Below are 72,089 nucleotides of genomic sequence, written 5' to 3' on the forward strand. Positions count from 1 at the left end.
GGAGTGATGTTCCCATCCGTACTCATGGTGATGCAGACCATAAGTATGAATGTGACGTTAAGCATCCCGTCCCTGAGTCACGGTCCTATCAGATTCTAGGGGTGAGCCATAGGCCCTCTAGTTGCGGTAAGGTCGTCGGGATTGATGTTCCCATCCGTACTTATGGTGAGATGCAAGCCATGAGTATGAGTGTGACATTAATAATCCCGTTCTATGTGCTTGTTTGTTGTATTTGGCCATGTTTTAAAGGTAACCGTTGAGCCAGATACTTGTTTGTTGTGCCTCGAACATGTTTTAAAGGTAACCTCTGAGTCGGGCACTTGTTGGTTGTATTTGGCCATGTTTTAAAGGTAACCGCTGAGCCAGATACTTGTTTGTTGTGTCTCGGACATGTTTTAAAGGTAACCTCTGAGCCGGACACTTGCTTGTTGTATTTGGCCATGTTTTAAAGGTAACCGCTGAGCCAGATACTTGTTTGTTGTACCTCGGACATGTTTTAAAGGTAACCTCTGAGTCGGGTACTTGTTTGTAGTATTTGGACATGTTTTAAAGGTAACCGCTGAGCCAGATACTTTATATGTTGTGTCTCGGACATGTTTTAAAGGTAACCTCTGAGTCGGACACTTGTTTGTAGTATTTGGACATGTTTTAAAGGTAACCGCTGAGCCAGATACTTTAGAGGTCGTGCCTTGGACATGTTTTAAAGGTAACCGCTGAGCCAAGGTACTTAAGGACTTGTGTCTCGGACATGCTTTAAAGGTAGCCTCTGAGCCGGATGCTTTGCTTATTATGTGATTATAGTAGCCTCATTTCGTGTTTTGTATGTTATTTGCCTTTCAAGGTTCATGGCTAAGGTTTCCATTCACGTGTTCCATGATGTTAATCTTGTTTATCCGTGACCTATGATATTCTATCGTGTTTATAGTTGTATTATCATTTATGATGTTTTAGTTAGATTGTCTCATATGTAAGTATCATATGCCTTATCTATGATCGACTACGCATGTTTTGAATGTTAGTCTCATATCTCAATGCTTGCATCAAATGGTTATATTCATGATGTTCTAATATGTTCTTGTTTATCTGTGTTTCGACATTTTGTGGCTGGGAGAACCTTGAGTTACTCCCCACTGACTGTGGCGTTCATGTTTACATGAATGACAGGTTGTGAAGATGCTTACGTGGGGAAGACGTGTGGGCTAGCGAGAACTAAACCTCGGACTTGTAGTTGGTTTATTAGGATTGCTTAGACTCACCTTTTATCTTTTGTCATTCGAGGGATATATTTTCCCTCATCTTTGACTATCGCGTTTGTATAATTTAATCTTTATTTCCGCATTCTCTATTTGTCTTTTAGATTTTTATGAACCCGCGCTTTATAAACTTTAAAAGTTTCAAAAATCTCCTAAAATTCCGCATTTTATAAGTGATATTTTCCGCGTTATTGCGGGGGTTCACAACGAACAACAACAACAACCAGGGGTCGGGTGCTAAGCCGACCACATCAGCCAGTAATGTCCAGGGAGGTGGACAGAGGACCAGTGGAAAGCTGTTCATGATGGCGCAGCTGAGGATGATGCACATGTTATCACTGATACTTTTCTTGTTAACGGTATTCATACCTTTGATTTGTTTGATTCGGGGGCGTCTCAGTCGTTTGTATCTTCGAGTCATGTTAAACGGTTGGGTTTGAGGGTATATGAGTCTGTAAGTGAGAAAGTTTTTATACCTTCGGGTGAGTCTGTATCATGTGGGAGGTTGTATAGAGATATGTCTATGATAGTTGGGCAAGTTGATCTACCTGTAGACTTGCTAGAGTTTCCTTTTGACGGTTTTGAGATGATAGTCGGGATGGATTGGTTGGGAAAGTATAAAGCTAATATAGACTGTCATCAAAAGAAAGTGTCTTTGAGAGGACCTAAGGGAGTTAGTGTGTCTTATCGTGGGTTTCTAGTCAAACCCAAAGTTAAGTTGATTGCAGCTGTTACCTTGAAGTTTTATCTAAGGAAAGGATGCCCTTTGATCTTATGCCATGTGAGAGATTACCGGATAGAGAGTCCGACAGTTGATCAGATACTAGTGGTGAGAGAGTTTGCAGATGTCTTTCCAGAGGAGATTCCGGGGTTGCCACCGAAGAGGGAGATAGACTTCACAGTTGAGTTGAAACCGGGGACGGGGCCAATCTCTAAGGCACCGTACCGGATGGGTCCTAAAGAGATAGAGGAGCTCAGGAAACAGTTAGATGATCTGATAGAGAAGGGATACATTAGACCTAGTGTATCGCCGTGGGGAGCACCAGTTCTTTTCGTGAAGGAGAAAGATGGGAGTTTGAGGTTGTGCATAGACTATAGAGAGCTGAACCGAGTGACGGTGAAGAACAAGTATCCTTTGCCAAGGATAGATGACCTGTTTGATTAGTTGAGTGGTGCATCAGTCTTTTCCAAGATTGATTTGAGGTCGGGGTACCATCAGGTGAAGATTAGAGAGGTGGACATACCAAAGACAGCTTTCACGTCGAGGTATGGCCATTATGAGTATCTGGTGATGCCGTTTGGGTTATCTAATGCACCGGCTGTGTTTATGGATTTGATGAACAGAATCTTCAGACCGTTTTTGGACAAGTTTGTGGTGGTGTTTATCGATGACATCTTAGTCTACTCCAAGACTAAGGAGAAGCATGAGGAGCATCTGAGGATTGTGTTGCAGACTTTGAGGGAGCATGAGTTGTATGCTAAGCTGTCCAAGTGTGAGTTCTGGTTAGAGAAAGTTGCTTTTCTGGGGCATGTGATCTCTAAGGAGGGAGTACCTGTGGATCCGGCAAAGATTGAGGCAGTGACAAAGTGGGAAGCACCAAAGAACGTTGCTGAGATCAGGAGTTTCTTGGGTTTAGCTGGATACTACAGACGGTTCGTGAAAGATTTCTCCAAGATAGTTATACCTATGACAGCTTTGATGAGAAAAGAGAACAGGTTTCGTTGGGATGAGAGTTGTGAGATGGCGCTCCGAACATTAAAGGAGCGTTTGACCACAGCTCTTATCTTAGCATTGCCTGAAGGGATCGAGAACTTTGAGGTTTATACAGATGCCTCAAAGAATGGGTTGGGATGTGTGTAGATGCAGAACGGTAAGGTGATTGCCTATGCTTCTAGGCAATTGAAGCCGTATGAGGAGAACTACCCTACACATGATCTAGAGTTGGGTGCAGTTGTAACACCCCACGGTAATTGAAGAGGTCCAGTGATAGGCATAAATGACTAGTGCTTAAAGGGATTGGAAGTACTACTCATATCAACAAAGTGCACTTTCTTTTATGGTCATCCATGCGAAAGAACTCCAAAGTTAAGCGTGCTTGACTGGGAGTAGTCTTAGGATGGGTGACCTCCTGGGAAGGTTTCCGGGATGCGCATGAGTGAGGACAAAATGCGCTATAAAGGACCCGTGTTGATCTGTGGGCCATGTACACAGCCTGGTGAGCTATCATAAGTAACGCTCCCGACCCGGTTTGGGCCGGGGTGTTACAGCAGTGGTGTTTGCTCTCAAGATTTGGAGACATTACTTTTGTGGGGCGACCTTTAAGGTATTTTCGGATCACAAGAGTCTCAAGTACATCTTCACTCAAAAGGAGTTGAACATGAGACCGAGGAGGTGGATTGAGCTGATTGGTGATTATAACATGGATATTATCTACCATGAAGGGAAAGCCAATGTTGTTGTATATGCTTTGAGTAGGAAGAGTGTACATTCCTTGTGTACAACTCTATCTTTGATGAGGTTGAGAGATGAGGTGGGGAAGTTTGGGATACATATGATGCAGAGAGGGGATGCCGTGGGAGATTTGACAGTACAGCCCGATCTTTATGATGATATTCGAGGTAAACAGGCGTTGGATCCTAAGATGGTTGAGTGGAGAGCTGGAGTAGAGAAAGGGACAGTGTCTCGATTCTCTATTCATACAGATGGTAGTTTGAGGTTTGATGGTAGGTGGTGTGTCCCTAATGATGAGGAGCTGAAAAAGACTATCATGACAGAGGCACAGTGTACACCATATTCAGTACATCCAGGTGGTGACAAACTGTACAAGGACTTGAAGAACACGTTTTGGTGGCCTGGGATGAAGAAAGAAACAACTGAGTTTGTGGCCCGTTGTTTGACATGCCAGAGAGTTAAAGGGGAACAGCGATGACCACAAGGTAAGATTCAGTCTTTAGAGGTACCTGAGTGGAAGTGGGAATCCATTTCTATGGATTTTATCGTGGGTTTGCCAAAGAGTCAACAGGGTAACAACATGATATGGGTAATAGTGGATCGACTGATCAAGTCAGCTCACTTTGTGCCAATGAAAGATACATGGACTAAAGCACAATTAGCTATGGCTTATCGGAAGAATGTGCTTAAGTTACATGGAGTCCCTAAGGACATAGTATCTGACAGAGATGTGAGGTTTATCTCAAGGTTTTGGAAAGAGTTGCAGGAATCTTTGGGAACAACTTTGAAGATGAGTACAGTATTTCATCCTGCGACAGACGGTCAGACTGAGAGAACGATCAAGACTCTTGAGGATATGTTACGAGCTTGTGTGATGGATTTTGGTGGTAGATGGGAACAGAGGTTGGATTTGATAGAGTTTTCTTACAACAGCTATCACACTAGTATTGGCATGGCACCGTTTGAGGCTTTATATACAGGAGTCCGATTTGTTGGGACGACAGTGCTGAGGCAGTGGTTCTAGGACCAGAGATGGTACATGAGATGGTTGAACAGATTAAGATGATCAGGGAACGGATGAGAGCATCTCAGGATAGGCAAAAGAGTGATGCAGATCTACATCGCCGGGATATAGAGTTTCAGGTTGGGGACAAGGTTCTTCTGAAAGTGTCTCCTATGCGTGGGGTTATGAGATTTGGGAAGAAAGGCAAGCTGAGTCAGAAGTTCATCGGGCCTTATGAGATCTTAGAACGGGTTGGAGAGGTTGCATATCGTCTGGCTTTACCAGCGGCGTTAGAGAGTGCATAATGTGTTTCATGTATCTCAGCTGCGGAAGTATGTGAGTGACCCGTCACATGTGTTAGAGGCAGAGAGCTTAGAGCTAGATGAGTCTTTATCATATCTTGAGGTGCCTAAGCAGATTCTTGACCGAAAGGTTAGGAAGACTAGGAGGGGTGAGACAATTTTGCTTAAGATCCTTTGGTCTAACCACGAGACTGAGGAAGCTACATGGGAGGCAGAGGAGGCCATGAGAGAGCGTTACCCTTTCCTTTTTGATCAGGTATGTATGGTTACGGGGACGTAACCTTGTTTCTTTTAGGGGGGTAGGAGATGATCGCGAAGAGTTTTTAAGAGTTTTTATACCCTTTTTATGTTGTGTCGGTATGTTTGTTGTCGTTGAGTCGGGTTGAGTTTGGGTTAGTAACATGTTTCATGTTGAGTTTTGTTTTGGTTGTCGAATCGGGAGTGTTGTAGTGTGTGTCTTTGTTTTGTTGTGGTTTGAACTTCGGGGACGAAGTTCTTTTTAAGGATGGAAGACTGTAATACTACGGATTTATGAGTCTCTGGGTACTCTATCGAGTGGGCCTTACTCTGTCGAGTAAGGGTGAGTTGCGTTTTTAAATAGTTTCTGACGTGTTGGGTACTCGATCGAGTAACGTAGATACTCGATCGAGTAAGGGGGACTCGATCGAGTACCTCAGCTACTCGATCGAGTAGCCGGTTTACGGGGGATGATTTCTCGGGTTTTGTTAATAATGCGATTAAGTATATAATAACTTCCGTCACTTTTCTTTAAACACTTTTAAAACCTAATTACTTTCAAAAAGAGAAATCAAAGTACGTTCTTCGCATCAATCGCATTGTTGGCAAATCCCGGAGAATGGAAGGTCGGATTTTACCTTTCTTTATACCGTTGTGATCCTTGCGTCGAGGGTAAGATCTATATACCGTTTTTATAGTATTTTGTTAAAGTTGGCTAAACCCTAATATTGGGATTTGGGGGTTTTGTAGTATTTTGTGATTGGTAGTAATTATATGTTTGTATGTTAGGAGGAGGATTCGTAGAGGAAGCGTTTTGATATCAGCTGTGAGATCGTCTGATTGTGTTGTGCTTTCCAGGTAGGGTTTCCCTACTCAGTATTAGTCCCATGATGTGTTGATTGGTGTTTGTGATTGTTGAATATTATCATACTCGTATTGTGACGGTTGTTGGCTTTGATTGTTGGTTGTAGCTGTGATTGATTGTATCTGTCTGTGTTCTTCGGGGTGCGTCCCTGGCTGAGTGGAGTCACTTGCGGGAGTGGCTTCACGCCCATGATTCGCCTTCTGTGGAACCCGCCACAAAAGGGATGTGCACATTAATGGATTTGGGTTATCGCTCGATGGAGATGAGCGGGGCTTAGGTGGGAACGGTTGCGGTCCCCCATCAAGGCGAGAGGAGTGACCTCTTGCGATGGGCACTCTGCGGGGCTACACACTTTAGTGTGTAGTCGGGATTGTGGAGTTGGGTTTGGAGTTCGGAGAATATCTGTGATGATTGAGCTGTTTTTGTTTACTTTGTGTTGTTGGTTTATATAAATTGTGTGATTAGTATCGACCCGTTTAATGTTTTAAAATCGTGGTGATCCATTCGGGGATGGTGAGCGATTATTGATCGGTATGAGTCGAGTTACTGGGATAGCTGGGATGTGCCACCATCTGATGATAGAAGTCTTCCGCTGTAGCTTAGTAGTTTAATAAACATTTCAGTTAGTTGCCAGACAGTTGGTTTGAGAACTTGTATTCGTATTTTGGTTTTGGTTTTGGATTGTAACCTTTCGCTAAAGTATTACTATTTAAATGCTGTTTCGTTATTGTCTATTTGATTATCATTGCCTCGGGTAACCGAGATGGTAGCATCCTTATACCTGAGTGGTCCTGGTAAGGCACTTGGAGTATGGGGGTGTTACAAAAGCGATGATATTTTAAATTCATATAAGACTTTTCCTAATTTTGGTTTCCTTAGGTCTAACTCTTGATAATATATGAGTACGCATCATGTTGACTATAAAATAAAGGATCTTCGCTGATATAATGTAACTCCTTATTGTGATGTAGATATAATTATAAGTTTACGCATTATTTAGTTTCTCTCTTATCATCTATCACTTATCACACCTATCGACATGCACGTATAAATTAAGTATTGGTAGTGAATTGAGGTCTCGAAAACTTTTATTAAAATTTAAGTCGATATTCTGAACTATACTAAAGAGTCTAATTTTTATAACCCGCCTAAATTATAGTATTATTTTAAGTCAGTAGGATAGAAAAGTCTGATTATATTATTTTAAGTCGGTATATGATAGAAATTCATACAAGGACAGTAAGACTCATTAGCGTACCAAATTACCAACTACTATAATTACTAATGAGAAATCAAAAACGAATGAAAAAGCTTCCTTTTCAAGCATACATATGTAGGCACGGAAATTTAGTATAAGTGACACGTCGGAAGTTAAAGTCAAAATGTTGACCCGTCAAATACTTGGTGTAAAATTAATATAATTAATTTGGATGAAATTTAATTAAGTAGTCCATTTTAATTAAATTTAGCCGAGTCCGATTTATTAAAGTGGTAAAACCCGACAAATGGGTCAAATCCACCTAAATGAGTCAAATTGACTTTCAAGTCCAAGCCCATTAAAAACCTAGAGTTCTAGTGTGCATTTCTCTATAAATACGACGTCCCTCTTCATTTTACAAGGATGAAAAAAAATAGAGGAGAAAGGTGAAGGCTAAAGAATTCATTCTCTCTACAAATCAAATCCTTCTAAGTTCCATCAAGAGAGAAGATCAAAGTATCGTCTCCAAGGATCGATCTCGAAGCACTTCAAATCTCGTGCCATCATCGTCATCACCAAGAAGTCAAATCATCAAAGGAGAGCAAGTCCAACGACCCTCCATCAAATCAAATTGTCTACGGAGATCAAGTCGAGCGACCCTCCTCCATCAAACCGTTCATCTCTTCAAATCTCGACGTCAAGCACTCGCAATCGTGTAGTCAAAAGTGAAGAAAACAACATCTCGCCAAACGAGAATTAAAGTCATCGCGACCCTCCTTAAAACATCGTCATTCAAATGTAGTGGAGATAGAATCAGCGGATCAAATTAGAGATTGTACTCGAAACATTTAAATCTAATAAAATTATTTTGTTACCATTTTTTTGTTTGTTATTTATTTTACAGATCGCAAATTTGTGTATACAACATATGATATACTTTATTTTTCATATATTAAACGGTTACCGATCTACTTCGTATATGCTTGATTTTTTATATATCGTGTGCAACTGAAGTATTTTTGTAACTAATCTATTACCTGGTTTTCATGCACAAATAATGGAGAAAGTAATACGATCATAATGTTAGTCCAACTTTGTCGGATTGTTTTTTAGCGAGTACATAGTCCAACAATATTGAGTTTTTTTTTTTTGGCAATATTAGAGATTTATAGATATACATGAGCTCAAACTTCGATGTCAAAATTTAACAAGGTTGACTTTAAAAAGTGAATAGGTAGTTTGAATTGGAATGGAGCGAGTAATCGTATAAATGTATAATAGTAGATAGTGTGGTATACGTAGCTCCAACATAAAATTGTTTTAAATTTGATGATTATTATGATTTTCATTGTTTTAATTGACTTTTTTTTATATTCATATTTACAATTTCAAAAAAGGTATACCCTCTATAATCATTCGAAAAAAGTCAATATATTTGGGGTAATATTAGAAACTCTTACCATATCTATGTGTAAACAAATACTACATAGTAACATTGACGAATTTCGTTAGCGAATTAGAAGTGTAGCTGGAGTTCTCTTCGTGTATCTTTACAGGCATGACTTGAAATTTGTAATGTTTATTTTATAACTTGATGTTCAAAGGTGGTTTATAAGACATAATATTATAAGTGGCCCGTGCATCGCACGGGTATTAAATTTAGTATCTATCTATATTAATAAAGGAAGCTTTTTTCGAGCGATTACAAAGAGTCCAACTTTAACGAAATACGTTGTCACAAAATAAATAAATTAATAAAGAAGATAGGAGTAATTAATAAAGAAGATAAAATATATTAGTTTTTCACTTTTTTTTTTGGTGCGCAAATTAGTTTCCGGCTACGATGCTACCTCTTCGGCTCTTCCTAGGTATAAATATAGTCTTTTAGACTTCCCCTCCCATAAATTTTGATGCTTACGATTATGTTTGATCATTTAGATTAGTTTGTCTTGAGCATTATAATTATCTACTATTTTTGTTTTATTCCGTTAATATGGAGTCTTTTTTAATTTATCTAATTGTTCCTATACTATTATGATTCTACTTCTTTAATTATTAATCTCATAAAAATTTGTATATTTGATTACAGGAGGTTTTGACTTGATGCCCTCATTAAGGTTGGTTTCCTATATTTATGAATTACACCCTTTTCAATTTGCTTATTACTTTTTTATTTTTATGGGTGTTTTTTTTTTTAATGATATGACTAACCTTTATCTAACATCTTTGTATTTATTTTAGATGCAAATTTTTTTTTAGCCTAATTATTAAACATATGTTTTCTTTGTCGGATATCATGGACAAATTAATAATGAACGTCCAATACTTATATGCTTACACTCTTACAGCACCAATAGCTTCACCCTCAAACTTTCTTTTTAGTGTTTTCACGTTTTTTGTTTTGTTTTAGACACTATATTGCCATATAATTATAGTTTATTGCTAACTTCTAATCAATTTAACGGATAATATTATAAGGGTGATACAATATTAATGCAGGAACTCCAATTGAATTTGAATCTCAGCAGTTTCGCATGCACCTACCTGTCTTATACGTAAAATTCTAATAAAGAAAATAGAATCAATGTGCTTCTATAATTCTATTGGATTCCAAGGAGTCATTAGGAGATTTAATTAAGTACGACAAGAAGTGCCCGAGATTCAAATATAATATCATAAAGACAATTTTTATCACATCGTACTGGTTTTTTGAGGTAGAGTATTTAATAAATTCGATAAAGAAGTATAATAAGTCTTTAAGGTAAATTCTACTTTTCACAATATAGTGTAGATATAACCATCTTCTCATGTCCATCTTTGCCAAAATAATTCAATCTCCACAATCTACTACTACGTTAATTTATCTATGCATACTGTGTCAATTTTTATTTCATAATTAGTTACATAGTTTATGCTTTCACATATTGATTTTAAGGTTTGATGCTTTTTTTTTTCTTCTTCTTAATTTACTCTTTGTAGGAATGTGCGTGGAGATTATTAGCTAGAGGAATAAAAAATGGAAATTAAAAAAAAAAAGTAGAAGTTGGTGTTATGGACAACTCAAAACTTGTGTGTAACAATGAAACTATTCAAAGTATAAGAATTCATATGATTTTTTTCCTAGAATCACGAATTAATCTAAAATTTGTTAGAGTAAATTTAAAGAGTTAAACACTTAGAAACATGTAAAGCCACGTTATGGAGAAATTATGCCATGAGATAAACATTGGATAAAAAGTCAACTCTAAGCCTAAAAGTATTTTTCACCTTTTCGTTAGCTTTGGCCGTGGACTTTGCTAAATGTTGAAGATAGTACGTGTTTTGATCTTAGTTAATAAAATTGAACAGTAGACTCGTGACAAAAATTAAATATTTCATACGCTGTCACTCAAATTAAAGTACAACGTCCACTTAATGCACCATGCTATCGAGTTATGAACTAATTAGTAATACATGCAAGAAAATAGAATGAAGAGATAGATAAATCTTACTTCTTTTTAGAAATCTTACCATGAAAGTAAGATAGAGTTTGTGAGATCTTTTATAAGTGGTTCTGGCAAAATTAACATGACCCGCACCGAACTGAGGACCTAAATTTGACCCGAGACTTGAATTGACCCCACCTATTCAACTCGACCTGAATGTTTACTGTTGTATTATGACCATTACATCCAAAAAACTTGGGAACAACCGATCTGAAAATGACTCAACCCGATCATATTTCTTAAATTATGCATAGTTAGAATTCTTACAAGTCGGAGTCATAGAGAACTTACAACATATTCAAAAATACTTGTGTGTAAATTAAAGTTAACAAGTCCTAACACTATTGCATGAAGCAAGTGCACGAATCACGATGGGTTCTTTCTGAAGCTACTTCAATTTTTAATTCAAAATATTTGTCCTGAACAAATGATTTATTGCATGTCTAAAGAGTTTTTATCATTGTAGAATTCATAACATCTAAAAATTGTGTAGAACTTTAACTATTCTCAAATCATTTATATTTTTTTAAATATTCAATCATCTAGAATATAAGTTTTACATACGTTTGGGTAGATAGTTTTATATTGTTTTCGTAATATTATTATACACAAAATCACAATTTAAGAAAAAAGAGCACACTCCTAGATTATTAGGTACCATTGATAGTGGAGATTATTATTCATCAAAAGCTATTACCAAATACCGAGTAGATAAATTGTGTGTAGTCAGGAAAAACCTATTTGAATGTTCACCCTTTTCAATTTAATTCCGTGGAATAGACTTTTAAGTGCTTTTTTACTTAGAAAAGTAAAGCTCAATTAATACCCATTTTGTTTAAAAATTAAGCTCCAATATGTTCAATTTAGCCCTTATAAGTTCACTTCAGAAAAATTAAGCTCTTATAAATTTAGTTCAACTTCTATATATTCAGTTCATAAGTCCACAAGGCTAGGCCACTGCTAGGGTCTTAGAGTATTAATTATTACGGAGTACATCATAATCAAAGGATATTACAAATTGGCCCGGGCATCGCCCGGGCATTAAATCTAGTATATATCTATCTATATTAATAAAGGAAGCTTTTTTCGAGCGATTACAGAGAGTCCAACTATTTCGAAACACTTTCGAGCTAGAATAAAGAAAAAAATAAAATAAACAATATAATCACGTTATTCTTTAAGACTCTTATCAATTAGAGATTGATTAGGAAACAATTAGATTAGGCGTTGGTTTTCTAATAGTAGTATTTGAGTTGAATTTGCTTACCTTAACTCAGCCCTATAAAAGTAATTTTCGATAATTGTAATTATTTGAGAGCTTTTCTTATGATTATTAAAGCATCCCTTTGTATACTTTTATTTTATACAGTAGTATTTAGATTTAAATCGAATTGTTACTATTATAATATAGTAGACGAATGTTTGTTCTATAGTGCTAACTTTTTGTATTTTGTATCCCAAATATGGTACTTTTTGTTTTCTCTTGCAGATCATATTTTTTTGAAAGTTATTGTACGGAGTATTCAGTTAGAGAAAGCGTAGAGTGATTGAGGTATGCCATATAGTAAGCATTATTTCAAGCTTGATTTGCAATTTGTAAATATTTATATTGTTTTGCATTATCTACTCTAACCTCACAATTTGATTTTTTTTTTACTATAGTATACAGTATACTGTATTTAATTTGAATATTTCTAACTAATAGATTTGAAGTTAAGGTAATACTCCATTCATCTTAGTCATTTGTTTATTATACTCTTTCGCCTTTTTTGTTCTCTCTCGCATGCTATGATGAAAGCATGAAACCTATGATTTTAGTTTAGTCATGTATTTTACGTTATTTTAACTACCTTATCGATACTACTATTATATTTACACATCGTTTCTATTTATTCACCATCCATTCATTGTTTATTACTATGGAGTAGTTTCTAATTGCTTATATGTAGGTTCTTGAATTGGCTTTTTTGGTCTCTTTTCAAGAAGTTCGTAAAAATTGGATCAGCATGTGCCTATTATATTTACACATCATTTCTGTTTACTCATGCCGGTTAGTGAAGATAGCAAAAACACAAAAAACTGTGTAAGATGTCTATTTTAATATGTTATTAATTGGAACTAATTTCTTAGTTTATCCTTAAAAAATTTTACGTAGATGATATTCTCTTATTTATCGGTGACAGTGTAACATAAATTCTTAGTTGCTTTATATGCCAACAATAATACTTGGGTGTTTTCTTTTCTTTATCTGAAAAGCTTTTTCTTCTTATCTTCTCTTCCGCACCTACTATAAACAGGTCGCCCCTTTTGTATGTTGCACTCCGTATTAGTTATATACATCAACAATTTTAATGGCGTGTGTGCATCTCATGACGACTAATGTTTACTAGCAAACATTGTTATAAGAATAAGTATTTTTGCAGCAAACTTTTGTGTGTGCACCAAAATGGCCGAGTATACACAAATCCAAGTGTGTTAAATAGTTTCTACTGCAAATATATATTGATGATAAGATAGATACTTTTAATAACATCTTAGTGTTGTGTTTGGATTTAAACTGGAAAATTTTAATAATATTTTCACTATGTATCATTGATCATTAGGTTGTAGCTTTAGGCATGTTTTATAACTAAGCTTTTTTTCGAGCGATTATAGAGAGTCCATTTCTTCTGATTGACTTTTTAGAAAAATCTTAATTTTTTAGGAAAATTAGTATCCTTTATCCTATTAAATTGTATACCACCGTAAACATCACATAAATAGTAAAATATTCTTATGATAGATAGAATTCTATTCGTATATAAACGTGATGATTCACAAAATCTCATTATAGACGGCACATATCCGTCTTTAACTAAAGACGGGTCAAATACAATACCACATTTCTAATAGGACAAGCAAAAAGTGGGGGTGGTGGGGGCAAAAAATGTCACCACTTTCAAGCTATTTGACCCATCTTTAGCTATAGACGGATATATCCGTCTATAGCAAGACTAGCTGGTGATGATTAGAGTTGTTAATGATTATGCTTATCAAGTCCCAGAAATCCTATTTTGTTTGTTGCAGTCAAGTCTCAATCAAATACAAATTTACATTCGGGATGAAATACTCCTTGAGATATAGTGTAGATTTTTTTAACAACAAAGAGTTCTTTACATAATAGGATACCTTAATCAAAAGCTGTATAATAAAGGGTTAATGTAAACTATATTCAAGAATATTAAATGAGAATAATTGAAAATTCTGAAACTATACAACAAATTACTCCGAGTATAATTTTTGGCATTATTTAATTTGTAGTATGAGTGAGATTCTCTAAGCTAACTCTTTTTGTTTACTCATATAATTTTATAATTAACCACTTTAGTTATCGATCTTTAATTTTTATATATTTTTTCGTGAAATTGAATAATTAAATAATTAAAAAGAATGATTTAACTGGTATTTCTCCAAATATATAATTTTTTTAACATTAGTTTTTCAATATATCATACTCCTTATGGTTTTTTCCTTTTGAAAATGCATCATCAAAATTGTACCTACATTATAATTCGGTTATAGTGGCAAAAGAAATAAAGGTGAAAGTATCTCCAAATATTGGGGTTATAAGTAATGACTTTTGTACTTAATGAATGAATTTATTAAAGAAAAATTTACCAAAATAGTACTTATGTACATTATACACAACAGAACATTACAAATAGGCCCGTGCATCGCACGAGCATTAAATCTAGTATATATATAAAAGAGGCTTTTTTCGGAGCACATGGTAGTCTTCAAGTTTTTCAAAATACGTATAATATAAAATTAATATAAAAAACATGTATAATATAAAATTAATATTAAAATATGTGAGATTCTATCCAAACTTTTTTTTGTTACAAAGATTCTAGGATTATTTAATGGGAATAATCCCAAGTATTGCTCATCTGCTTATAATAATCCGAACTACGTTTTAATTTACAATAATCCCAAATATAAGTATTATCTTCTCAAAATAGACCGAGGTAACCGGATACCTGCTAGGGGTGAACAAAAAGTGGTCCGGGCCGTGAAATCGACCGACCGGAGGGCCGGACGGTCCGGTCCGTCCCAGACCGGATACATCTGGTCCGGTCTCCGTCCCAAAAATATGGTGACCAGGTCTTGGTCCGGTCCGGTCCGGTCCACATAAAAAAATAAAACTAAATTGCCTTATAAATTTGTACCGGTCTGGTCCAAACCCGGAAAAAACCGGACCTAAAGGGTTCCGGTCCGGTCCGGTCCGGGTCCCCTTCTAACCGGTCCGGTCTGCGGTCTTGGGATATGTGGTTATCCGGTCCGCGGGTTCATCCTGTTCGGTCCGGTCCGGTCCGGTTTTGGACCGGTGAGCACCCCTAATACCTGCTAATCTGGTAATTACTTTTCTTTTATTCTTTTTCTAATTCACATAATCACTTCAACCTACAATACCAAAATCAGCCTCTTCAATTCACCATTATCACCACTATTCACCAGCACCAAATCAACTCATTCAAGCTTCAATTAACAGTAGCTTTAACACCATTAACACCACCTAATGAACCATCACAAAACCCCTCACCTCCATCAATCCCAGATCCGTCAACTATGGCCAATGTTAGTGTTTGAGTATCCCACAACGAGCTCTTCCTGTCAACTCCGGCAAGCAGCAGCTACAATGCACTCTCACACATCACCGATATCTCCATGAGACGAACATGTGCAAAGGTGATGATACAAAGCTAGTAGTTTTGACATTCGATGAAGGTGGTACGCCCGTTCCTGTGGTGAGTGACTGAGCTTCTAGTTTTAGAGGTTGATTCGACTCGGTTGTTGAATTGGTTTTAATTGAAATGAGGCTTAATCCAACTGAGGCTTTATCTAAGTGTAGATAAGTAGCAGAGGTCGACTTCACTTTGAAGCTGCACAATTCCGGAAGAAGGAACAGAAGAAGTGTGGTGTTTTGTGTTGAATGTGAATTTGGGATTTGAGAAGAAGGTGCTGGTCTGGAAAGATGGTTTTGGGAAGATGAAGATGGAGGATATTATTAATACTATTATTAGTAATTTTTTTAAAACTGAATGCCACATCATCTTTTACCTGAGCTAACAGGTTGTAAAATAGTCGAGTCTATTCCGAGAACGGGGGTAAATAGTGCGGATTAATGTGAGATTTAATGAAGTTAGAATTATTTTGAGAAGATCCCCTATAATTTGGATTATTCATGTTAATTAATCTAAGATTCTATCCAAACTTGGCCACTTGGGAGTCTATAAACCCAATGAGATGCAATATGTTACGTAGTTCATAGAGATGTTCAAATGCGTGCTTGGGCCGGATATGGGCCGGGCTCACGTTTAATTTTTGGCCCACGGACAAGCGGGTTCGGAAAGGGTTAGTGGGCCGGGCCTTTGTATTTTTCTTAAAATGGTTTGTCCATGCCCGCTTTATTAGCGACGGAATGGGCCGGGTTCAATGGACGAGACGGCCCATGAACAGCTCTAGTAGTTCATTAGTCCCACTAAGATTATTTGATTGACAATTGTACTACACACAAATTCCCGATTGGTACAAATGCTATAGTTCTTAAGTATAAATTATACATTCATCTTCTCTTGCCTCTCCAAAATATTAATCAATAATATATGTTTTTCAGTTTTAACTCTTTTACTTTAAGATGTCGTTTCCTTCTTTTGAAGTTTTGATTGTTGTCCGTGTCTTAATACACAAATTCCCGTTATAGACAGACACTATCCGTCTATAACTATAGACGGATAGTGTTCCTCTCACAAATTAAAATGGGTATTGCAAGTGGGTGGAAAATGGATACCTCCACTTGCACTACCCACTTTAATTTGTGAGAGGGACACTATCCGTCTATAGCTATAGACGGATAGTGTCCGTCTATAATAAGACGGACTGGTCTTAATAATCTTTTAGCTACTTTGATTAATGTTAATTGACTCATTTTATATTGTTTCACAGGAGAATAACTTCATTGCACCAATAACTTCATTGCACCTATATCATTTATAATCATGGAGACCTAAGAATACGAAAATTCAAGGTCTCCCTCCGTTATTGCACCCCTGCCCTTCATCCGTCCCTTTCTCCCTAATCAAGTAAGTATAGTTATTCTTTTACTTTCTATTTGATTTTGAGGTCAACATTATTTTAGCTTTTCTTAATGGTTTAACGTCATTTGGTATCTAATAATGCTATTTATGTACTCCGTAGAAATAGAGGCGATTCAACAATAACAGTCATCAACAAGAATGCTCTAGAACCTTGATAAACTGTTGATACAAGGTAACTAATTATAACTATCATGCCATATACTCCATATGAATTATGGGTTGCGAATTTCATTGACGTAAAAAATCGGGTAACAAGTTATCACAGGCAAATGCTCATTAACCAAAAAATAGGAGAGACGGTCTTTTTATTATACAACTAATTAATTTATTGGGAGACCATTTTTTCTATACCTTTTTTTAATATATGTCCCGCTTTTATTACTTTAAATGTGTATAGATTTCCTCCGAAGAAGCAAAAACAAAGCGCCACGCTAGATTCAGTTTAAAAGCAAAAGTGTAGCGCAAGCAGAGCATAAACTCTTGGTATAATAGAATAAAGGACGTGGATTTAGTGGTTAAAACGGAGATATTACTAAGAAATGTCAATACTAATGCAACAAACTTCATCTTAAATTTTACATATGAGAACTTAAGAATTATTGTCATATGGGGAACTAATAAGTTAATTTTCTAAGCTATCGGTTATCTAAAACAATAATATTAGAAGTTACTTGACACGCCTAAAACGTCGCTATTGAAGACGGCCAAATTAATAATTTATATACCACAATACGTACTAATTAATACTAATTATAAACTAGTAAAGTAGCAAGTAATGAGATCGAATCCAAGAGAATGGGGGTTTTGCAATGGTGAAATCAAGAGAGCAATTAGAACAATTGTGACAAATTAACAAGTATGTAAAAAAGGGGGTTGTTTTGGTTGGTTTTCAAGGACAAAATGAAATTCAAACAAGAGTGAACAACAAGTAATCAAGCAATCAAGTTTTAAGATGGAAATTTATCAAGTTTAAGAGAGATTTAATCCGACTCAATAAAGTGAGGCACTTTAGTTGATAAAACCACTTAATCAATCCTTCTAATTAATATTATTGCCCTATTAGTGAGATTGAATCTCCAAATTCCCTTAATTAGAAGCCAATCACAAGGAAATCGCACTTAATAATTGACCCAACTTATTAATTCCTCTAGTGGAAATCACACACATAGATTAATTAACAAGAAGATGAAGCAATAGGAATCTAATAGGTGCAATTACTCACAATGAAATCATAATTAATTAGCAATCACAACTTAATCTCTCAAATGTTAATTAAATCAAGAAGAAATCACATTCATTAGTCTAATAACAAGTTGTTGTAATATGGGATTACAAGGAAATCACACTTAATAAACCCAACAACATGTAAATTAAGGAACTTGGAAAGATTAAGTAACAATGAAATCACACTTAATCACCATAATCTAACAAGGATTCCAAAATTAAGCAATCCCCCTACTACTAAGAGAATAAAAATTCTCTTAGTTTTCCCTCCAAAAAGCATCTACCTAAATTAGGAAATAAGTATCATAAAATTATCTTTTCAATAAATATGTTTTAATAATTTTAACTCTAATATTTTTATTAAATTCATAATTATTATTTTTTCATTAAAATTAAATAAAGTTAGTATTAAATTATAAATTAAAAGTTGGTAACATTTTCAATAATGCAATAATTATTATTTTAGAGAATCACTTGACATCCCCTTTTTACTAAAAAAAATAACAAATCTCAAACTTTTTCCGCCTAAGTTTACCGCCTACGTCGCTAATCATTACTTATTAAGATTAGTATATTTCTCTAATTAACTACTCCCCTAATTCATTTTAATGATATTCTGATTTTGTACACAATAAAAGTAGCCATAAATATATGCTGTATAATTGAAAATAGAAAAATACCAATAGTTTAATTGAAAATAGAAAAATACCAATAGTTTAATTGTTAATTTTTCTTACATTTCCATCTAGAAAAACCGTGCTATAGCACGGGAGCTACACTAGTTAAACACAAGGATTAAGAACAATAATAATAATTAAGGAAAGATTAAGGAGTCTTACAACCAAAGATTACACCTTTGAGTCGGATTAAGAAGAGGAGATTAGTTCTCCATAGTAGATCTAAACCCAATCAAAAGATGAATAATTCCGCAAATTACAACTTGATTAACCAAAATAAGCATAAGATGTGTTAACCTAGAGGAAAACACACTATATATAGTCTAATATAACCTAATATCCATGAGCTTACGATGGAGGGAGCCCGTAATACAAAACGGAATAAACCCAGAAAACTCGCACGGTGCGAAAATTGGGAGCAGGAAACTCGCACCGTGCGAGTTAGCTGCTGATCTTTGTCTTCAATTTGTTCCTTGCTTGATATTTGAAAGGCTTCCCCATGAGGTCTTTAGTGCTTGATCTTGGCCTTCCTTTGCTGCTTTCTTTGCTCCAAATTACCTTCAATTCTTCTTTGATACTTCATTGTTAAAAGTAGTAACATTTGGCATTTAGATTAGAAGCATTGAAAATGCCCAAAACCTCTTGCAAAATGCTACTAAAAGAGCTCCAAATGAAGTAGAATATAGGTAGAAAAGGAAGCTCATCAAGCACCCCACACTTAGCCCTTTGCTCGTCCCGAGCAAACTAAAGTAAAACTAATCACCGCTAGGCTAAGAAAAATGCATAGGCATGTTCCCAATTATTCTCCTTACCTCTCTCACACTCCCTTCTTATATCATCCCTCTTCTAAGACACATGGTCACTTTCCGTCAAAGCTCCAAAATAGCGAGTAAGTGACCCAAAATCCTCCAAAGCTTATCTCTCTTCCCTCACTCGCCCTCCTTATACCATCCCTCTTCTAAGATGATCCTAGTCCACCAATCATTCCCCGTCAAATCATCACAACCATTCACCATACTCCTTATTTCTCCCCCTTATCACACCATTCCAATAAATACAAGGTCATCTAGCATCAAACACCTCCTAGCTCGTGAAATAGACAACCTCAACATCCTTCCTAACAAAACCTCCACACAATCTCAAATGAAAACACCAACAACAAAACTCAACAAGTCACCACAAGTCCACTACCAATGCTCACAACTCATCTCACCATGCATCAAGTTTATCAAGCACTAATCATATATTTGTCTTCCAAACACCCCCCCCCCAACACTTAGCCTTGATACACTCCTAACTTACCCTTCCGGCCTTCTAGAGCTCCACCACTTATGTCACCACCGCCAAAAGGAAGTATTCATGTATGTGACATGATTTCAAGGCTTCAAAGAGTCAACAATCTTTCAATTTTTTTTTTCTAATTCTCTCATTTTTGCCTAGGATGTCCTTTCGGGTTTTCATCCTAGCCGGGTTTTTCTTCTTTTCTTTTTCTTTTTCTCTCTTTTAAAAAAAAAAATGAAATACGATGCATGAAAAGGAATATATTACAATATATACATGATGTTACCAACTCATGTCCACCCCACACTTTAATTTTCACTTTGTCCCCAAAGTGTGATGTGAACACCCAAAACCCGCTCAAGAGTGTGAGCTTGAGGCACCTCCACTTCCCGGAGGTCCTCCCCTTCTTCTTGATTCTCTTCTTCTTCTAAACCTTGCCATTTCGGCACTTGTTTCATTCATTCGGTTCTCATCATAACCTTGGTATTGGGTGGGGAAATTTTGCATGTGTTGGGCAATTATTGCCGCCACCATGTCAAAAGTTGCGTTTTGGACGTAACGTACTTCTTCCATGTCTTCTTGGTAGTGATGGTAGTGGTTCTCGTTGATTCCCCACCGGGCATTCTCCGTGAGTTGAAATTGGGAGAAGTTGGACTCGAGGGTTGTCAACCGGTTCGTGACATCCGATTCCCAAGAATTGAAAGCTTGGTAGTTGAAGGGAGGGGTCATGAAAGGTGGTTGATGTTGTGTTTGTGACATGGGTGGTGGAGTGAAATGGGGTTCAACATGAGCAAAATTCGGCATAGGCTCATCATGAGGGGCATCACCAAATGGCAAGTCGCCATAGGTTAAGGCTGCTCCAAATTGTGTTTGCTCTCCACCTCCCCCCCCCCCTCGTTCCCGGGTTCAACCACGTGGGCTCTATCAACCCACAAGTCCACAAACTCATCGTCGGAAGGCATGTAAAAGTCTTGGGCACTCCCCCAACTAAGGATGAGTTGGGGGGGACGGGGTAAGTACATGTAATACTTTGCGTTCTTGCCACCCATACACAAATCACCAAGGGGACGGTTCGGTCCACAACTTCAAGCATATTTGCTTTTGACAAATACTTATAGTCCATGAGACAATCACCCTCAAGTGTCCACGCATTAGGCGGGAATGGTACACCCGTCTTGGCCACGATTTTCTCAATCATGCCCCCAATAAAAATGGTGCCCTTAAGTTCTTTTTGCAATTCAAGGCACCCTTTCACAAACAAATCTACCCAATCCGGAATCCCCTTTCCCTCCGGAGTCATAGAACAAAGACATTGCAATTGTAGGTAGTTCATTTTTGTGGGATCGGTCATGACCAAATAGTTGGTGTTTACGTGCCGACTCACAATTCTTAGAATGGGGTGGGGAAGGGTGGTGTTCTTTGAGTTCCCGTGTCTTACATCCCCCGTGATATTATTCCAAAACTCACTCATTTTTGCCTTGTTAAGGGGTTCATGTTCGGGTACTTTTGTGATGTGAAGGGCCTCCCTCACGTGGTCATAGGTTAAGGTGTGGACGAGTCTACATGCTCGGAATTTGATTCCCGGGGTTTTGTCCCTCCTTAATTTCACTTTCTCTAGGGTAGAGAGGAATTCGAAGGTGATACCCTTCCGGGTTGATGCGGCGGTACAAATAGAGGACTCAAGACCAACTTTCTCAAGAAGCATTCGGGTCATTGGGAGCATTCCCAAGTTTATAAGAACATTTTCATCGAAAAACCGGGTCACCACTACGGATGACCAAGCCTCAAACTTTTTCCAATTTTGTAAAGCCTTATCACGGAGTCCCTCCTTCCCCGAGTACTCGTTATCATTGAAAGCCGAGGCCCCCTTGGTTCCTTGTGAGGAGGAGGCCTCAGATGCTTTACCCTTTCCCATTTTACACCAAATTTTGGTTGAGGCAATTTAACAAACACCTAGTATGCACTAATAGAGGAATGTGCTAACTAGTTGTTTATTGAATGAAATGCACCTCACAAGTCTAGAAATTTGTTAGGGACTACAAACAACAACAAATTTGACAACAAATTTCAACCTTTACTAGGTAAAATTCGAAATTTGCCAACCTTGAATGGACAAGAATAAGAATAAGGTGTATACCTCCCTTTTGATTCTTGTAAGTGTTGTTGGATGGTGAATAAAGTACAAGAATGCTCCCAATAGCCCCTTTAATCCAATTGAAACCCGAAAATTCTTCACACTTGAATCAAAACGAACCTAGGTCGATTTTCACGACTGAAATGGTGTGATTTTCTGCAATTTTTCGCCCAAAATTGATGTGGGTGATGAAAGTTGATGAATCTTCGCAATAGAATGCTTGAAATTGATGATTTGGGATGGATTTGAAGGTTGATTTTGAGTGGGTTAGGGTTTGGGATGAAGAAAGAGAGTGAAGGTTGCAAAAATTGGGGAAGAACAATGAAGTTGTGGGTGAAATATCGAATGAAATTTCTGGGTATGGTGTTTTTCGCATGGTGCGAAAAAGGGGTCCAGAAAACTCGCATCGTGCGAGTTGGCTGCTGGACTCTGCTTAATTCTTCCATACTTGGCCAATTTTTACACATTTTTCTTCCTTCCTTTCTTCACTTATGCCTTGAGTTGATATCCTATACACTAACAAACACATTAAAACGTTCTAACATGCCAAAAACGTTAATGAAATTGCAAGTGAATAAAATTATAATGCAATAAATAATTGATGCAATTAATTTAAACGTGCAAAAATGCAATAAAAAGCAAAATAAAAGGTGCAGAAATTAAATATGCAAGGGAAGAAATATTTACAAACTTTTGCCGTTTATTTAACGTCGATGGCTCGACAAAGTTTCATTCTCATTAATCTTCATAAATTGGATCAACAAGGTGTAGTGTTCCCACTTCACCTATTTCAATTTCCTCGTGATAGTGCTTAAGCCTTTGACCATTCACTTTCAAGACTTTCCCGGATTTTAAACACTTGATCTCGATTGCTCCATATGGAAAAACACGAACCACCTCATATGGTCCCATCCATCTAGACCGCAATTTTCCCGAGAAAAGTCTAAGCCGATTTTGAAAGAGTAAAACTTTCTCTCCAACTTGGAACACTCTCCTTGCAATCATATTGTCATGCCATGCTCTTGTTTTTGCCTTGTAAATCGAAGCACTCTCATAAGCATCATTTCGAATTTCTTCCAATTCTTGGAGTTGGAGTTTCCTATGAAGCCCCGCTTCACTCAATTGCAAGTTGAACGATTTGACCGCCCAATAAGCCTTATTCTCAAGCTCCACGGGTAAATGACACGTTTTTCCAAAAAGTAAACGGTAAGGTGACATCCCGATTGGTGTTTTATAGGCCGTGCGATATGCCTACAAAGCATCATCCAACCTCAAACTCCAATCCTTGCGATCGGGATTCACCGTCTTCTCAAGGATAGCCTTGATCTCCCTATTAGAAACCTCGGCTTGGTCGTTGGTTTGAGGGTGATAGGCCGTAGATACCTTATGAATTACCCCAAAATTATTGAGTAGAGCTCCAATGTCCTTGTTGCAAAAGTGAGTTCCACAGTCGCTTATCAAAGCCTTAGGAAAACCAAATCGAGAGAAGATGTTGGTTTTCATGAACTCTCCAACCACCTTTGCATCATCGGTCTTGGTGGCCTTAGCCTCCACCCACTTGGAGACGTAGTCCACTGCCAAAAGGATGTAGGTGTAACCACAAGATGAGGGGAACGGTCTCATGAAGTCAATGCCCCACACATCAAATACCTCGCAATAGATCATTGGAGTTTGTGGCATTTCTCCTCTTCTTGAAATGTTGCCAACTCTTTGGCATCTATCACAAGCCTTCACCATAGCATGAGCATCCCGAAATAGTGTGGGCCAAAGGAAACCGATTTCCAAGACTTTTTTAGCCGTTTTCTTGGCTCCAAAATCCCCACCACAAGCGTATTAATGGCAAAATTTAAGAATTGGAATGACTTCGGTATCCGGGACACACCTTCTAATGACTTGGTCGGCACAAAATTTTCAAAGGTATGGGTCATCCCACACATAATATTTAGAATCACTCTTGATCTTCTCCCGTTGGGAACGAGAAAGACCCTTTGGAAATTCTTGTAAAACCAAGAAGTTGACTATATGAGCATACCACGGCTCAATGGAAGACAAGGCTATAAGTGTGTCATCCGGAAAAGTGGCTTGTATTGGTGATTCCAAAGCTTCTTGAGGTTTGTCTTGCACAATCCTACTTAGGTGATCGGCCACCGTGTTGATGGAGCCTTTCTTGTCCTTGAGCTCAACATCAAACTCACTCAAAAGTAGTACCCATCGCATTAAACGGGGTTTGGATTCCTTCTTGTTCACCAAATGCCTTAAGGCGGCATGATCCGTGAATATGATGACCTTGGCTCCAAGAATATAAGGTCGAAACTTCTCCAAAGCAAACACTACCGCAAGGAATTCTTTCTCGGTGGTGGTATAGTTTCTTTGAGCCTCGTTCATCATTGTCGACGCATATTGAATAACATAGGGTGCTCTTCCTACCCTTTGGCCAAGTACCGCGCTAAGGGCATAGTTACTCGCGACCGACATTATCTCAAATGGTTCACTCTAATTGGGAGGTTGAATTATGGGTGCCGAAATAAGCCTCTCCTTGAGCATGTCAAAAGCTTCCTTGCATTCTTCACTCATGATGAATTCACAATCCTTTTGAAGTAACTTGCATAAGGGAGTAGAAAGTTTGGATAAATCCTTGATGAAGCGCCGGTAAAAGCCGGCGTGCCCTAAGAAAGATCTCACTTCACGCATATTAGTAGGATAAGGCAAGGTGCGAATGGTATCGACCTTGGCCTTATCAACCTCAATCCCCTTAGAGGAGACCACATGTCCCAACACTATTCCTTTATCAACCATGAAATGAAATTTCTCATGGTTGAGAACAAGGTTGGTATCAAGGCATCTTTGTAAAACCCAAGCAAGATGACTCAAACAATCCTCAAAAGATTGACCGTGAACGGTAAAATCGTCCATAAATACTTCAATAAAGTCCTCCACATGATCCGAAAAGATGCTCATCATGCACCTTTGGAACGTTCCCGGTGCATTACAAAGACCGAAAGGCATTTTTCTATAGGCAAACGTTCCGAAGGGACATGTGAAAGTTGATTTTTGTTTGGTCCTCGGGTGCAATTGGAATTTGAAAATAACCCGAGTATCCATCCAAAAAGCAATAAAAAGATTTTCCCGCCAACATTTCCAACATTTGATCCATGAAGGGAAGCGGGAAATGATCTTTTCGGGTCACGGCATTGAACCTACGGTAGTCGATGCATACTCGCCACCCGTTTTGAACTCGAGTGGGAATCAAAACACCTTCATGATTTTCGACTACCGTTAGCCCGGACTTCTTTGGTACAACTTGGGTTGGACTAACCCATTGAATATCGGAGTTGGGATAGATCATACCTACATGAAGGAGTTTGAGTACCTCCTTCTTGACAACTTCCATCATTGGGGGGTTCAAACGCCTTTGCAGTTGGCGAACGGGTTTGGCTTAATTCTCCAAAAGAATCTGGTGCATGCATAAAGTGGGACTAATTCCTTTTATGTCGGCCATTTGTCCACCCAATTGCTTCCTTGTGTTGCTTTAGAACTCGAATGAGAGCTTCTTCTTGCTCACTTGAAAGCTTGCTTGAAATAATCACCGGTAAAGTTTTTTCATCTCCTAGAAAAGCATACTTCAAGTGGCTTGGTAAGGGCTTCATTTCAACAATAGGGGCCTTGACAATAGAAGGAATGGGTTTCTTCTTTGGTAGCTCTTCTAACAAACTGGAAGAAAGGAAGCAAAAATCCTGGACAGCAGACAACTCGCACCATGCGAGTTTTGGACCCTGTTTTTTCGCACGGTGCGAAAAACCTTCTGCCCTCCGGATTGCTTCCTTCTCTTCCCACTTCCATTGGCGGATTTTCCTCTAACTCTTGGATAGTTTCCTGCAAATTACAAGACAAGACATACCCCATATCCTCTCTAACCATGCCATTAGTTAAAGCAACATCCAAGGTGTCACTTTTACACAATTCATACACGGTTTGAATAATTGGTTCAAAAACATCAAGAAAACACAAAGAAGAGGTCTCGATAGGGTATTTCATTGCCTCATGTATTCTATATTCAATCTTTTTCCCTTCAAACTCCATTGTAAGGCATCCACTAGATACATCTATCTTGGTGTTGGAAGTTCTCATGAAAGGCCCTCCCAACAAAATGGGAGTTGAGCCTTTCTCGGGTTCCATTTCAATTACATAAAAGTCGGCGGGGAAAATCATATCCCCCACTTTCACCAAGACATCTTCAACAATTCCTATAGGGTAGATGTTGGACCTATCGGCCAAAGAAATAACCGTACGAGTCGGTTTTAAAGGTCCCAACTTGAGAGACTCATAAAGGTAAGTGGGCAAGACATTAATAGATGCATCTAAATCAAGCATAGCCCTTTGACAATCCAAGTCACCAATCTTGCAAGGAATAGTGAACATGCCCGGATCTCCGCATTTTTGTGGCAAACGTTTTTGAAACATAGCCGACACATGTTCACTAGCCCTCACTTTCTTCATACTCTTTGCCTTGTTGGCCCTCTTAGTAGTGCACAACTCTTTCAAAAATTTTGCATGTTTGGGAACACTACTAAGAAGGTCAAGAAGTGGAATGTTTGCCTCCACTTTACGAAAGATATCGTAAAGGCTTGAAGTCTTCTTGTCAATTATCCTTGTGTCATTTAAAGCACTTGAAAATGGAGCTTGTGGCTCGTATTTCGGAAGTGGTTCATTGATCCTGACTTTATCGGGTGTAGATGCTTTTCCATGTTCCACCACTACTTCAATTTCATCTTCAACTACATCCTCCACTTCATGAACAATCGGAAGTGGCCTTGATTTCATAGGAGCCTTGGGTGCCTCTACCAACTCCCTACCATTCCTCAAAGAAACCGCTTTTGGTTGTTCCTTGGTGAGTGGAGGAATTGTACGAGAAGGGAGGCTCCCTCCTTGAGTGGGTTGTGTAGTGAGTGTGTTGAGAATTTGACCAACTTGGGTCTCAAGGTTACCAATCCTAGAGTCGGTGAGCCAATTTTGTTGAAGCACGGCTGTAATACCCGTCCTTTTAGGGACCCGTTGACCGACGTTGACTGACCTTAGACACCGATCTTGACCTTGGGGAAACCCCAAGAGGGATGGCTTGTGACGTGATAAGCTTTGAGTGTGTGGTACTCGATCTTGTCGAGGCTACTCGATCGAGTAGCTTGGGAGCTCGATCAAGTAGCGGTCACCCAATCGAGTAAGTTAGTTACTAGATCGAGTAACAGGTTTACAGCGGGGAATTATAAATCCTGTTTGGTGAAACCGCAAATCATTTCCGTCTCTCTTCCCTAAACCTAGATGTCGTCTCTTCTTCTCCCTTCACCATAGTTCCTTACTTGTGAGGTCCTTGAGGATACTTATGCCATGGGGATGGGTTGTTTGAGTCGGGTAGCGGTCTTGACGCCGGATTGCTATGCTTAGGTATGCTATCGTCATCATCATCATCGTTATCATTGTTTTCTATTAGGGTGGTAGCGATAGTGATAGATGGTTGTACTATTTGTATAGGTGTGTTGCTTGGTTCATTGCTGTCTCGTGATCGGAAGCGGGATCACTGCGGTGCGCTAAAGGTAGGTTCGCCTACTCAGTACTGTTGGTCGTCAAGAGTGTCTTTTGATGTGGTTTGGTTGTTGTAGTGTCGCTGTGGTTGTTTGATTGTGATAGTTGGTTGGTGTTGTGTTGTTTCGTTTATCATTGTTGTGGTGCAGCTGATTGTGATTGTTTGTCTCTGGTTCTCGAGGTGCGTCCTCGGCTGAGTGGAGTCACTTGCGAGAGTGGCTTCACGCCCCTTGTTCGCTCTCCGTGGAACCCGCCACGGGAGGGGATGTGCACATTAATGGATATGGGTTTATCGCTCGGTATGATGAGCGGGGATTTGGTGGGTACGGCTGCAGTCCCCCACTGGCAGGGCTGGTCCAGTGGACAGTCGATGATTGGTTGGAGGAGGTGTGATGTGTGTATGTTTTGTGGTGCCTGTATTGTATCTGTGGTTGTTGGTGTGTTTCTACATTTACTGACCTTGTGTAGTTTTGTCTTGTTGTTTGTTTCTGTTGTCTCTGCCGTGATCCCTTATGGTGAGCAGTCTATCTTATCAGGTTGTGATCTGGATGTTAGCTGGGTGCTTGGCGGGATGAGTCTCTCACGTGTAACGACGGAAGTAGTTCACATAGTGGTTTTTGAGTTGTATCTTTATATCAGTAGTTTTGTTAATTACTTGTAAAATAACTTAATTGTTCATTTATCGACATTTGATATTTACTGTCCTTGGGCAACAGAGATGGTGACGCCCTTATATGCTAGGGAAGGTCTTGTTAAGGCTCCTGAGTATATGGGGGTGTCACAAAGTGGTATCAGAGCGACGATTTTGGAACCTGTAACAAATGAGCCTAATGAACGTAGTGAGTCTAATAAAATGAACCTGGTGTATGTATATTGGGAGCCCCAGCTGATGCTAGATTTTGGGTGAGTAGGCGCCCTCATTTCAAAATTTTGGCCCCATTATGCTTAAGCCAGTCACCGGGTATGAGAGTGTCGAGTCGGAATTTGTGGGCCTAGTGTGTATAATGGTTATGATAGAAATGTTTGTGATGGGGTCTTTATGAATGCTGGTCTGTGGGATTGTGATGAGAAACTGCGAAAATCTGTGAATGAGTAGAAGTGTGAATGGAAGTAGTGGAAGTGGTGGAATGGTTATAATACGTGACAGTCTGGTGTTATATAGTGATGGTCATGTTTTCTAAATCGTTCTTTGTGCATCGGTATAAAAGTTGTGAGTCTTGTATGTGGTAATGATGATAATTAGTAAGTTTTGAATTAGTTGTAACAATTGCTAGAGTAGTATTTGGTATGTATGTTGGATGAATGGTTGAATGCTTCCGTGATACGACATAGTTGAGTTGAGTAATCTAGTTGATAATTTGTCGTGACATGGTTAAATTATTAGTAAGCTTGGACGATAAGTGCTAGCTTGATGTTCGATGAATGCTTAGATTGATATGATTAGGAGTTGTATTGCTGAAGTTGCGATTGCATGATTAGGGGTAAAGAAATGTGTTGAATATATGCATGATAAAGCTAATAGCGTAGTCATTTGGATGCGTAATGTTTGTTATAGAACAAAGTAAAATGTGTGGGATAGAGTGATAATTCTGTTAGATCGATACGTTACATTTGTGTGGTAGTAATATGTCGTGAATGAATATAACAATCGGTGACGATTCCCGAATTCATTTTGGAATCGCCACACCTTGCTGTTTTGCAGGAACCGTTACTTGAATTCGTAACTTTTGACCTTGTTCTTAAACTTGCCCGACCGAGTAAGAGTATCTACTCTATCGAGTAGGCCTCGTTTGATCTAGTTAGGAAGTTATAACGTCGAAAAGTTAGATCTGCCAGCGGAAAACTCGACCGATTAACTCCAACTCGATCGAGTAGAGGACACTCGATCGAGTAACCTACTTACTCGATCGAGTAAGTGAACAGTACCCGGGTGGATTACGAGATTCTTATACTTTTTCCATCCTTTTTCTTTCTTATTCTTCATTCAAACAAAACCCTAATTTCTAAAACTCTTTCAAAGTTACTCTCAATCTTGTGAGTTTGTGCTTGAATCTTGTGTTTTCCCTTGCTTAATTCGTTCTTTGGCTTGCCAAACGATCAAGGTATGAATGTTTATCCTATTTTTGTGTTTTTGACTAATTAGAAGCATGTAGGATGTTGGTATTTGCTGAAAAATCGATTTATATGTGCCAAATCTTGCTTGTAATTGTTGTAATATAATCTATTTGCTTCAATTTATTGATTATTGATGTTAGTTATGCAAAAATCGAATCGAAAAGGGGGATTATAGGACTCAAAATTTCTAGGGTTTGAGATTTTAAATTGGATTTTGGTTGTCTTTTGTACATAAAAGGGAGAAAATTAGGTAATGTATGTTGTATATACCATGTTTAGAGTTGATTTTGATGAATTTTACTCAAAAATTGTCTTAAAACTCCGTCTTAAAAGTGCCCCAAACTGAAATTCGTCTTACACTTTTGTGAAACTTGTCCAATTGTGAAGCTATTTTGAAGGTATACTTATCAAAATTAGTAGTTGTGTTGGTAATTGATGCTATACTTGTCATAATTTTTTTTATACAGCTGTGAGGTCGTATGATGGTAAATTTGAGAGTTATAATTATAATTTTTGGATTGTTTGGTGAAAGTGTGTACGTAGTAACTCTTTTCCATGATCATACATGAATGTTTTACATGTTTTCAAGTATATGTGATATGTGAATCTAAGGTTGTGTTACAAAACAGATACCGAGACCAACTGTGGGAACCCGTCAGAGCAAGAGGGGGAGGGCTTCTGAGCCCGAGGTAGGAGAGGAGAGTGGGGGACCTACGGTCCCAGCAGTACCCGAGTACCCGTCTGTTGTCTTTGTGGACTTTATACAAAGGGATAATTTTGTTGCTTTACAGAGACGAAAGATTAGACCCACCCGTTGTATCGACACAACTCTTTTGACTGACTTGGGGATTGAGACCGGCATATCTTCGAGACCTTGGGGATGACTGGGTTGTACCGTCTCCGGAAACATTCTTATGCTTTCTTGACCCTTGAGTTTATGAGTTCCTTTAAGTACAATGCGGTGGAGCAGACCGTTGAGTTCCGCCTTATGAACACAAGTTTCTTCCTTACCATGGATATGTTTGCCACTCACCTTGGCCTTGCTAAACCCGCCAAGGGAGCTCTCAGGAACATCCCGTCTGAGTGTGGGGTTAGTAGCCTTATGCCTTGCTTTACCGGCAAACCCGCTCCCACTTCGAGTAACATGTTGATTAACGATGTCCAACATGTCACCTTGAAGATCTTTCTTCGTGCCTTGACTTGTTTGCTTTATGAGAGGAAGGATGTGAGTAATCTTAACTCACACGAGTTGATGTTGCTGGTGGCGTACCTGATCGAGGCCATTTCGTGTTCACAATTAAGTATATGTGGTCGTTGGTCAATGGTCGATACAAAACACAATTTATACTTCACAAACAACTCTACAATTAGTAAAGAGGCAAGTAAAGGTCGGATCCCAAGGGACGGGTATTGAAATGAGAATTCTATTGTAACTAGTAGTGTCTAGGGGTGTCACAAATTGGGTTGATGTAGAAGGTTACTAAACTAGAATAACAATGAAAATAAACAAGCAAGATGAATTAAAGGGGTGTAAACAATTGATTAAAGGCACTAGGGTGTCATGGGATCATAGGGGAATCATGGGATATGATCATACAAACATGTTCTCAAATTATAAGCAAGCAATTATTGTTGTGATGGATTGAGTTGGGTTATATCTTACAATCCTAGGAAAGTTTGGGTCCCGGAGCCGAATCGATTAGATTGTACAACACCTACAAGTCGACTTAATCTTTCCTACTCAACACATGCATGGTCTAACAAGACTCGAGTTGGGTTATGTCTTACAAGTCTCATTGAAAGGATAGTAGATGATAGTAAATGCAAGGATTCATAGGCTTAGCATTTCATCAAATATAACATGTGCATGTATTAAGATCAAAACAAGCAAGCAAATAAGATATGAAAGCATATTGATTTAAGCATGAATCATTCCCCATGTTGGTTTCCCCTAATCACCCATTAAACCCTAGCTAAGAGACTACTCACTCATTATCATGTTGATCATGCTAGCAAGGTTGTCAATCATACTAACAAAGTTAAACATGATGAATAAATGAAAGTAATTAGCAATAATTAAAAAGGGATTAAGAGATTATACCTACTAATGATTCCAAAATAATAATGCAAAGAATAATAGAAGAACTTGATGATTGATGGAAGGTTGTCAATCTCCCAATAAACCCAATAATCTTCTAATTACCCAAAATAAAGGAAGAACAAGAGAGAGATTAAAGAACTAAAACTTGGATTAAAATTTGATTAATACTTGATTACAATATTGAAGAGAGATTTGATTGATATTAACTACTCTAAATATTGATAAGAAGAACATGCTCCTCTAATTAGACTAATGGGGTATTTATAGTGAAAATTAGGGAGGATGCATTAGGGTTAACTAAGGGCTAAACTAGTAATTACACTTTTTAAGTTGAGCAAGGAGGACCCGGTATTTTCTGAGAGAAGGGCTTCTCTTTTCGTAGCTTGAAGAATGAAATCCGTGCTGTGCAGGAATCCGGGCGGATTAGAGTCGGGACGGCCGGATTTGGGCGATGCAATCCGAGCGGATTCAGGAAAGGGACGCTCGGATTGTTGAGGGGGAATCCGAGCGGATTCCAAGAAGGGACGCTCGGATTGTTGAGGCTGGACGGACGGATTGTCTGCAATCCGTTCGGATTGTTGGTCAGCGTCAATTCTTCTTCTTTTCTTCCCTTTTCTTCATAAATTCCTTGGGGATTTCCTTGGGGACGCAAGGATCCTTTCTCAACATTGTTCTTCTACTATGATATGTACAAAGTCCTTCTAGTCTTGTCTCTTCTTGATGCTTGGTCATTGAATACAATCAATTTAGCCTCGTTTTGCCATGAAAATGCAAGATTCTTACTCCTTTCCTACCAAGGGATCAAAATCTCAAAGAATATGCAAAACAAAGAACTAAAGATAAGAAATGACCCAAATAGGCACTAAAAAGCATGGGAACAAGGCTAATTCGGGGGCTAAATATGCGCTAATTATGGTCACACCAGTACCTTAACCCCACCCGATCTCAGAGAGTGACCTTTAGTGCCCCTGACATAGTGTGTGCCAGTTTAGCCTTGATGGCCTCGTCCGACACCCATTTTATGAGTTGTGGTGCCATTGCCACTCGGTTGGCAGAGAGGCTGACTACCTTTGAGGCCTCCTCGGCCTATACCCCCTTGAGCCCTATGGAGCCTACCTTGGACCGAGAGTACTTCCTCGACCAGAAATGGTTGAGAACATTGGAGGATGGTGGGTTGGCATGGAGAGTGTGGGGTATGAGTTGGATGCGTATACCTGCTCCTGAGCACCTTCCAGCGACTGAGCCTTTACCGGCGGCAGTGGTAGCTACCGATTCTGACGAGGAGGAGGAGGAGGTTCCTGAGAGGCAGGTGTACCTCATTGGCCCAGATATCCTGGTGGTGATGCCCGAGCCGAGGAAGGGGGACCAGGTGAGATTCAAGGATGCCCAGCCTAGAGTGGGGAGAGGACCATGTCGAGTGAGGGAGAGGGTGGCTGAGACACAGCCAGAGCAGCCAGTACCTCCACAGTACCAGTACCCCGGTTATCCTCCTTTCTACAGCCCGGGGATGAGAGTGAGCGAGCTCACGGAGAGGGTGTCTTCTACCTTGACACTCCGGAACCTCCATGAGATGGCGTTTGTGCAGGGCATCGGGACCGAGGGAGCTCAGTCGGTGTGGTGGAGAGGCATTGGGGACGACAGTAGAGTTTTCCACTCTTTTGGTGTGGAGAGGTCTACTTGGGAGAGCCTCAGTCATATCCCTACGGTTGCTTGGCCCCATGGCGTATGGGCGCAGATGCTGGTGCTGGTGGTGTCGCAGGTCATGATACAGTAGGAGCGGGCACGTCTGGTGATGGTGGTGGTGACGAGGTCATGGATGAGCAGGATGTGGAGTGATGATACTCCTTTTCTTTTCTATCGTTTCATGGATTTGTAGTGGATAGTATTTGTTTTGTTGGTAGTACTTTATCAGACTTTGGTATGTATGGTTGGCCATAAGGCCGTATTTTGAGTACATTAGACAGTTTGTGCAGGATATTGGAGTCGGGAAGGCGTTCCGACTCGTGTTTATATAGTTGTTTTGTTTTAGCATGAATTTTTTTTTGGAGGCTTTTCGACCTGTGGCTACTCGATTGAGTGCCCCTAACTCGATCGAGTAACTGCAAGTGTGATACTTGAGGGGTGTTCTGATCTCAGCCTACTCGATCGAGTAGCTGATGAGCTTGATCGAGTAAGCCCAGCTCGATCGAGTGCCTAACCAACTCGATCGAGTAGCACTGTTACAGCTTATTTCCGTTTTAAAAATTTAATTGAAGCAACATGTTAGTGGCTATTGTATGCTATTTCTTATTGCGGGTATCTTTGAAGGAAATGTAGATCTATATACATACTAACATACTCATATATGTTAAAATTAATTTGTCATAAAATTAAACATGGATTTTATGCATGCAAACAATAATAAAATAGAGGAGAAATCATGTCCTTACAATGATGATTTCGGTTATATTGGGCACAAGAGAGATCACCTTTCTCTCTTGTTCTTGAGCTTTTCCTTATGGATGAACAAGATCTAAGTATAAGATCTCTCCCTAAGCTTTATACCCAAGGCTTTCTCTTAATCTAATTAATATTATTTGAGCTAGTATAATATTAATCTAGGTAGAAAATTGAACCAAAATATTTATAAAACACTTATATATTTCGGTATTATGGAGGAAGAAGTAGAGAGCTTTTTATCTCTCTAGAATACTCATTTTGGATGAAAAAGTGAATGAATGAATAATACACCCATAACATTATAGTGTATATTTAAAATATAAGAGGAAAAATCAAGTGATTTTTCTTCTCTAAAAATTCGGCCAAGAGGAGGTGGAAAGGAGCCAATGCATGGGCTCATTTGTCTTCACAATGCACCATAGGCATGCATGGCTATTAAAGCAAAACAATCATTATGTTTAGCTACTAATTAAACAATTAATTAGCTTAACCCTCTTCTTGTAATTTCGGTCCATTTGATAATATGGATTCCATATTATTTTTGTCAATTGTCAATATGTCACATGTCATATGTGACATAAATTTGTTATGTATTTTTAACATATTAAAAATCAACGTATTATCAAAAATACGTCACATACAAAAATCGACTTAGTAATATCATAATTACTTGTACCAAAAATTTTACCAATTTATAAATCACAACAGTTTGTATTTATAACAATTCATTCAAATTTAATTGTTACATTAAACAATTATTTCATCCGAGTAATGATACAATTCAATTACTCAGACCGTATCTCATTTAATCACATTTCAATTTGATACGTAAATTTTGCTTCCAAAATCGTCCGTCAATTTTCAAATAATTTAATTAACTCGTAACGTTATACGATTAATTAAATAATCAATTAAGAGTATTACCCTTTAGGTATGACCTAGGGGGTCAACTGATCACCACCGTCACACGACAGTAATGTCAAACTCTAGTCAGCCAATCATTACCGATATATGTTGACCAAATGACATGAATAAAATTACTTCCCAATTGTATTCATTAAAATGAGATTTTTAATAATGATATTTAAATCATGTGATCGCACTATTGTTGAGGACACATTTCCCAACAATCTCCCACTTGTCCTCGACAAGTGTGCGTCACCAATTCTCTTGTCCTATTACTATCTCCCACTCAATGCAAGGTGTCTTTCAGGTCGTACTTGCAAGTGATCATATCGAGAGTGGTTTCCTCGATCTGGAGAATAACTGATTGACCGGATTTATCTATCATAGATACCTTCCGAGCGTGGCCACGCATTTCCAGTTCATTACTCCTCGAGTGGCCCTGAGATATTGTTTTAACCCTGACAAGGGGATGGACAATTCCTATCGCACTCATTCCCTTCGACTAGCCACAGCCATCATAACCCAAAATATGCCCATTTGACCCCATTTACGAAGGTCGTAGTAACACAAATCAAAGTTAATCTGAAACTGAGCCATCTTAGGTGAATAGTCTTTAGTCAAAAGAATCGACTCATTTGAATACTATAGCAGCTCTCGCCACGACCAGGCTATATAAATTGCCAGAACTCTATAAGCGGTCGTAAGGCCCGACAAAATGTTCCTAACAGTCTGCCTATGTGATCGACTAGTCATCTCACATGACTCTATGGCACTTGAACTTGCCATCAATCGCATCACACTCTAGTTACTTCGAGACGTCACCTCATACAAGTAACTATGGGCAAATACAATGTTAATCCGTGTTCACTTTAACGGGGTTCAATTTGTCTCCACAACCCGTTTGGATGTAACAAAGTATAATAAAAGAGTTTTAAAATAAAACTCGAACGACAAATGTGATTATCACATATGAATAGTCAATGCCTGATTACTATTTCATATTCTATAATCTAATTTGATCTTGTACGTAGTTGTTCATTTCAATTCAATTGAAATGACATGACTCATCATGTTTAGCCTTTGAGAAGGCTTTGGTTAGTAGGTTTTATCAACTTCTTGTACCTTACTCAACCTTACTACATACTCGTTTTCCTTTGTAATGTATACATTTGCATTACAAAACTTTCTGAATACGTGTCGAGATCCAATCAAGACATATGCTCTCTAGCCTAAGAATAGCTCCCACTGTTTTCACAGTGTGCGGGACTCATCCTTCTTGCACATCTCATGATCGCAAGTGTACTCAATTTCCGTTATAAATATCTCTCATTGTTCTTTATTGCCTAGAACGATTCTAGAAAATCTACTTCTTAATTAACATTGCCACAATGGTATCTTAACCATCCTAATGTGTTTTGATTATGGTTTTGTCTGAAACCATGCGCAACCTCAATTGTCAATTGTCACTTGTGTAACACCCTTACACAAAATTGCATCATAAACACTTTGCTTTACTTCCTTAATGCTTCTGCATGCACTTAAGGGTAATCTTTATGGCTTACTTGGCAAGGATTACTTAAATTCGATTTTGAAAACAATTCATCATACTCAAAGCATATGAAGTGTTATACATCATTTCTTTTTAATTGATTCGGCAGCGGAAGCAAATGAAATCAATCAAATATGTTCAATTTAATTGAACTGGTCATGAATCTTATCAACATAAGACTTCTTATTGACGCTAATATCACGTGGATTTATCTTCATAAATCCGTATATTAAAGATGTATTATAATACTCCAAGAGTCTTAAATCATTCGTAATGATCAATATGTCATCCACATATGTAAGACTAATTAAAATTCCGTAACTCCCACTAAACTCCATGTATAAACACAACTTCTCGACTTATCGAGAAAAGTTTTATCACATGATCAAAATGTTGATTCTAACTCATTGATGTCCTACTTAAGACCCTCTCTTAAGTTTCACATTATCTTAGGATTGCAAGAATCTATAAAACTTATGACATGTATTGAATACATTGCTTCTATTGAAGAAGTGGGTTTTAGATTCACTCGCTATGTATTTCATAACCTCATAATGAAACACAATCCCTAAGAAGATCCAAATAGACTTAAGCATTTCAATTTGTGAAAAACCCTTTGCAACCTATCTTGCTTTGAAATATCTCTTTATTAGTGCAAAACCCTTTATCACTTATCAAGCCTTTTATTTCGGATTCTCATGGCTCTAAGCCTTGTATTGAGTTGTGACTTAAACACTCTTATGTTAGTCATTTGTTGATTACTTTCCAGAAGTAATCAACTTGAATCAAACAATTTCTTTTGTAAGTTATAAGCTCTTTTCTTTCTTAAAAGTAGCATGAATTCATCATTTTTAACAAGTGACGAATTTAACCTCCTAGGTTTTGAAGAAATAATGTCTTACACAAAACGTCTCATGTAGCCAAGAAAGACCAGTTTCTTGCGACATAACATTCTTTGTGGCTCTTGAATAATTTCTCCCACTCTGTCTTCTAGAAATAAACTTGTATTTTAGTAACACAGCTTCACGAGCCGCAAACCCGTCGTACTCGTGATAATTGCAAGGGAAAAATGAGCATTTGTTTCTTGTGAAAACTTACAAACATGGTACATTACCATTTCATATCTCATATGATCTAGTGGAAAATAATTTAGACAAAATGATAAATTCCCAAAAAGGAATCAAGTAACCCAAGGTAACTTGATTGAAGTCCAAACCATATCGAATAGCGTTTGGATTTTTATCCAACCACACATTATTCCATAATGTGTGCTAAGAGAGATTAACTTGTGATACTATATCACATTTGCTTTGGCTTATATCAAAGTCTTCACTTTGATAATCCCATCACGACTAAATCGTGATTCCTTGAACTCTTTGAAATTCTTCAAAGATTTCTCTATTTACCTTATTAAGTGAACATATTAGCGTCAACTTAAATCGTTGGTAAAAGAAAATGATCAACCTATTTTGAATCGATAATTTACAACCTCGATCTCCTTTTCAACCAAAAGGCACGAGACATCTTGCTTTGAATACAAGATACGCATATACCATTAACAATCTAATGGTTTCAAGAGTACTCGATAACTCTTTGCGTTCATCATTCCAAAATTTAAGGTTTAATCTTGGGTTACCAATTTGAGTCTTACATCATCTTCATGATATATCATTCTAGTTTGGTTTAGAATATAATCACCTTGATGATGGGCTAGCCATACATCAAATCATGGTGTAAAGGGTCACAAAGGTGAAAACCTCTTTTGTATCTTAACAAGTTTATATTCTTATTTAGAGTTTATGCACTTAATAGTCATAATTAAGTACAACTTTAAATCCAAAAACTAGATTGAGTACACAATTACTCTATCTCTCGATATTATTGTTGCTAGTCGTCATATTCTAGTCATCCTATGTATCAAGTACAATGATGAAAACCTCCATTGGTTTCTAATATTGACGAAGTAGTACTAGCAAAATTTTATGTTTAATCAAATAAACAATTTAAAGAAGAAGGTCCCATTAGATGTCCCACAACTAACTTGTTGATTCTTCAATAATTTGGGGTAGTTTCCTTTCTCGTGTCCAACATTTAAGACAATGGAAACTTTATCGGTCGGGATTGATAGGTTTAGTATCGTCATTCTCAACAACTTTACCTTTAACATTACCTTGTATCAATTCCATTATAATCTTTACTTCTTGAACCTCGTCCTCATCTTAACGGTTTAAGAGAACGCTCCCACTTAATTCAATGAGTCTTTGCTTTGAGAAGCAAAAATGAATTCACGAAGATCACTCTTCATTTGTTCGTTTTAGTCATAAAACTTTCATTGAGGTGGTTGCGTTATTTTGGTCAATTATGAATTCTTGACAAAACTAATTACCAAATCGCTTCAAGGTACTTAATTCAATTAAGTATATGAATAATAATCCATTGTAAGTAGATGTGTTAGTCAAGTATCAAAAACCTGTTTGATAATGAACAACTTTTAATCTATACTCTTTACAAGAGATCCTTAACAATGGTTTATTTGAGGTTTTAGAAGAAAATTCAAATTTTGTCTTTAGTTACGATGTTTTAATGGAGATTTGTATCAAAATCGAAATGATATCGTATATGAATTGTGGTAAAGAAATAGAACAATATAAAAACGGAATAGTGGAAAACTTAACATTTATCGTTTTATTAATACTTGTAAACAAGTATAGCATTTACATAGTGACCTCTACCCAACTATGATAAATGATTCCAAGATCCAAATTCATATTAACTTGGGCACGGTGGGGCCGATACATCCCTTATCAATATAACTCGGTGGATTAACTCTTTAATCGATTCTACTTTTAGAACTCTTGGTCGATAAAATTACATTAACATTTATCTTTAGCCCAAAACACATCGACAAGGGCACGGTGGGGCCGATACATCCCTTATCAAATACTTTTGTTGAGTTCAATCCAAATTTCGAATAAATGTGTCCATGATCCAAACCCACATTAACTTGGGCACGGTGGGGCCGATACATCCCTCATCAACATGAATTCGGTGGATTAACATTCATCACCCACTTCCCCTACGTAACAAGGTTTGTACCCCGGTGTGGCCGAGTGCACTCCCTCACGAAATAGGTTTTCATGGTTTCTACTATTTGGTAAGGCTATGTCTCAATTGATAGTTTTAGCGAGAGGTCATGTCAATTTATTATCTATCACGTTTTAAGTGAACTAAAGCGGTGAACTACGATAATTCTAATTGACACGGTCGATAAACTCGATAAAAAGACAATGCATGTTTAGTTATGGCGATTTAGCGATGCATGTGACATAAAATAAAGTGCAAGCATAAAGATAAATAAATCCTAATATGGCCTTTCCTAAAATAGAAAAACTCTTTAACTATTACATATTCGGAAACCAACTCCATTGGTCCCTTGAACTTCGGTTGTTTCACGCATCTCGAGGTAACACCGTCTTTATGTATCGCCATTCTTGAAGAAATCCGTCTTTGGGAACTCCGGAATGAATAAAATTACATAATAAATTACATAATTTCCTATTATACATTTGTAACTAAAATAAAATAAATCTATTAAATTACAAAACGGTGATACGAGATCACAATTAAAATTACAACCGAATCGATATTCCCATACATTTCGGGAAATACCAATTAAAATCTAAGGCCATACTAAGTAAAATTACATAATTCAAAATTACATAAATTAAAATTATGACAATCATAAAGAAAAATGCAGCATTATAATATGTATGAACATGCTCAATTTTTATGCTAAATCGCCTTTAATAGCCAATATCATATATTACTCGGTTTTTACGGATTTGCGTGATTTCAACATTTTATAATCACAAAAATGCATAAACTCATATTTATGCATAAGTTAATTACCCTAACCTCTTAGGACTCAAAATTTAGTCTTCACTAATAATTTGACCATAATTAACCTTTATTTACAAAATTGTTCATAAATGGACCAAAAATTACAAAAATAAGCTATTAAACTTCAAATAAATCCAAAAATCCCAAATAAATTCAAAATTTGAAATTTAAATCATGAAAATTCTGGAAAAAATTCCATGACACTCATAATGTTCAAAATCTTGGGTTAAAAATTTCGAAATTTTTCCGGAAAAACAATGTTGCGGTTTATCGATATTTAATAAAATAATCATAAAAACATGGAAAAATTATTTTCATTAACTTTTCAATTTTAGATCTGAAAAATATAATAAAATGCAACATTAGACGTTTTTCCTAAGTCATAGATTATGTTTTATTAATTTTCCACTAATAATGTCACTATTTATGCTATTTTTCTTCAAAAATTCATAAATCATGCAAAAAGACTTCTTTATAGCCAATTATTTTACACACATCTTGTAACATTGCATGTGACAACATATTAATTTTCTATGACCAGATTCGAAATTTAACTCATATTAACCTATTTTTCACTTAAATCCGAATTAAATAATGAAAAATTCATTTTTCGAGCATAACTAGTCCAAAAATTATGAAAATTTACAGGTTATCTCAAAATAATATATGTGACAACATATCCAAAAACCAAATAAAAATACGAAGTATAGCTATTTTTAGACCAAAAATGACATTTTTACTCATAAAATCACATTTAAATGCCATTATTGTAAATTATGAACAATAAAAATCCGAAAAATTAACCAAAATATCCTAAAACACTTTAGGACCAGAAATATTAACATGCATGTAATAATTTCGTGATATATCATAATAACACAAATTTTACAAGTTTTATTTGTTATTCATATAACTCGGAAAAACTTTTAACCAATTTGCATGCAAACAACCGTGGCTCATGATACCGATTGAAGGAAATGTAGATCTATATACATACTAACATACTCATATATGTTAAAATTAATTTGTCATAAAATTAAACATGGATTTTATGCATGCAAACAATAATAAAATAGAGGAGAAATCATGTCCTTACAATGATGATTTCGGTTATATTGGGCACAAGAGAGATCACCTTTCTCTCTTGTTCTTGAGCTTTTCCTTATGGATGAACAAGATCTAAGTATAAGATCTCTCCCTAAGCTTTATACCCAAGGCTTTCTCTTAATCTAATTAATATTATTTGAGCTAGTATAATATTAATCTAGGTAGAAAATTGAACCAAAATATTTATAAAACACTTATATATTTCGGTATTATGGAGGAAGAAGTAGAGAGCTTTTTATCTCTCTAGAATACTCATTTTGGATGAACAAGTGAATGAATGAATAATACACCCATAACATTATAGTGTATATTTAAAATATAAGAGGAAAAATCAAGTGATTTTTCTTCTCTAAAAATCCGGCCAAGAGGAGGTGGAAAGGAGCCAATGCATGGGCTCATTTGTCTTCACAATGCACCATAGGCATGCATGGCTATTAAAGCAAAACAATCATTATGTTTAGCTACTAATTAAACAATTAATTAGCTTAACCCTCTTCTTGTAATTTCGGTCCATTTGATAATATGGATTCCATATTATTTTTGTCAATTGTCAATATGTCACATGTCATATGTGACATAAATTTGTTATGTATTTTTAACATATTAAAAATCAACGTATTATCAAAAATACGTCACATACAAAAATCGACTTAGTAATATCATAATTACTTGTACCAAAAATTTTACCAATTTATAAATCACAACAGTTTGTATTTATAACAATTCATTCAAATTTAATTGTTACATTAAACAATTATTTCATCCGAGTAATGATACAATTCAATTACTCGGATCAGTATCTCATTTAATCACATTTCAATTTGATACGTAAATTTTGCTTCCAAAATCGTCCGTCAATTTTCAAATAATTTAATTAACTCGTAACGTTATACGATTAATTAAATAATCAATTAAGAGTATTGCCCTTTAGGTATGACCTAGGGGGTCAACTGATCACCACCGTCACACGACGATAATGTCAAACTCTAGTCACCAATCATTACCGATATATGTTGACCAGTTGACAGTAACAAAATTACTTCCCAATTGTATTCATTAAAATGAGATTTTTAATAATGATATTTAAATCATGTGATCGCACTATTGTTGAGGACACATTTCCCAACAATCTTATGTCATTGTTTAGTGTCACCGGTGGTTGTGATTAATGCATGCGGTGGTACGATTTATACAAGTCTTGATGTTATGTTAATAAATTAAGAATGCTAAATCAAATAGCTTCAACTAACGTAAGGTTTGACGGTTGTAACTCTTGTTGCATGATGGTATGGTTATATATATATATATATATATATCATGTGAATAATTCTTGCCATGTCTGATAGCCGGGGGGTGGGGGGGCGGGGACATGCTCGGTGATGTTGTTCAAGTTGGTAATGGTTACATGTCTATCTACCATGTGAGTCATGTTTACGTAATGTCAAGAAGGTGTCGTGGCGGTCATGACTTGAATGTGTATATTGGTTAATTTGTACAATTTTCGGTGATATTTATATAATTTTGTATTCTATATCAGGCTACCTTAGAGAAGTAGTGTACAATAATTATAATGTTGTTGCATAACTGGTGTGAGCATATAACAACTAATAGATGACTCGTGTGTTAGTGGGTAATGGTATATATTGTGGTGTGAGACACGATTTCAGTGCTTTTAAATTTATTCGAGTTAATTTGTGTAATGTCAAAAGTATGAGGCAAGATCGCGTTATGGTTGTGAGTAATGTCAATGTGATATTTACGTGTTTGTTGCGGGGCAGGAAAGTTGTTTGATGGTGAACTTCGGGGACGAAGATCCTTTTAAGAGGGGAAGAGTAATGTCGCAAAGGAAAAATGATGTAACTATAACAATTTTACAGTATTTTTGATGGTATTTTAAAGTATGTGAGTGTTTGTTTGAAAAGTTTATAGTGGTTATTGTGTAATTGAGTAAGAGTTTATAACTGTTGAATGAAATAGCATGTTATATACTTTACGTTCAGTAATTATTCGTTATGTTGGCTTGAGAATTAGATGTTATTAGCAATAGTGGAGTTGTCTTTAGCAGAACTGTGTTGTGTGGTTAAAGTAATAGAGTGGAATGAAATATGTGTAGTATGAATCAGTAGCCTGTGTTGTTGTAAATCCATGGTAGGACCATTGTTTTGTATATTTTGTAATTGGTAATTGCTAACGGGTGATGAATGAAAGTATATTCTGATGTTTGTGTTGGTGTACGTTTGAATAATAGTATGTAGAGAGTGCAGGTAATAGTTGTGTTAGTCGTTCGTGTGATTGGTATGTGTTCAGTAATTCAAAAGGAAGTTGGTGATTAGCTGAGCGCCGTGTGGTGTATTGTGTGCTAAGGTGGACGAAGATGATGTCTGATGAATATACATAGTGGGGTGGTATTTCTTAAACGATAATGTTGACCTGTATCGGGTAAACGGTGGTGTTTATCTTGGTTCCTTTGTCTTGTGTTGCGGGGGAGGATGAGTCGAACTTCGGGGACGAAGTTCTTTTTAAGGGAGGAAGACTGTAATACCCGTCCTTTTAGGGACCCGTTGACCGACGTTTACCGACCTTAGACGCCGATCTTGACCTTGGGAAAACCCCAAGAGGGATGGCTTGTGACGTGATAAGCTTTGAGTGTGTGTACTCGATCTAGTAGCTTGGGAGCTCGATCGAGTAGGGGTCACTTGATCGAGTAAGTTAGTTACTCGATCGAGTAACGGGTTTACAGCAGGGAATTATAAATCGTGTTTGGTGAAACCGCAAATCATTTCCGCCTCTCTTCCCTAAACCTAGATGTCGTCTCTTCTTCTTCCCTTCACCATAGTTCCTTCCTTGTGAGGTCCTTAAGATGATTATGCCATGGGGATGGGTTGCTTCAGTCGGGTAGCGGTATTGACGCCGGATTGCTATGCTTAGTTATGTTATCGTCATCATCATCGTCATCGTTGTTTTCTATGAGGGTGGTAGCGATCGTGATAGATGGTTGTACTGTTTGTATAGGTGTGTTGCTTGGTTGATTGGTGTCTCGTGATCGGAAACGGGATCGCTGCGGTGCGCTGAAGGTAGGTTCACCTACTCAGTATTGTTGGCGTCTAGAGTGTCTTTTGATGTGGTTTGGTTGTTGTAGTGTTGGTGTGGTTGTTTAATTGTGATAGTTGGTTGGTGTTGTGTTGTTTCGTTTATCATTGTTGTGGTGCAGCTGATTGTGAAAGTTTGTCTCTGGTTCTCGAGGTGCGTCCTCGGCTGAGTGGATTCACTTGCGGGAGTGGCTTCACGCCCGTTGTTCGCGCTCCGTGGAACCCGCCACGGGAGGGGATGTGCACATTAATGGACATGGGTTTATCGCTCGGTATGATGAGCGGGGATTTGGTGGGTACGGTTGCCGTCCCCCACTGGCAGGGCTGGTCCAGTGGACAGTCGGTGACGGTGATTGGTTGGAGGAGGTGTGATGTGTGTATGTTTTGTGGTGCCTGTATTGTATCTGTGGTTGTTGGTGTGTTTCTACAGTTACTGACCTTGTGTTGTTTTGTTTTGTTATTAGTTTCTGTTGTGTCTGCCGTGATCCCTTATGGTGAGCAGTCAGTCTTATCAGGTTGTGATCTGGATGTTAGCTGGGTGCTTGGCGGGATAAGTCTCTCACGAGTAACGACGGAAGTAGTTCACATAATGGTTTTTGAGTTGTATCTTTATATCAGTAGTTTTGTTAATCACTTGTAAAATAACTTAATTGTTCTTTTATCGACATTTGATATTTACTGTCCTCGGGTAACCGAGATGGTGACGCCCTTATATGCTAGGGAAGGTCTTGTTAAGGCTCCTGAGTATATGGGGGTGTCACAACGGCGGTTTGGAATTCCTTGGTATTGGCTTGCAAAGCCACTTGATTGGAGGCAAGTGTCTTCATCATATCTTCCAAAGAATTTTGTGATTGGTTTTGATTTTGGTTTGGCTTTTGAAATGAAGAGTTTGAAGGTCCCTTTTGGTTTTGATTTTGGTTCCCACCCCACCCAAAATTTGGGTGAGCTTTCCACCCCTCATTGTAAGTGTTGGAATAGGGGTCAAACTTCCTAAACCCAAGAGCCTTCACCGCCTCACTTGCTTCCTCCGTTTGCAAAGATGGACACCCATCGGTGGGATGGGTTGGATCATTACAAAGATCACAAAATTTCACATGAGATGTACTACCATTCCCTTTTGCAAGTTCCTTAACCAAGTTGGTAAGAAAATCGACTTTGTCTTCCATATGGTTGGAGTTTTGCTTTGAAGAAGATGCCACACTTGCCTTCTTAACTCTCCTCCCGAAATTCCTAGAACTTCCCACCAATCTTTCAATCAAATCATTTGCCTCTTGGACCGACATGTACTCAATCCCTCCTTGTGTAGCGGCTTTAATCATCCTAGCATCATCCTCAAGGAGACCACCACAAAAGTTCAAGAGTAGGTAGTGGTCGGTATATCCATGGTATGGACAACAAGCAAGAAGTTGTTTGAACCTCTCCCAATACTCATACAAGTTCTCTCAATCCATTTATTCAACATTACTTATTTCTTTCTTTAATTAAGAGGAGAGACTAGCGGGAAAATACTTCTCTAGGAAAGCCTTCTTCATGTGATTCCAAGTAGTAATGCTCCCGGTGGGGAGATAGTAAAGCCAATCGTTTGTCGCGTCCTTGAGTGAAAAAGGAAAGGCTCTTAATTGAAGTTGCTCGTCGGTAACCCCATTAGGCTTCATGCTTGAGCAAACTACATGGAATTTGTTTAAATGCCTATTGGGATCCTCCGTACTAAGTCCATGGAATTGGGGCAATTGGTGGATGAGCCCGGACTTGAGTTCAAAGGTGGAATTTTCTGCTAAGGCCGGAAAGGAGATACACAAGGAGACTTGTGTAAAGTCCGGGGCGGTGAGTTCTTTGATGGTCCTAGGCCTTGGTGTATCCTCCCTTTGGGCCTCATTGAGTGGTGGATTCTCGGCATCACCCATGATGATTCTTATGGGTTGTGGATCGGTTTCAAAAGAGATGATGTTATCTTCCTCTTGATCTTGTTGAGTCATGGGATTAGTCTCTTGAATAACCGGTCTCTCTCTTCTAATACCTCCTCCTATCCAAGCAAGTGATCTTTCAATTTCCGGATTGAGTGGAAAAAGGGGTTCACTTGAATTCCTAGTATTGACCATAAACGATTCTACACAAAAGCACACAATCAAAAAGGTTCACACAAGTAATGAACAAGACAACAACAAATGTGAAATGAAACTCAACTAACACAACTATCCTAAAAACACAATTAAAAACACTAACAAAACCGTTACCTTCCCCGGCAACGGCGCCAAAATTTGACACGCCTAAAACGTCGCTATTTAAGACGGCCAAATTAACAACTTATATACCCCAATACGTTCTAATTAATACTAATTATAAACTAGTAAAGTAGCAAGTAATGGGATCGAACCCAAGAGAAGGGGGGTTTTTGCAATGGTGAAATCAAGAGAGCAATTAGAACAATTATGACAAACTAACAACAAGTATATAAAAAAGGGGGGTTGTTTTGGTTGGTTTTCAAGGACGAAATGAAATTCAAACAAGTGTGAACAACAAGTAATCAAGCAATCAAGTTTTAAGATGGAAATTTATCAAGTTTAAGAGAGACTTAATCCGACTCAATAAAGTGAGGCACTTTAGTTGATAAAACCACTCAATCAATCCTTCTAATTAATATTATTGCCCTATTAGTGAGATTGAATCTCCAAATTCCCTTAATTAGAAGCCAATCACAAGGAAATCACACTTAAGAATAGACCCAACTTATTAATTCCTCTAGTGGAAATCACACACATAGATTAATTAACAAGAAGATGAAGCAATAGGAATCTAATAGGTGAAATTACTCACAATGAAATCACAATTAATGAGTAATCACAACTTAATCTCTCAAATGTTAATTAAACCAAGAAGAAATCACATTCATTAGTCTAATAACAAGTTGTTGCAATATGGGATTACAAGGAAATCACACTTAATAAACCCAACAATATGTAAATTAAGGAACTTGGAAAGATTAAGTAACAAGGAAATCACACTTAATCACCATAATCTAACAAGGATTCCAAAATTAAGCAATTAAACACAAGAGATTAAGAACAATAATAATAATTAAGGAAAGATTAAGGAGTCTTACAACCAAAGATTACACCTTTGAGTCGGATTAAGAAGAGGAGATTAGTTCTCCATAGTAGATCTAAACCCAATCAAAAGATGAATAATTCCCCAAATTACAACTTGATTAACCAAAATAAGCATAAGATGTGTTAACCTAGAGGAAAACACACTATATATAGTCTAATATAACCTAATATCCATGGGCTTATGATGGAGGGAGTCCGTAATACAAAACGGAATAAACCCAGAAAACTCGCACGGTGCGAAAATTGGGAGCAGGAAACTCGCACCGTGCGAGTTAGCTGCTGATCTTTGTCTTCAATTCGTTCCTTGATTGTTCTTTGAAAGGTTTCCACATGATGTCTTTAGTGCTTGATCTTGGCCTTCCTTTGCTGCTTTCTTTGCTCCAAATTACCTTCAATTCTTCTTTGATACTTCATTGTTAAAAGTAGTAACATTTGGCATTTAGATTAAAAGCATTGAAAATGCCCAAAACCTCTTGCAAAATGCTACTAAAAGAGCTCCAAAAGAAGTAGAATATAGGTAGAAAAGGGAGCATATCATTACTCTAATTAAAATCTAAAATCTATCAAATTGAGTTATTATCGTGGTAGAATTTGGGACAAGGAGATTCTTTATTCAGGATTTTTACAAATTGAGTTATACAAGGAGACATGTCTAAGTCATATTTAAAATTTGATCATGCTAATTGCCAAACAGGACCTATAACACACTCTTACAAAAAAAACTACGGAGTAACTTAAATTGAAGACTAACTGAAATTAAATTTCTCCCAAGGTCATTAGATTAAGTTTTAATTAACGATGACAAAACATAGTATTTTTCACATGTAAGAACTAACGTTTTTCAAAAGCATATTTAAAAATAGAACAATATTTAGTTCCCGTGCTCCGCACGGGCATGACATCTAGTTATGATATAAAATAAACTCGTATCTCTCACTAATTTTACTTATAAAACGATTACACATGTATAAAAATAATCAAATAAAAAACTTTTGCTTATGTAATACAGTTTTATACAAAATTTATTTAAATCCGATAAAGAGTAACATTTTTGTTTTTGTTTCTATACCATATACTTCCTCCATTCCAATGAATTCTATACATTTGCTTTTTGGGCACTAGTCATGTGAGATTATTGTCTTACACTATATTAGTCTATATAGTGGGAACTAATTAATACAGTTATTGCTTTACCTTTTATAAATCCGTATAAGAGATAAACACCGGCCACATTAACATATGTTATATCTCTATAATAATGTTTACTCATCAGTGACTCGTTATATTTGCTTGATTGTGTTATCATGTACATTAATACTGTTTAAATGTTAATATCAAATGTAATATGTATCGAAAAATCATAAGATTTATCTAATACTCGTATTATAGCTTGTATGGTTATGATTATTGTAGTTCTGATATTTCATCATACTAATACTCGAGGATTGGCTTAATCATAACCAGTCTCGAAAATCACGATCCTATAATTAAATCTCTCATTATTTCATTTTAGTTAAACCCTTCTTAAAGGTTAGTGGCATTATATTACCACTATGCAGGATTTGTTAAAATTACTCTCCTTAAGTCAAATAAGACGACATAATTGAAATGAAGGTGGTCTCATTTAAAGTGTACGGGATTTATCGAGATTGTATTTGGGTTTTGCCCACGTACTCATAATCTCGAGAAATATTGTACACTTTAAATTAGACCACCTTCATCTCAATTATGTCGTCTTATTTGACTTATGATGGTATATTTAGTAATAATATGACTTAAGGTGGTAAATTAGAGTATTAGACCACCTTCATTTCAATTTGTCTTATTTAAAATGACTTTAAGGTCCAGGTGGGGTTTCTTGGGTCTGGTCAGCTTTTGCCAACTCTAAGTGTAGTATTGTGGACTTGTGGTGTTAGTTAAAGTTAATAAACCAAGTCTGGTGCCACCGATCGGTGATTGATTTACTTATTCAAACGAACATATGATTTACGTAATTGTTATTTTTAACACACACGTGACACATTTACTAAAAAGTATGACACTAAATTATATCAAATGTATCTCATATAAGCCATTTGTATAAATATAAGTCTTACAAAGACTAACAACCCGGCCTAACTCTCAAAGTCAAAAGTCACTACCGATCCGACTCACAATTGAATCAGGCGCTCTAACCTAACACGGCGATACACGACCAACCCGAAATTAACCCGATTAATTTTTTTGCCTAACCCGCAAAAAAACCCCGAATTGAACAGAACTGGACCCGATTAAATACTTTGACCCGACACGACCCGACCTAAAAAAACCCGAACCGAACCGATCTCAACCCGATTAAATACTTTAACCCGGCATGACCCGACCCGTATAATGACCCCACATAACTCGACCCGACCAGATCCGATCCAAACTTAATGTTGGCCCGACCCGATAGCGACCCTACCCAAACCAAAACCGAACTGAAGAACAGGTTGATCCGACACAACCCAAACCCGAAACGACCCAACCCACTTTGACCCAACCCGTAATGGACCTGAGTGACCCGATCGCCACCTCTACGTGCACCATCATACTAGCAACCCATGAACCGTGACTTCGACCATAAGTTAGCTTGGACCATCGTCCCTTCACCTGACCCTGCCGTGACCGTCGACACTGAACTAGGGTGGTTAATTGGGCGGTTGTTCTTAGGTGGTTGATAAGGGAGTCGTGTAATTGAAACAGGTAATTGAACCCTTAAACTTGACCGTCCTGACCTAGCTTGGGGTTGGTTGGTCGTGAGTGATGGTGTCGCCCATGGTGGTGGTGGTTGGAGGGTTAAAGGTGGAGTCTTGGTGGTCGAAAAACGTGAAAAAAGGGGTATTGTTGGTTGTCGTGTAAAACTGTCTTAAGACGGAGGTTGTAGCTGCGGTGGTTGCGTCGAGGGAGATTGGACGTTATCACTGGAACCGTCGTGAGCCAATAGAGGCTATGGTGGTGGCCAGTGGAGGTGTGGGTCAATGCATTGGTTGTGGTGGTGGGATGTATATACGGTGGTTGTGGGGCATTTTTGGGTGTGTCCGTACAGGTGGGACCTAGGGCAGAGGTGTTTGGCTTGGTGGTTGGACTCGACGGGAAACCTGGTGGTTGGCTGGGCTCACCGTGGTGGTGGGTGGTTGACCACGGTGAGACTCGCAGGTTTGGGGGATTGTGTCGGGTTGTTTGACCGTGGTTGGGACACGGGTTAAGGGATGGTTGTGTGGGTTTTATGACTTGAGTTTTAATTCCTTAAGTAATTAATAATTGATTTATAATTCCTTAAGTAATTAATAATTGAGTTGCGGTAAAGTAACAATTAAATTATAGTATTGTATTAGGTGACGGATTTGAGGTGGAGTATTTCTGATTATTCTTGGACTGCGTAAATTGGATTCTAGCTGCGAGGTAGGTTATCTACTAAACTTGAATGTGTTTTGTGTTAGTTAATATATGGATGTCATTTGGAATTAGATATTAATTGTGGATGATTGTTAATGAGTATTGTTATTGTTAATCCGCTGTTGAGTAATTCTTGGTGCATATGCTTATACGAAGTTATTATGGGTGTCTCGGAGTTATTATTAGGTGTCTCAGAGTTATTATTGGGTGTCTCGGAGTTATGATTGGGTGTCTCAGAGATGTGATTGGGTACCTCGGAGATGGGAATTGATTATTAAAGCATTGCATATCTTGGTTCCTATTATTATTGTATTATATTTTGTTGTTTAGATATTCTTACTCAACCGTTTGGTTGACAGTGTAATCGTTAAACACCTGTGATGAACCAATTATTGGGGAGCAGATTGAGTGACAGGTACTAAAGATTAGCTGTTTGGGAGCTTGGGACGTGAGGTGGATGATGATGGACCTTATAGAAGTCTAGCTCGCTTGAACAGTTTATTAGTTATTCACTTAATTTTATTTCCGCTGCGAGAATTGTATTAATTATTTCTATTTAGTCTTTTTGTTAAGTAAACTGTAATAAGGCCATTAAACATTATTTATTTAAAGTACTGCGGTTTGTTTTACTTTGTTATTCACTACGTCAGGCAACCCAAAATGGTAACAACTTCTTTTATTTAGGAATGCCTAGTTAAGGCTCTTGGATAAATGTGGGTGTTAAATATTTGTAATTTTTCCATCACCAACCACCACTAGTTTTCTACCAATATACCTCGGAAATCACTCAGAAACTATGGATAAATTAGTGGGTTCATCACAAATCTTCTCTTTAGTCACTTCTAAATAATTCCCAATTCTTAATTTGCTTAAAAATCCAATCTTTTTAGGAGAATCATCAGGTTTAATACACTTGATTTTGTGTTTTTGGTTTTATATTTGGGTTATTTAATATGAATGCTCTGAACTATGGTGATCCTGCTCAAAATACTCCAATCTTTATTTTAACTACCAATATACCCAACTATTACTCATCTTCCCTCTGAATAGAATTAGTGTAATGTTAACTTGTTGTAGCAGGTTATTTTAGCTTGCCCCCCTATTTTCTTTTCTATACTTCATCTTCCTCCTCCTCCTCTACTACTCTATTTTATTCTAGTAAACTTTTTGCTCTCAAATTTCATCTCTCCCATCCATTTCAACGATACTTCTTCCTTCTCCTTTGTTAATTTTTCTCTCTCCTCCTTGAAGCACCCATCATCATCTTCATCAATGTGGTTCGATTAAACCACTTCCCACATACAAGTGACCATCAAGTCCAGTCCTAATAACATACCCATGTATCTCCTTCCCTTTACCAACATCAACAAGTTCTGCAATCATAGGAAGTACACCCGACAGACTAAAAGCATCCGGTTTTAGTTCAACATTTGCCATCTCCCTCAACATTCACAAAGCTTCTGCAAATATCCCATTTTGAGCATTTCCAGCTATTACGGTGTTCCATGAAACAAATCCCTAAATTCCCTACATGGCATAGTCTCAAATATTGTCTGAACACTAATTTGTTTCACTCTTGAAGTACCCATTTCATCAAAATCGTTCCTTGGCCTAAAACCGACTTCATCACAATATATCTTTCATTGAGGCATTTCGTCGAACATCATAAGAGATAATCTATGCTATGATGATGACTTGATGAAGAGGACCAGCAATGAACATGAAATATTCAAAGCTCCCTAACCTCTTAACTAATTCTAATTTAATTACCAAAACGCCAATCACAGTTGTTGGTTCAAACACTAACATTCAGAATTTTCCACCAATTTCACTTTAACTATGATACACACCCCACATCAGTCCTTAGAGTAACTCAGAGGCCTCGGGGTAATCACTTTCCTTGAGTGCTCTTCATCAAATCATCGTAATATTCAAGAGAGTTTTCGTTGACGGTCGAGATTTCGGAAAATTGTTGGATTTTGACGAAAGATTCAGAGTTCGTTGGCGCAATTAATTCGATTATGGCTTCATTTGTTACTTCCGATTGTTCGACATTTCTAGGGTTCATATATTCTTCGGCCATTGTTGTTTTAGGAGGAAAGCTTCAAGAATGAGGATTCAAAAATGGAATGACAATTTCTTCGGCTAGTGTTTCCTGTAAAAGATTGATTTTTGGGTAAATAAGAAGGATGGATGAGAAATTGTAAGGGTTGAATTCGTTGTGTTTGATGAATTGGGCGTGAAATTGTTTGCTTGGGCATGAGATGGTTTTAATAAGAAAGGTGACCTGCTTATCAGGTGACCGGTCACACAATAGTAATATAAGCGAATGGGTTAAATAGTTGGGTATATTGGTAGTTAAAATAAAGATTGGAGTATTTTGAGAAGGACTGCTATAGTTTAGAGTATTCCTATTAAATAATCCTTTATATTTCATGGTTATGTCGAGAAATGCTGAAGAACATCACAAAGTGAAAGGTTGGTGATAAAGGGGGAGGAAGGAGTTTTAAACAAAAAATAAAAAATAAACTTAATTTTTTTTTTTTTTTGAAATAAACCCACACGGGTTTAAGTAGATATATTATCAGAATCAGCCCGAACTACATCAGAAATGTCCAACGGAAAAGACGCCAACCACCTACGAGAACCTAACGTCCATGGCCTCAGATGAGCTAGCTCATGAGCGACCTTATTAAAACTTCTACGCGACCACTTAAACGAAACAAAGTCAAAAGAATTACATAAAGCATAAATGTCAATATAAATCAAAAAAATACTACTGCGTCCCTTCCGTTTCAGCTGTAGATCATGGATAACATTCGAGCAATCACCTTCCAGAATAACCTTTCGATTATTCCTCCTTCGAGCCTCCTTGAGTCCATACAAGATAGCAGCTGCTTCCGCTTCTTCTGGTTCCATCGCCACCGAACCCTGTTCCACACTACACCACTCAACCTCCCCCCTATCATTTCGACATACAGCACCCAGCCCTCCACAACAGCTGCATCCACATTCACCTTCACCACCCCGTCATCCGACCTTCTCCACCCGCCACCATCAGTCGCCACTCCCCGGACCCCCACCGCCACCTCCAATCTCCCCTTCCCCTCCATTTCATCTACCAAATCCCCAACCCGTTTTACCACTAATTCCGCCCTCCAATCCCCATCTTCAAAAATTGCTTTATTCCTCCTCTCCCAAATAGCCCAACACCCAGTCATGAAAACCACCTGCTCCCGTATCTCCAGATCCTTCAAGGCAACCTCCACCCAGTCCCGAACCCTAGCAAATCCAAACCAAGACGGCACCTCCACCTCCAGCTCCTCCCAAACGCCACCAACCCACCCACACCTGCGAACCACATGTAAACAAGATTCCAAACAATCCCCACATCGAACACACTCGCTCCCAATCGAACCCATCCGCGCCGAAATATTGCCTCTAGTAGCAATGGCCTCATTACACAGCTGCCACATGAACACTTTAATTCTTGGTAAAACAGGTGCTTTCCAAATTTTATTCCACAACCAGCTATCAGATAGAAAACTCGAAGGTCCCTCCACATCCCCATCTTGCTTGGCCAAAAGTCTATAAGCCGAACGAACAGTATATACTCCATCTCTTTCCCCACTCCAAAACCACTCATCCCGAACCAGCTGATCACCAACACGCATTCTGAGTATCCTCTCACTCTCAAACGGGAGAAACAAAGATTCGACCAACTCATTATTCCACCCCCTTCCCCCTTCCTCCATAAGATCCGCCACACGTAGACCCGGGTCAGCCTCCCCCCTAGGCGAAATAACCATCCCCGAACTAGTTCCCCCAATCCACGGGTCCCGCCACACCACCGTGGAGAGACCATCTCCCACCCTGCGCCGTAACCCCATCGAAAGCACGGACCGTGCTTCCCAAATACTCCTCCAAGAGTAACTCGGATTGGTTCCCAAACCTGCCTCCAGAAAAGAAGTAGAAGGAAAATATTTACCTTTTAACAGCCTTGTCATTAAACTATCCTCATCAGTAAGTAACCTCCATGCCTGCTTACCCAGCAATGCACTATTAAACTTGACAAAATCTCGAAACCCAAGCCTCCCTCGGCATTTAGGTAAACAAAGCTTCCGCCATGCGACCCAAGGTATCTTCCTCCTCCCATTCTCCGTGCCCCACCAAAACCTCGAAACAAGGGACCTCAACTCGTCACAGAAATTAGACGGAATTCGAAAAACACTCATCGCATAAGTTGGTATAGCTTGGGCCACCGCCTTTATAAGCACCTCCTTACCCGCCTTACTGAGTACCGAACCCTTCCATCCCTGCAACTTCTTACTCAACTTGTCACGAATCAAATCCGTAAGTCCCTTCTTAGACCTCCCCAATACAGTCGGCAAACCCAAATATTTTTCCTGACACACTACCTGCCTCACTCCAAACACACCCTCTATCTGCTGCTTCCTCGCCAAACTGGTCCCACGGCTAAAAGAAACCGTGGTCTTCGGCAAACTCACTAATTGCCCTGAGGCCTGCTGATAGCGATCAAGGATACGCTTAACCTCCCTAGCCTCACTCTCCCTAGCCTTCACAAAAATTATGCTATCATCTGCAAAGAATAAATGCGAAACACTCGGGGCCTGAGGAGCGATCCTAATACCATGAATCGAACCCACCTCAGCTGCTCTCCTCAACATACCAGACAAAACTTCCGCACATAAAAGAAATAGATATGGCGATAACGGTTCCCATTGTCGTAACCCCCTACTCGGTAAGAAGGAATCAGACCGTCGACCATTAACAAGCACAGAATATCGCACCGACCGAACACACCTCATAACCGTACCAACCCACCGCTCATGAAACCCCATTCGACATAAAACAGCCTCTAAAAAATCCCACTCAACCCGATTATAAGCCTTCGCCATATCAAGTTTCAACGCCAAATGACCCCCACTACTCCTTGTATTCTTCATATGATGAAACAACTCAAAAGCAACCAGAATATTATCACTAATCAGCCTACCGGGTGTAAAAGCTCCCTGATTCTCCGACACAACATCACCCAAAAACCTCTTCACTCTATTAGCTAGCACCTTCGAAACCAATTTATAAATCACATTACACAAACTAATTGGCCTAAAATCAGCCAGCTTATCAGGCGCCTTCTTTTTCGGTATTAAAACAATATTAGTATCATTCAGGCCGGGTGGAATAGGGGCCCCATTAAGAATGTTCAGCACTAACCTTATCACCGCAGGTCCAACAATGTGCCAGTATGTCTGATAGAAAAGGCCGTTCATACCGTCTGGTCCCGGCGCCTTCAATGGATGCATCTGACTCAACGATATAGCCACCTCTTCACCCGTATAATCTTCTGCCAACCCCGCATTCATCTCTCCCGTGACTCGACCCTCCACAACCGCCAAAAGATCATCAAAACCCGCCGGTGACCCCGAACCGAAAAGCTCACCAAAATAAGCTACAGCACATCGTGAAACAGCCTCAGTACCCTCAAAAACATTCCCCAGAGCATCACTAACCTTTGAGATAAAATTCTTCTTCCTCCTCTCGCTAGCAACCCTATGGAAAAATTTGGAATCCCTATCCCCATCACGCAGCCAAATAGCCCGAGAACGCTGTCGCCAAAACTTCTCCTCCTGACGCAAGAGAGCCGCTATCTCCATCACCACCCGTTTCCTCTCCTGAACACACCCTAAGCTCCTATCACCTTCATTAAGCACCTTCAAACGCTCCCTCTTCTTAACAAGGCTCTTAAGGATCTTCCCTATACTGACCCCCTTCCACTCCACCAATTCCCGAGCGCACCAATCAATACACTCCGTAAAATCATCACCCCCTCTGCTCCACCCCCGTTTAACAGCCTCCTCACACCCCGCCTCACCTACCCATATATGCTCAAATCTAAACATCCTATCACCCCGGCCATCTCGCCCCACCCGTCGATCCCCCACAACCTTAATCGGACAGTGATCCGACCATTCCCTATTAAGATGAAGCACTCGAGCGTAAGGAAAAAGGTCAAACCACTCCTCGTTAGCCATAGCCCTATCAATACGAGATTGTCTGTTATCCTCTCCGACCTGTCCATTATCAAACGTAAAAGCATAGCCTTCCATAGGAAGATCCCGAATACCCACCTCATCCACAGCATCACGAAAGTTATTCATCTGCCACTGCGCTCTTGAAGCCCCTTTCATCTCAGTAGAGTACAAAATCTCATTGAAATCACCCACACACAGCCAAGGGCCACTTCCCTCCCCAGCCAACATTCGCAACAGCTGCCATGATAATTGCTTATCTTGAACAACCGGCCACCCATAAAATCCTGTAACCCGCCACTTTAAACCATTCAGCTCAACATCGAAGTCCATAAAATGGACCGCAGCCGCCCTCATAACACACGACACCCCTTCTTTCCACAAAAACGCAAGACCACCCGAACGGCCCACGCTATCTACAGCCACACCCGTATATCCATCCACCTTACTAATTAACCTACTCATCTCACGACTACTCAACTTCGTTTCACAGAGAAATATCATAGTCGGGGCCTCCCGTCGGATAAGGTTCCGAAGACCGCCTACTGCATCGGGGTTGCCCAGCCCCCTGCAGTTAAGGCTCAAACAATTCATTGGGTCCTGGGGGTTGATTGCTATCAACCTCCGCCTCAGATATCAACACATCCCTGTGTATCGCAATTTTCTTATTATTCACAGCATCCTCGTTTTCCACCTCACACCTATTTCTTTTATTAAAATCATTAATCAACTTCTCCACTCCAACCCCAGCAACATTCCCACACCCTTCTGCAAAAGCACGCTCCAGCCTTACCCACCTCTTAGCCCCACTTTTCTTCTTCTCACCACCCCCTTCTCCACCCAGCCCCTCCATCGAATCACACACAACCGCAGCTCCCCACCCCATAGACGACAAATGTAACTCCTCAAGAATCATCCCACCTCGCCTGTCTCCTTCTATCCCCTCAACCGAAACACTAGCAACCCCATCATCCAACCCCTTATTCATCGTCTTTAGCCCCGCACTCACCATCAAATCACTCTCCCGACCCACCTCAGACCCCCTTATTCCCCCTTCCACCACCATATTACTCTGTAAAAACTTAATTGGATGACCGGGTACTTTACCTGATTTTATGGGTAAAAAATGGCATAAGTGCATTATGAGCAAATGAGGTTGATGATAATATGTTTTATTTTGAGTTAAATTGAAATTTGGATTATTATGAGAATATGGCCAATAATTTGGATTATTCCTATCAAATAACCCAAGATTTTATTTTAACCCCTGATAAACAATGAGATGTTTAAAAGTTATCTGATTGATGTAGTGAATAACGATATGTTAATCAGATAATTAATATTACATTTCTACATAATGATATTCGTTCCAGATACTCTTCTTTGGGGGTTGTCTCTGAATGAAAATTTCTCTACACAAGGTTTGTTCGATCAAATCTTGACAAGTGTGAATTTTATTGGATTTGGAATTGAATATTCCTCCAAAGTTCAATTTTTGTCTTTGGAAACTTGTGTTGACGACCTCCTTACGAAAGGTAAGCTTCTTAAAACTCATATTAATATCCCACCTCATTGTGTTATGTGCAACTACCCTTATTAAAAACAAAGTTCATTTTCTTTTTCAAATGTCCTTGATTGGTTCAATTACCCAAGATATGAACATTATTAACTTTAACAATTTTTTAGCAATTTATGATAATATTTTAAGTCCAAATTTTTTTTTAGTGAAACTCAATTATCTCGAAGACTTTAATTCCAAAAGATGATGTATTAAGATTACTTTTTTTGGGTGGAACGTATCATTTTATAAAATGACATTATCTTTAACAATGTTCATATCTGATGCATGTCGTTTCCGGAGTCAATATTAAATTTATATTTCACTTACAAACACTAGCTAACTAATACTAGGGCAAGTAAGGGTCGAACCCACAGGGACAAATAATTTTATTATCTAAGATCATTATCAATAGTATAAATATAACTAAATAGTAATAAATGGGGGGTTTGTATGAGGTGGTTGTTTTCTATACTAAACTCAGCTAGAAAGAAAAGTAATAACGATGTAAATTAAGGATGAGAAACTCTATTTGCGAATGAATATGTAATTTTCTATAGACTAGTTTAGAACCCATGCAGAGAACCCATGCAGAGTTGCACGGCATACATAAAAAATATACAAAGTATAGATAATCTTTTATTGTTTGAATGTACAACATTCTGATGCAAACTATTGTTTACAACATCCTACTCAACTACTCGCTCAAAAATAACCGAGATAGTGTAAACTAAAATTTTCAAGCGCTAAGAGAATCCATTAACACTTGACGGATAAAAGTTTACAGCTGATAATAAATTTTCTTACTGCAGTACCATTGTTTATACCATTGTTTCTCTTGGTCGCGTTTGTGTTGGCAATCAAGTAGAAACTTGTTGGTTGTCATATCTTATTAGCATACTGCATATACAGTATCATTTAAGGAGTCGTGGTTCGAATGGAATGGAATGGAATGGAATGAGAAACCATAGTAGTATGGGGTTCTAATTCTATTCCTTTAAACTTGTTTGGTTCATTTTCATGATAAGCATGAAGGAATGGAGTTGGAATCCAAGGGAAAGAGGTGGGTATGGGATTCCAAGGGGTTGGGATGGAGTTAGTATCCATTGGATATCTAACTCCATTCCAAAATCACCCAACCAAACACTTGAATGGACTCAATCCATTCCATTCCATTCCAAAGTAGCCAACCAAACATCCCCTAAGTGGATTAAATAATAAAGAGTTAAAAATGCTAGCTATGTTAATGGGTAATCAGTCTAATACTCTAGATTCTTGGGACTTGGTAACCTTCACTTTCCAATACTCTTGGCAATCACTGCACAGCGCAGTTTTAGTCTTGCAACCTTTAGTGAACATTACTTGCCTACTTGCCCTGCCAACTGAAAAATAAGACAGTAGAAGTCTTTTTAGATCCAAAATCTCCTATTTACTAAATGAATAGGCGAAACTCCAACTTTTCCCTCCTAAAAATATTTCCTAGAATAGTGCTTGATATTTTTAGCATATACTATATGTGTGGATATGATAAGTTATAAATGGATATAATCTTTTGTACTTAAATATTTATAACATTTAATATTTCACATTCTACACAAATTTATCTCCGATATTTTTAGGATAAGGAAATTTTTTTTAAAGAATTTATTGATAAAAAATTATTAACTTTTTATGATAAGAAGTTGCGGCTAAAAATATGGTATTAGTAAATATTTGTTAAAATTCACTGACTTTTTATGATAAAAATTTGCAGCTAAAATATATGTTATATTAGTAAATATTTGTAAATTAACATCATTAATTTTGCAGTAAAAAATATCAAAAAAAATACTCATTTTATTAGTTCTTACGATTTAAACTTTTATTTATTTCTCTAATCAAAGTACATTATTAAGGGGAAACATGAAAAATAAGTGAATTGTCAGTTTAAATTATATAAATAATACACTAAAAAGTAAAACTCTATAAATACCGTGCAGATATTGCACGAGGTCTATACTAATAACTCTATAAATACCGCGCATTCATTGCGCGGGATCTAAACTAGTTCTATATTATCCTAAAGATATCATTAGATTGGTGTTTAGTGTTAAGTTTCATACTATACTCTTACTATTCAACAATATTGAAATAAAAATCAGACTCATGCATACTTGAACCCAGACTCATGCATACATGAGCATGGACTATACAGTGGTATAACAAAACATTTTCAAGACATTCAAGAAGAAAAAACAAATAAGAAGAGAAAACATAGAGAGTGACTTGCTCGTAAATATGAGAAAGGTTTTTCCAAGGAAATGCCTTGTTCCCGATAACGTGAAACAATAGCAAGGCCTGTTGCATAAAGCAAGAAAATGCAACAACATTAAGACCAATTAGCAAAGCTTAAGAAACCTTTCGCATAGGTAGCTACCTTAAACCACGTCGGATCACTTTACGGAAATTGAACTATGGTTCTAAAAGTAGATAAAACACTAGTATTGGTGCCCGGCTTCGCCCGGGCTACCTCTACTTCCATTAAAAAAAATTTCTCATTAAATAAAATTACTTAAAGTTGCATAACTCATAAATTTATCATTAATATATTTTTTATAACATATCCTAAAATTACGACGAAATAAATTTTGAGACAAATTCATTATTCCCGCTATTAATATTTTACTCTTATTAATGAAAAAATATCAATAACATTTCACTACTTGCCCGTAATCATTGTTACTTTCACTACTCCCGCCGTAATTATTGTTACTGTCACTAATCCCGCATTAATATTTATAATTTCATTACTCCCGCCGTAATTATTGTTACTTTCATTATTGCCGCATTAATATTGATTATTTCACTACTCCCGTTGTTGTTTCTACCACTCTCACTAATCTCGTTGATAATATTGTTACTTTTACTATTTAAATGAGTGATTACTATCGCAAAAATTCTACCGTCCTTCCGGAAGACGGTACTCCTCACACACAAACACATTCCACCCAAGTGGAATATTATAATGACTTGTGTGTGAGGAGTACCGACCTCCGGGAGGACGGTAGAATTACTCATACTATCATATAACTTTATTCAATGTTACTACAATTCTTTTTTTTACTGATGACATTACTTTTACTACTTAAGCATGCAATTTTAAGAGGATTATATATTAACATAAATATATTACATATATGCATTAAATCATATCGAAAGAAGTATGCAATATTATATATTATGGAATCTAACTTGAATTATTTATAACCTACTTATTATATTTTTGTATGTTAAATAATTAACATCTCTATACATCTAATAAATTATAAAGTTGATTTTAAATTTAATATATAATTTTATGATGATAATAATTAGTATCATAGGTGTGCATGTTTATACTAATTAATTATTTTATTTTAAGGAAATTGACCATCTCCTAGTCTTCTATAAATATTTAGGAAAATTACCAAACATCTTCTTTCTTTTACTCTCCTTGAAATTGACTATCTTAATTAATTATTTTATTTTAAGGAAATTGACCATCTTAATTAATTATTTTATTTTAAGGAAATTGACCATGTTTAGGAAAATTACCAAGCTTCTATATAATTTAGTTTTAACCCAAACTATATAATATTTGCATTGAGATCCCTTAATCGGGTCCATCACACGGTGCTAGTAATTTAAAACTATATACTATAATTAATTTGTATAAGTTTCTTTAATTACATTGAAGTCCCTTGGTTTCTGGAATTAATATATAGTATTGATGTTGGATCACTTTATGCTTAGAAACTTGGTTAGGCGGAAAATATTAGATCAGAACCTGGCATAAAATGTTATGGATGAAAAAAATGAGTCAAGATTCTCTCATAAACTACCTCTTTGGTTGAGATGGTTCAATGTTTCACTTTTCATTCAATCTAGCTAACTTTAAATCATCATTTTTTTTCCAAAACAAATCTTACTCGTTAAAAACCATCAGCAGTCTCGAGGCATTATTTTCGTTCAACCTTTCTAGTGTAATCATACAGAAGATATGCCAGCCCAATTTTCAAATTGTTAAGTCGTATATAAAAATTCTGCTCTTCCAATCAAAACTAATTCAAATCTAGTGTAATCCTAGTAGCAAGCCATGAAAAAGTAAAAATGGAGATGAAATACTTAGTTTCCGCCTGATTTATAAATAAATGGAACTAAAATAATAATAAAAATGTACATCAAAATGTGTAAGGTACAAAAGAAAAACCTGGATGACAATCATGTGGAAGAATTGAACAATATAACTTGGAGATATCCCATACCAATATAACACCTAAATCCATAATCATTCAAAGTTATAGTGCAATATGAGAATCAAATTAAGCATCAAAAGTTGCCACTTGAAATTTCAGAATTTTTTCTTAATACATCAACATATGAAATCGTGATAAGAACTTTGACCAAAGATGAAACTAATTGCGCAGAGACATAGAGGCTAGAGCAGATTACCGAGAAAGGGGAGTTCTTAAATGTAAATTCCATGGGCAGAGAAATTCAAAAACTTGAATAGAAAAGTCATTAAATTTTAGTTTAATAAAGAATTATATAAATCAAGAACATTACTTAAAAAGCGTCTGAGGCTTCCGCCAATAGCGTAGTTATTATACACGCGTCACTAAATAGAAGAGCAAATACTTCGTATATGATTGCAAAATAGGCAGAAATACACACAAACCATGGTATGCATATACTCGACATAATACATTCAAGACTCGAACATAATTCATCCACATCGTCACTAAAACTTATTAATGCAAACTAACTCAAACTTACATTTTTCTCAACCCCGTCATCTATATGAGCCTTTGTCTTGAAACCAACAGGTAACTTTATTATTATCTATACTTTAATTAAGCATGAGTTCAGTCTTATATAAGATAACAAATAAGTTCATAGCCATTGTTAGGGGACTTTAAACATACCTTAATGGCATAAACAGTGGCTAAAAGCACTGATTAAGTCTCCGCAAAATATGGGTTTTACGGTGACATGTACTAAGCTATTTATATGTAATCTACTTGTCATCATCTATCTTACTCGTCTAACAATCCATCCTAGTCGTCTAGTATCATCTTACTCGTCTAACAATCCAGTATTTTAACTTCACAAACTTGGGAGTTGTGCCTCACACACACAGCTCATTGTTCCAACTTTTAAACCACAAATGTATTCAACATCACATCAAAATAAAATTAAAAAAAATAAAGAAATCATTGAACGAAATTCCAAGAACTAAAAGTAAACAAACAACAACAAAATCAAACCAAACACTATTGGATCGAAATTTCAATTCAAACAGAATTGAATTGTACACTGATAATATAATTTGTGGCAACAACAATAGGTCATATATACGTAGGATACATATAAGTGCAAGAGTTGGATGGTGAACCTGAGTCAATGAATGCCCCAAATGGAAAAATCGAATAGGCGGAGACCTGACATGCAAGGGAAAGACATCCGATGAAGACTGGAATCATCAAGAATCAACAATTGTATACTAAATACACTATCAATAACATAGTAGAGAACACGAATCAATCGAAAAGAGTGAAATCTATGTCAACATAAAAAAAAACCAAGGGAAAATCAATAACCAAATGATTAATCGCAGAAAAATACGAAGAAATTGAAAGTCAAACCCAATCAGAGACTTAGAAGTAATTAGAGCAAATTACCTGTAAGATTTCTTCATTGGTAGAGAGGCTGTGAATAATTTGAGAGAAAAAAATTGGTCTTTCTTACATCCATAGACATACGAATTTAGACCGAGTTGTAAATGAATAGGTAGAAAGAGCTGAATAGATAAGGGAGAACTGTAGAAAACAACTAGCTTAGAACCCGTGCAAAATTGCACGGATATGTATAAAAAATGGGAAATATATAAATAGTTATTTAAAATTTATAATTATAATATCATTCAATATTATAATATGAATGTACAAATTTTTACACATTTAAGTTAAAGTACAATATTGAATTGAGATTCAACATTTATAATACTCTGAACATTTAAACCAAATTGATATATAATTGATATAATAATCGGTGAAGACTTTTTTATACCCGTGTCTCATATCTTCACCCAAGCATCCATAAACCAATGTGTTTATATCTTATTTCATTTCGATGATAACTTTGATTGTAAGCGAATTACACTCGTTCCATAAGTTTTAAAATTCATTAATTAAAAAATATAATAAATTCGTAAATCATGAAAACTTAAAATATATTTGGGGTGTAGGCGGGTATAGCCCCGTCACGCCGCCCATCACAAGTGGAATATTTGTACCCGTAGCCCTCAATGAATGCTTTACCCATACCCGTCGTAACGTGCGGCACCCGTTGTACTCGCTCAACTAACATCTCTATTCCTTACTAATAATCACAACATACATGATCCAGATAATTATAATTAAAAGGTACACGTGTAAAATACGTATTGTATTGCTTAAGAGGTAAACATCCGATCTTTACGGATTAATTTTTCCTTATGTTTTTAACACTACGAAACAATCTTCGTGTAATTTTTAAAGGCATAGTACGATATGGATTATATGAAGTTAAGTTATTAAAAACATGGTAGAAATGAACCAAATATAAGGAATTTTTTTATAATTTTAAAAATATGAAGATAATAAATTTTTCATATAATCAGCTAATTATTAAATCTTTTTTTTTTCCTAATTCTACTAATTTAATTTGATAGTAAACCTTGTTAAGCATATTTTGTTAACCTTATTCGTTATTATAAAGTTTCTTACATCCACCGTTTGCCTAATAGAACTTTACCTACATACTAAAACTCGTTATTATCAATGTTTTTGGTGTGGGTACATAAATTTTTAGCACAAGATTTTACATTAAAATCTTCTTACCCAACACCCTAAGTAGAACATAGTTATGATGTTGAAAAACACCATAAATAATTGGCTAATTGTATATACCTTCATAAAAAAAATTCCATACAAAGTGTAAGTATGGTACTCTTATACAATAATATACACGTAAATAATAGATTATGAAATAGTAGAATTTATAGTATCTAGTTGTACGTCTGTTTTATCATAAGACACACTTATTTTTATTGTAAAAGTTAAAAAAAACATGTGAGTTATACCTTTTGACGTATTGCTATTGACTTATTGGTCGGACTCACTTGGAGCTTAATTTTCGGTTACTTGTCGTTAGGAGCACCTAGACCAAAACAATATTTATAACTTCACAAACAACTCTACTATTAGTAAAGAGGCAAGTAAAGGTCGGATCCCAAGGGACAGGTATTGATGTAGGATTTTCGATTGCAAATAGCGGTGTCTAGGGGTGTCACAATTTGGGTTGAGATAAGAAGATCACTAAACTAAATAACAATTAAAGTAAACAAGCAAGATGACTAAAATGAGATGTAAACAATTGATTAAAAGGTACTAGGGTGTCATGGGGTCATAAGGGATTCATGGGAATTGATCATACAAACATATTCTCAAATTATAAGCAAACAATTATTGTTGTGATAGGATCGAGTTGGTTTATATCTTACAATCCTAGGAAGGTTTGAGTCCCGGAGCCGAATCGATTAGATTGTACAACACCTACAAGTCGACTTAATCCTCCCTACTCAACTATATGCATGGTCTAATGAGACTCGACTTGGTTTATGTCTTACAAGTCTCATTGAAAAGGTAAGTGATGGGTAAAAAAAATGCAAGGATTCATAGGCTCGCATTTCATCAAACATAACATGTGCATAAGTTGAGATCACAGCAAGCAAGCGAATAAATTATGAAAACATATTAAATTAAGCATGAATCATCCCCCATGTTGGTTTTCCCTAATTACCCATTAACCCTAGTTAAGGAAACTACTCACTCATTATCAAGTTTAACATGTTAACAAGGTTGTCAATCATATTAACAAAGCAAAACATGATGAATAAATGAAGATGATTAACAATAATTAAAAAGGGATTAAGAGAATTATACCTAATAATGATTCCAAAATAAAGCAAAGAATAATAGAAGTACTTGATGAAGGATTGGAAGGTTGTCAATCTCCCAATAATAATCCAAATAATCTTTAATTACCCAAAATAAAAGATGAACAAAAGAGAAATTAAGGAAATGAGATTTGTATTAAGACTTGATTAGAAGTTGATTACAAGATTAAAGATAGATTAGAATGATATAAACTACACTAAATATTGATAAGAAGAACATGATTAATCTAATTAGACTAATGGGGTATTTATAGTGGGAATTAGGTACACAAATTAGGGTTTACTAGGGGCTTAAATGACGAATAAGTCCTTGAGGAATCGCTCCTCTCAGAAAAGATGCGGGTCTCCTTTTAGCCGGTCTTTCAAAAATATGCGCATCTTTCATGGAGCAAGAAGAGGACGTGTGGGTCTGTAACACAATCCGAGCGTCCAAGGGTCGGGACGAGCGGATTCTCAGGTGGCTGGACGAGCGTCCTGGGAGGCTTCTGGACGGGCGTCCGAGTAGTTGGACGAGCGGATTCTGGCAGATTTAGACGAGCGTCCTGCCTCGTTGGACGAGCGGATCTCGTCCCAACCTTCCTTTTCTTCTTTTCTTCTTCTCTTCTCCCAAAAATCCTCCGGGATTTTGTCGGGTGATACGTGCCTAATGTATAGTCTTTTTGGCCTATTTCAGCACGTATTTCTATGCATTTCTATACTGTTTTTATAGTATTTTGCCCCGAATTGGCTACTTTGGTGTATTTTGTCCTTTTTGTAGGAATGATCGCGGAAGTAGCGGAACCATACTCCTTTTCGTCCTTTTTGCATGCATTTAGAGGAGACGGGATTGTCCCAGAGTGAGATGTTGCACTTGGAAGTGTCGTTGCACGCATTACGAGGCATTTGGGTGAAGACGTGAGCTGAATTGAAGACCCAAGTGGTCTATCGAGCTGTTTGGTGGTCGATCGAGTGGTCCCTAAGCTCCCCAAGGCTCGATCGAGCTATTCCTTACTCGATCGAGTAAGCTGCATTTGACCAAGCCCTCGATCGAGTACCCTGCTGGTCGATCGAGGGACTTCTGCTGAGATATTGGTCGATCGAGTGGTTTAACCCACTCGATCGAGAGGCTTCCGACTCTATGGGCTTTAATCAGTCCGTGTTTTAATTATTTCCGCATAAACTCTTAAGTTGTTTGGCTATATAACCTATGTTTTACTAGGTTATTAGATATCTTTTTATCTATCTTTTTACTATCCTTCACAAAGAACTTTGTGACGTTGCTTAAACCTTCGATCGCTACTCTTGTTCCCGGAATTTCTTCATTGGATTTCGTGTCTTTACGCCTCGAATTTGCTTGGATTGTAATTCCCTCTCTTCCTTAATAATAATTAACCTTCTTGTTGCTTTTAATTCTTGTTTTTGTTATCATTCTTCCTTGCCCTAATTTCTATTATTGAATTTTATTATTATTCCATTATGTCATCTCATTGGGAAATTATCTCATTGTTAGATTAACTATGAGTATGAGTAGCTAAACCCCTTCATGTTGGGATTAGGGGATCTGCGGTAGAATAATGACGACGTAGTGAATGAATTAGATGAACCGATATGAGACTCTGTCACTATAGCAATATAACCGTAATTCTCGACCTAGTTGAGTGCACGCTTCTATGTCACCCATTAATCTGCCACATTAATCCTGGATCGAAAGATTGGACTAAATAGGCCTGCTATAAACAGGAGACTACCCTAATGAGGACGAAAGTTAAGTTAGTGGTATTTTAGGGTGGGAAGTGGACCGAAAGGACCTTCTAATATCCGTCTCGCATTAGTTAAATGCCGAGTCATTTATCGCTAAGTTGTTGAACTACCGTAGTGAACCGAATTCCCGACATGTCCCCTCTTATTGATAGTTTTAATTCACTTCCTGCTTTACTGCTTTCTGCCTTATTTCTCTTTCCTTTCAACTCCGTAGTTAGAACCAAAAATTTAATCAACACCAATTGTTACCATAGGATTAGAAATAGATAGCTGTAGTTGCATTACCTCCCTGAGGATTCGATACTCGACTGCCTCTACTACATTTTAGTTGAGACCGTTAGGTTTTATTTTTGACAGTGCACGCGACATACGTGTCAAATTTTGGCGCTGAATTCGGGAGGCAATTGTTCAATTTACTAGCTGTTTTATTTTTAATTCTTCTTTTAGTTTAAGGAACATCGTTCCTTAGACTATTCTCATATCTTGTCTGTAGTTTCCTCTTATGCGCAGGTCGCAAGGTGGTCCACTACTACCTTTTGATCCCGAGATTGAGAGATCTCTGCACGTAAAAAGGAGACTATTTCAAGAACAACAGGCAGAGGAAGAGCCTAGTTCTCGTGGTAGCTTTTACGAGAACGAGCTTTTCAAGACAATCCACCGTCTTCTCCGCTTTCCAATTCATCGATTGAGTTTATTACTTTCCCGCACTTTCCCGAAATGGCCGAGGAAGCAACCATTGCTAGTCACTCCGAGCCCACGGCTGACAATCTCTATAAAGGGTTCGAATCTGCCGGAGATGCTAGGAAGTTCGAGCCCAAGCCTCGCATACATCAATATGGTCGAGAAAAATCGGTTCGGGGAGCTGCAATCAAGACGCAGCTCAAAGATATGGAGACTTTCATTGATTATCACTGCTCCATACCTCCTCCTACAGCGTGACAGTGATCGATCAAAGAAACTATGTTCATCTTCTCACTCCGCGATCTTTGCAAGGGAGTGGTATAGGGATTTGGACCGAGCTGCTCACGGCATAACAGATTGGAATTCGCTAGCATTGGCATTTTATAAGTACTTCTCTGCTTCGAGAACCATCGCCATCAGAGCTCAGATAACAAGTTTCAAACAAGGGCCTGACGAGAACTTCCACGAGGCATGGCTTCGATTTAAGAAACTGGTGCGGACCATACCGCATCACGGTTTCGAAAAGTGGAGCCTCGTGTAACCATTTTTACAATGGTTTATATGATGATCGAGGGCTATATTAGATGCTGCGCACCAATGGTCGATTTGCTGACAACTTGGGAGCCACCAAAGGGTGGAAGATTATAGATGATTTAGCCACTCATAGGGCTGAATATGGGAATTCAAGAGGAAACCAAAGGAGAGCCGTTGAATCCTCTTCAGTGGCCGCATTAGAAGCCCTTACCGCTAGGTTCGACAAGTACGAACTAGGGGGAGCTCTCAAGGGAGGAATGTACCATGTTAATGCTATGACAGACGGTCCCTTCGTCTGTACGAGGTGTGGGGTAGATGGACATGTCGCTGATTTTTGTCCTAGTCCTTATGAGCAATGTGCTGCCTTTCAACATTACAGGCAAAACAACACTCATTACGAGCCGAATATCCACCCCAACTGAGGTGGAGTAACCGAACGTGCTTAACCCCACCGCTCCTCCGAATCGGCGGCGGCGCCCTATATTCCTCCACACCAGAAGCAACAAGGCTATTCGAAGCCTCCGTCTTTCAACCCTCCTAACCAAGGTGCTTCGTCATCTAGTGGGGTGAGTGAGATAGGTGAGTTAAAGTCCATGATGCGATCAATTGCAAAGCAATTACAACGAAAGGACATGGCATTCAAGGCACTTGAGACTCAAGTTGCCCAACTGGCTGAAAATCAATCTTCAAGGAAGCCCGGTCATCTACCGACTCAAAATGACAAGAACCCAAATGAGACGGTGCATCCGATAGAGTTGAGAAGCGGTCTTTCTTACGAGGGACCTAAGTACGTAAAAATCGGACCCGAGGAAGTCGTCGATGATGATGAACAAGTGTTCTCGTTAAGAGAAAAGGACTCACGACACAAGAGTTACTCGATCGATCAAGTCCGATGCTCGATCGAGTGGAAATGGTGAAGAATCTGGTCGATCGAGTGGAGTTTCGCCGATCGAGTGAAGCGAAAGATAAGGTTGGTCGATCGAGTGGTAAGTTTACTCGATCGACTGAAGCTGATGAAGAAACGGCTCAATCGAGTGAGCACATTGCTCGATCGAGTGATACTGATGACGGGAAGCTTATTCGAGAGCCTGCTAGTGCTCGTTTAAGCGAGGAATTACCAGAAAGGCCTCGTTCGAGAGGTAAGAAGCGTCCAAAGGGTACCGAACTTGCTCCGGAAGACACTTTGGAAGCGAGAAACAAGGGGCTCGAGATACCAATCACGGTTCCCTTCCCGAGGCGGCTGCAGAATACCAAGATTAATCAACAGTTTGGCAAATTTGTTGAGCTTTTGAAGAGTGGAAGTTTCCGTGCCGTTCATCAATTGCGACCAAGGTACCCTCTTATTTAAAATTTATGAAAGAAATTTTAGCACGTAAGAGGACTATAAATGACAATGAGACCGTAGCTTTGACTCGAGGTGGGGTCACCCTATTTCAAAATAAGCTACCTCCTAAGCAATCGACCGGGTAGTTTTTCGATCCCTTGTCACATAGGTATGCAATTGATTGATAATGCGCTATGCGATTTAGGCGCTAGCGTAAGTGTTTTACCTTTGTCTCTAGCTAAGAGACTTGGTGTGACAAAGCTAAGTTGCACCAACATGACTGTCCAGATGGCCGACCGTAGTTTATCACGGCCACTAGGTGTAGCGAAGACGTACACTGTTCGGATCGGGAAGTTCTTTATTCCCGTTGATTTTGTCGTCTTAGATATCCCCGAAGATGTGCACACCCCTATCATTTTAGGGAGACCATTTTTGTCCACTGCCCGTGCAGTAATAGACGTCGGGGGGAAGACTTTGACCTTCCAGGTAGGGAACGAGGAGCTGACTTTTCATCAGTCCAAGTTCCGGAGGGCTCCCATGCAAGCTCAGCCTTGCAATGCCCTTTCTTCTGTTGACCCTATTATTGACACTCCAGATGAAAATTTGGAAAATATTGCTGTTATTGCT

The 72,089-nt window shown here is 37.8% G+C and overlaps 2 protein-coding genes across 2 annotated transcripts; both read right to left on the bottom strand.

Moving 5' to 3' along the window:
- Positions 1-22,986: 22,986 nt before the first annotated feature.
- On the bottom strand, positions 22,987-23,466 carry LOC141601699 (uncharacterized). Its single transcript, XM_074421996.1, has one exon. It carries the CDS (start codon positions 23,464-23,466, stop codon positions 22,987-22,989), a length of 480 nt encoding a protein of 159 aa, XP_074278097.1.
- Positions 23,467-25,724: 2,258 nt separating this feature from the next.
- Positions 25,725-27,069, bottom strand: LOC141601701 (uncharacterized). The gene is made up of 2 exons (XM_074421997.1): positions 26,048-27,069; positions 25,725-25,959 (listed from the first exon to the last, which is right to left on the bottom strand). The coding sequence occupies exons 1-2, from the start codon at positions 27,067-27,069 to the stop codon at positions 25,725-25,727; spliced, it is 1,257 nt and encodes a 418-aa protein (XP_074278098.1).
- Positions 27,070-72,089: the final 45,020 nt, after the last annotated feature.

Source organism: Silene latifolia, chromosome 9, assembly GCF_048544455.1.
Source record: "Silene latifolia isolate original U9 population chromosome 9, ASM4854445v1, whole genome shotgun sequence".
Classification (NCBI taxonomy): domain Eukaryota; kingdom Viridiplantae; phylum Streptophyta; class Magnoliopsida; order Caryophyllales; family Caryophyllaceae; genus Silene; species Silene latifolia.

Coding starts and splice junctions, on each gene's coding strand:
- LOC141601699 (XM_074421996.1), bottom strand. CDS start 23,466: ATGTCACCTTACCGTTTACTTTTTGGAAAAACGTGTCATTTACCCGTG.
- LOC141601701 (XM_074421997.1), bottom strand. CDS start 27,069: ATGAAATCAAGGCCACTTCCGATTGTTCATGAAGTGGAGGATGTAGTT. Junction 25,960..26,047: donor AGCAATCCGGAGGGCAGAAG/GTTTTTCGCACC, acceptor CCTTTCTTCCAG/TTTGTTAGAAGAGCTACCAA.